Source organism: Vanessa cardui, chromosome 9, assembly GCF_905220365.1.
Source record: "Vanessa cardui chromosome 9, ilVanCard2.1, whole genome shotgun sequence".
Classification (NCBI taxonomy): domain Eukaryota; kingdom Metazoa; phylum Arthropoda; class Insecta; order Lepidoptera; family Nymphalidae; genus Vanessa; species Vanessa cardui.
In genome coordinates, this window is record NC_061131.1 from 6,144,446 (window position 1) to 6,216,534 (window position 72,089).

At 30.4% G+C, this 72,089-nt stretch overlaps 5 protein-coding genes across 5 annotated transcripts; 3 read left to right on the plus strand and 2 right to left on the minus strand.

Annotated features, from left to right (window-relative positions):
- The first annotated feature begins 3,345 nt into the window (after positions 1 to 3,345).
- LOC124532445 lies at positions 3,346 to 7,711 on the plus strand. The gene is made up of 8 exons (XM_047107348.1): positions 3,346 to 3,485; positions 3,576 to 3,824; positions 4,291 to 4,556; positions 4,665 to 4,851; positions 5,441 to 5,540; positions 5,629 to 5,733; positions 6,971 to 7,126; positions 7,658 to 7,711. Exons 1-8 carry the CDS (start codon positions 3,346 to 3,348, stop codon positions 7,709 to 7,711), a joined length of 1,257 nt encoding a protein of 418 aa, XP_046963304.1.
- Positions 7,712 to 31,993: 24,282 nt separating this feature from the next.
- On the minus strand, positions 31,994 to 33,468 carry LOC124532487 (lipase 1-like). The gene has a single exon (XM_047107396.1). The coding sequence runs from the start codon at positions 33,233 to 33,235 to the stop codon at positions 32,009 to 32,011; it is 1,227 nt and encodes a 408-aa protein (XP_046963352.1). The 5' UTR covers positions 33,236 to 33,468; the 3' UTR covers positions 31,994 to 32,008.
- A 5,627-nt stretch (positions 33,469 to 39,095) lies between these two features.
- On the plus strand, positions 39,096 to 44,702 carry LOC124532265 (molybdenum cofactor sulfurase). Its single transcript, XM_047107059.1, has 6 exons — positions 39,096 to 39,564; positions 39,728 to 40,547; positions 40,724 to 41,018; positions 41,110 to 41,743; positions 41,833 to 42,260; positions 42,859 to 44,702. Exons 1-6 carry the CDS (start codon positions 39,492 to 39,494, stop codon positions 43,051 to 43,053), a joined length of 2,445 nt encoding a protein of 814 aa, XP_046963015.1. The 5' UTR covers positions 39,096 to 39,491; the 3' UTR covers positions 43,054 to 44,702.
- LOC124532266 (migration and invasion enhancer 1) lies at positions 43,949 to 45,412 on the minus strand. Its single transcript, XM_047107060.1, has 3 exons — positions 45,160 to 45,412; positions 44,965 to 45,062; positions 43,949 to 44,840 (listed from the first exon to the last, which is right to left on the minus strand). Exons 1-3 carry the CDS (start codon positions 45,207 to 45,209, stop codon positions 44,677 to 44,679), a joined length of 312 nt encoding a protein of 103 aa, XP_046963016.1. The 5' UTR covers positions 45,210 to 45,412; the 3' UTR covers positions 43,949 to 44,676.
- Positions 45,413 to 46,025: 613 nt separating this feature from the next.
- LOC124532597 (ras-related protein Rab-27A-like) lies at positions 46,026 to 51,089 on the plus strand. Its single transcript, XM_047107577.1, has 5 exons — positions 46,026 to 46,434; positions 46,636 to 46,703; positions 47,221 to 47,335; positions 47,460 to 47,656; positions 49,470 to 51,089. Exons 1-5 carry the CDS (start codon positions 46,279 to 46,281, stop codon positions 49,573 to 49,575), a joined length of 642 nt encoding a protein of 213 aa, XP_046963533.1. The 5' UTR covers positions 46,026 to 46,278; the 3' UTR covers positions 49,576 to 51,089.
- Positions 51,090 to 72,089: the final 21,000 nt, after the last annotated feature.

Sequence of the window (72,089 nt, forward strand, 5' to 3'; positions counted from 1 at the left end):
GAAGTAAATTAAAGTGGTTAAACATAGAAACTGAACGACACGGATTAATTTATTTAGTATTTCACACACTTATTATGTTAAATTAAGGATTCCAATAATCCGCAGACAAACCTTTTGGAGATAAATTGTTCACGTAAATAAACTATTCATTTTTCAAATTTATATTAAATTTGTAAATGATGAATATCTCGGATTCAAATTCGGCCCACCTATAGGTATATCATGTGTTTAATTTTAAATAATGCTTATAACTAATTTCATACTCGCTTGAAGTAGCACTGTGGAAGAATCTCTTAAAATTATCCTCAGCTGTATAACAGGTATTTGCCCAGCAGTGGATCTTTAACGGACTGTTTCTTAGCTTTCTACGACTGATTTTCAATAACTACTTCAAATATTGAGTTACGCTCTTTTTCAATTTTGTATTGTAATTGTAACATAAAATATTTTACATGACTCTGATACAATACAAAAGTATTGTATCAGAGTCATGTAGTAATAATATATATTTGAAAAATTAATAACATATTTACGTGAATAATTTATCTCCAAAAGGTTTGTCATGATTCAGATACAATACAAAAGTATTGTATCTGAATCATGTAAAATAGCTTCGCTTAAAATTGCGCTAAGATAACTCAATTGATGAAACGAATCGATCTGAACAAAGGAGTGCAGGTTCAATATCTTCGGGTTCAGAGTAAAGTGCATAATTTATGTTTGCTATTCATCAAGTACCTTTTGGTGAAGGAAAACATACCCGCAATACAGCAACGTGGCTGAATAAGCACCGAATATTTCTTCCTGCACAGAATACCTTAAGGCAATAATATATTAATTTGAGAATTATACCAACAAATTGGAGTTACCAGAACTCAAGACTACACGATATGTTATCAATCAATCGATGTTAATAAGAATACACTTAAAACCTTATACAGGACATCAAGAATTTCTATGTAACTTATTCTAAAATCCTTTTACTTGCTTGAATTCAACTTATCAGACTAGATAATTCTTAAAAGTAAATATTTTTCAACAAGTTGGCGAATTATTTTAGTGAATTATTTTAAATTATTATTTTACGTTGTTATTTGCAGATGAAACGATGGGGCTTATTATTATAATTTGAACTACACCAGACAACCAACGTCGCCTGATTCAGTGGACTCAAGAGAGTTCTCCGCGAGCTTCCAAAAACTAAGCCCCGCTACCAGATAAAGACGTCAAACTATTCATGGCTCACATAGTTCTACCGAGGCTATTTAACTTTTCATATGTGTATTCCCCGATAAATTTATAGAAAAAAGTACATAATCTTATAACCTTTTCTTATATATATTAATATTATAAATGTGAAAGTAACTCTATCTGTCTATCTGTCGCTCTTTCACGATCAAAGTAATGAACCGAATTTGATGAAATTTGATGTGAAGCAAACTTGAACACCAAGACACAAAGGCAAAAATTGTCTATATATGTACTATATATAGACAATTTTTGCCTAACACATAATAACCAACACCGTAAAACGCGAATGAAGATGCGGGCGACTACTATCTATTTAATAAATATGTTTTATTAATTTTATCTTTTTATTTCACCTTCTACCTATCTTGGTAGGGCTTTGTGCAAGCCCGTCTGGGTAGGTACCACCCACTCATCAGTTATTCTACCGACAAATAACAGTACTCAGTATTGTTGTGTTATGGTTTGAAGGGTGAGTGAGCCAGTGTAACTACAGGCACAAGGGACATAACATCTTAGTTCCCAAGGTTGGTGGCACATTGACGATGTAAGGAATAGTTAATATTTCTTACAGCGTCATTGTCTATGGGCGATGGTGACCACTTACCATCAGGTGGCCCAAATGCTCGTCCGCCAACCTATACCATAAAAAATACCTTAAATTACGATTCTTGTCATTCATAAGAAATCTTAAATATAAATATTAAGTAATTTATATTTTCTTAGAGTTTTTACGTAGTAGGTATTTATATAAGGCGAGAGAAAATATTTAATTGGTACGCGCGCTTTTGTGACACACTGTGGTATGCTTATAATTAGTCAACGGGTTAACCAAAAGTTTTTACCTGTGAAATAAAAAACGTATATAAATATAAAAAAAGGTTTTATTTATAATTAATACTATTGTATTTCAACTCAATTGATTAGGAGGTTTTGGTTGATTAATGTATAAAAAATATAACAAATATACTTGCAGTAACATAATTATAAAAAGATAGAGCAGTAATATAAACATTATTCATTTATATTTTATATTATTATATTTATCTAATAAAAACAAGCAAATAATATCTAAAAAAACGTGAGCATGTGTTATACGTAAGCAAGGCGTAATGGGGAGAAGGTGAAACAAACCAGTAATTTTTAATAAAATATCTTCTACAGCTTAATAATATTGTCTGCTTCGGTACAATGTAACTACAAATGCAGCAAATTCGCAGGTAACATAATAATTAAGTCTCTGATGGAAGCGCCGGAACATAAAGCTAAGGTTTAACTGCAACCAGCTGCGCCCCGGGAGTTGTAAGCTTCGATTAATAATTCTAGTGTTTCTAGAAGCTGAATTTGTTATAATTTTTACCTAAAGAAAAGGTTACATTTTTTTATCGTGTATTTGATGATGCTTACAAATTAAATATGATGTGACTTACCCCTTTTTTCAAATAGGTTAAAACAAATTAAATCACAAACGTTCAAAGGGAACGAAATACGACTATAATATAATTTACAACGCCAGCAAAGCAAAAATGAATAATATGGTAACAGTTATAAAAGAAAGTCTTTTACTATAATCGGCTGAACCTTCCCTTTCATCAAACGAAATAATTACAGAAAAAGACGCTCGATTTCATAAGCACTTTGTACAGAATACCATTAGTTTATTGGAATTTATTCCTTATGTTCAGAGCAGTAAGAACCACAGGTGTATTTCCTCAGTCGCTCACTGTACACGTCAGAGCTCAAGGCGATGCGGCAAACGCTATTTGGAACTAAAAATTATGACCCAGAAAATGTCGAGGGCTGGTAATAAAAGACAAGACTTCTCAGCAAATTGTCACTAGTCTTAGTAGCAGCGACAACTACTATGTAAAGTTACCTTGTTACAAATCGTTCCATAAATTGACATCGCTTTAAATTATCCGATATCATTTCTGTCCAAATTCTAATTTTATTGTATATTCTCTCTTTTGTTTTAAATTTCCATTCGTGTTTCATACTGTGCAAAAAAAAACAATCACAGCTTAGTACTGAGTACGAAATTATCTGTTTATATATATTTTAAATAAGAAAGTTGATGCTGGTATTCTGATATAAAAAATGTTAACTTTAACTGAAGTATCCGAAGAAGAATATAAAGAATTTGCGACAGGGGTTATTGATCCTCGAATATTTTATAAGAATTTTTACGTGCTTTTAAAATGTTTTCAAGTACTCGACGCTCCGATTCCAAAATGGACGTAAGTCGATGTTCAGTACCACTTCGCGTCTTGATAAATTTTCTGAACATTATCGCTTATAGCAATATCTAATTGCTTTGTTTTTTCTAGCTCATTGGCTAAAATTTTCATGGCGCTTTGTGCGCTTACTGCTCAGAGTCTCCTATCATTGAGCATATACCATGGAGTTGACAATTTTGATATATCATTCATGACAGAAGCAGGCACTTACTTTATTGTGATGTCATACGAGCTGCTGATTCTCGCCTGCACCAAGTTAAATATAGCCAATTATCATGGTTTACAACGTAGCATGAAAGAAGATTTTACATATGTCTGCAATAAGGGTGGAAAATACAGGTAAAAATATTTATCATGTTATCAACGAGTTCAATTTTTTTATTTAAATGATTTATTTAAAAACGAAAGAATAAAATCAATGTAGCATTTTTTTCCAATTTTCTCAATATTGTGATTTGTTTAAAAATATTACCGTATGTATTCAATATATGTATACTATATTCAAAAGAAACTAGCTTTACTAAAAAATATTTACAGTAAAGTATTTCATACAAGTATCAAGACTTAATACATTTGTAACATCCATAGAAATATAGAATATAAGCAATATAAAAACAAGCATTTTTCATTTTCTAAGCCGAATATAATTACTATGCGAGATTTTATTGTAACTTACAGAAATTTATAAATTTCTCCTCCATTGGTAACGTGAAACTGATTTTAAGTAAGTAACAACGAAGATTAGACCCACAGCGATACAAATAAATTTAATGTGATTTATTAAAAATTATAATTTATTTTCTAGGAAGACTTTTTTTTACAGTCAGATACAAACACGTAAAGTATGCAAGGTGGCGATGATTTTGATTGGTGCTTTAGCCGTAGCCATGATAGCAATTGCTATATTTGCACTTGTATATTATTTGGCAACTCACGAACGAAGTGAAGGAAACAGACCACTTCTTTTCCCGTTTTGGGCATTCGATACCGACTTCGGAGCGACGCCAACTTACGAAATAGCATTTATATTTGCAAATACATGCGTTAGTGCATACGCATTTAATTACATTTGTTAGTATAAAATAATTATTTAAGACATTTATATATTTATTTTCTAAAAATTACTATCAGACCATCACTGTTTTGACATTGTTCTTTTATATTTTTGGTATCCTATAGTCATGGTTGTCACCCAAATAATATGGATCAGAGAAATAGCGGCCAAAGCTGATATCGTCATACTGTGCATCCAGGACCTAATGGACGGAATACACCCAACTAATGACAGCAACGAGAAAAAATATTTCAGCATGCTTATAAAATATCGAATGAAGGAAATTATGAAACAACATCATTCAATGATTACGTAAGAATATATGAAATGTATATATTGTGTATTAAGGTGTATAAAATTAGACACAGTAAGAAATCCACGAGCTCTAAGATCCTTATATTAATTTTACTAGTACATTGACTCAGTACATCGTCGATCTATGATATTGATCGATCATAGAATGGTAGGAGATGGAGGCCGTTGTTGGTTGATTTTTAACAGAACTGCCTATGTGGATCAACCAGTGCCATCAAATTGATTGTTTTGGTAACTCTTATCCTTAATATACAATGTGTAGGACTTTTTAGTTCCCCGTTAGCAAAAAAGCCTAATATCGAGATAAATAAAAAATAATGCCAAGGGTTGTAATGTTGACATTTATCCCGAAATAATTGCAGTATATAATAAATACAAAGTAGAAGTTATCGTAATATGTATAACAATATAAACTAACGGGTATAGAAGTCTTTTATTTTACAAGTCTTTAAGCTAACTTACTTTTCATAAATATTGTACGGCGCTTAAAAGTAGCATGTAAAAAACTTGGTTTAAGTTTTTAAAAGGAGAAAATGTGCTGCTTGTTTCAATAGTGTAACTAGAGTATACTTTACTTTTTTTATAGCTTGATGGAACATTATGCCAAAGTTTATAAGAAACTGCTGTTGTTCGAACAAAAAATTAGCGCTCCCGTTGTTTGTCTGAGCGCTTACTCTGCGACTGAGGTTACGTATTTACAGTTTAACCATTTAAACATACCTTACAAATGTCTTTTGTATCTTATACCTAATAATATTTAATGTTTTCTTTTAGAAAATGGAGACGGGCGAATTTAATGCGATTCTGATGGTCCTTTGTCTCGGGGCAATCGTATTAATATTTGTACCGAGTTATTTATGTACATACTTGTCAATTAAGGTAAGTCAACAATAACAAAAAACAACAACAGTCTATAAATTTACTACTAGTGTTGTGTGGAATACACATGTCGCAGAATTTTTATAAAATTAGACACATGCAGTCTTCACGATGTTTTCCTTCACCGCCGAGGACGACATAAATTATAAACACAAATTAAGCACATGAATATTCATTGGTTCTTGCCTGGGTTTGAACCCGTAATCATCGTTTATTATATACATTATTATAGACATTTTCATATAAAACCACTGCACATTACATTCAAACCTCAGCTTTCGTGCCCAAGTGGAACTTCTTACGTTACAAGAAGGCTTTCTTCTTCATTTCAAGATCTATTTTAGTGTAATTTTTAAAACACTAATTATAAGGAAGCAAAGAAAATATCATGTTACATTTTAACTTCCATTACGTTTTATAATATTGATTTATTTTAGTTTAATACATTAATTAATTTCGGGACCTCATAAACTAATAAAAAAAAACCCAATTTTAAAGCTGTAATACAATTTATCCTATCACTCACTCGGCAAGTGCTATAGGGCAAGTTCATAAAGAAAATGATATAATATTCATATAAATTATATGAATATTATATTTTTCTTTCTGTCTCGTACGAAGCGAGGCAGGTCGCTAGTAGCACATACCTATAATTCTACTCTCGACATTTGATTAAATTTGTTAACAAAGTGAAATGTAGGGTTCACGAAGAAAACTCATCATATAACTTCGGTTAGAATCCGAGTATAACATATTATGGAATTTATTATAAATTCATTTTTATTTTAAAATGTACAAAAATACACATCCCGAAGTAAATACAAACTCATATTATTAAAACACATTTCAAGTTGATAGTCATCGGACTCTATAGCAGTAGATGAAAATCAACGCCATATATAACGAAAGATAAATTTTTGATTTTTGAAATTAACATTACACTAACACCTGTAAATTTCCACTGCTTGGCTAAGGTCTCCTCCCCCTTTGAGAAGGTTTGGAGCATATTCAACCAATATGCTTCAATGTGGTTTGGTAAATACACATGTGACAGAAATTCGTTAAAATAAGACACGTGCAGGTTTCCTCACGATGATTTCCTTTATCGCCGAGCTTGAGATGAATTATAAAAACATAACAGGCCTGTCTGGATTTGAACTCGCAATCATCGGTTAAGAAGCACGCATTCTATCCACTGGGATATGATGAAATAAACTTCTTTTTTTTCTTTGTTCAGGTCAGTTCAATTTGCTATGCATTCTATGACATCCCCTTCTGGAATGCTGGTCATGTCATGAGACCGTATCTAGTACTTATGACGCAAAGATCTCTGAGACCTCTCCCGCTAGAAGCGCCGGGTTTCGAAGAAGTGTCCGTGCAAACATTTGCTAATGTAAGTTTTCTCATTATACTCCAAAACTTTGTCATGTCTTTATTTTAATTAACTAATTTATTTTTACCCAAGTGCACGAAGTAAATTATATCCATACCTAATGTTATAAATGTAGTAGTGATTCCCTTTGTTACCTTTTCACGCTTAAACCGATGTACCGATTTAGATTAAATTTAATATGGTGACAGTGTAAGTCCCCTGGAAAAACTACTTTTTTTAATTCATTCCTAAAATTGGAGAATGGTCATAAAAATTGTTTTATCAAGAGCCGCAGGTTCATCTAGTAAAATGTTTTAGATAACACAAAACAAATTTGGTTTCTTCATTATATCAGTGTATGAAATTTCCGTAAACGCCTACAGGTCGTCTTAAAAGTTATTTGTTGTATAGTCTTATTAGTACTCGCAAAGACCTAGCAAAACATTGCTTTTATACTATAGGTATTTTGTCCACTACGAATAAAATTAATTTAAGGCTGTTACATATATTTCAAAGAAAAAAATTGTTTACACGAATATTTCATCTTTACAGAAAATGGCGTCGGCGTATTCTTTTTTCAATATGCTGAGACAAGCAAATATATGAGTGTCCGCACTGAAGCATCACAAATTCGATAATGAATACAATATTGCACATTTAATTAGCTTATTATAATATCACGGCATTTTTTAAAATTGTATTAATTCAAGAATATATAAATAAATCATTTTTGGAAAGTATATGATTCGGCTTATTTTGAGCTGAAAATAGTGTAAGTTTTTCTCCTCTTAAAATATATACACAAAAGCTTTAAATATATTAAATAATTTAATAAAATTCCTATACATGATACGTAATATATATAAATAATAATAAACTAATTAGTAGCCCGGCATTATTTGAATATTTTATATGACCGACTAAAAGACTAAAAGTCATATATTTTAGCCTAATATCAGGACTAACATCGAGAATAACTTAAAAATACTAACAGCTAATATTAAAACTCCCTTTGAGCATATTTTAAATTGTGTTCAACTTTTAATTTCACGTGATGTTTCTTTATATTTCGTGTAAAATAATGTGAAAATATTTTGTATACAAAATTTTCCGTCGTACTTGTAAAAATTTATTCAATTTAATTTCATGTTATCAGTTTGATCGTTCACAGGCCAACAGAATAAAAAGATGTGGACATTTTTCTCAAGGTTGTGTATTTATCCAAAATGAACTGAAATTGGTGAAATTTTATATAAAACAAGTTTGAACTCTAATAAAGAACATAAAGTTTTATACCTATCACTTGCAGTGGGATTCTGTAAAAAATCACTTCGTATCTCACTCGTAAAATGTTGACAACTGCCTTAACGTGATACAACATTTTGATACGTATATCTTATAAATTTTATAGTCATTGACACATGTAACATTCTGATACATTCAGACATTTTTAACTTTACCGTTTCGCAAATTCAAGTCATTTATATAAAATACATTGGTGAAAAAGGCATATTATTCGATACAAGATTTTGTAGATGATAAAAAAGCTTGGAATTAATACCTGTTGACTTCCAGGCAGGATACATTACATACCCATATAATAATTTGGATTTAACTAATATGATTGTATTTTTTAAATGTTGAAAAAAAGTAACTACTCAGCTTCTTGCCGGTTCTTCTCGGTAGAATCTACTTTCCGAACCGGTGGTAGCTTCACTTAATTGTTAAATTACGATTCAAAAGTGCTTGTAAAAGCCCACTTGAATAAAGTTTGTTTTAATTTTGAAATTTAAAATTCGTGTTCTGCGGTGAGATTCGAATTTCTTGTTACAGAATAGCCCTACAGATGACACGTGCCGAGGGGCGACAACTAGTTTTAAATAAAGCGCGACGTTGAGGTATTTGTAGATAACTCAATCAATACACATTCTCCCAATATTACTGTATCCTATATAATTATTGTATTATAGTATTCACAACAGTATTTGACTCGGCTTATAAAATACAGTAAAGTATTTACAGTAAAGTTGAGCGTGTGTCACTAATGTCAATATAAGAAAAACTATCAAACAAAACCAATACAACACTAAAAACCACAATTAAATATTTTGTACGCATCCAGAAGAGTTTACAAGTCGCGCATCTGGATTTCAAATTTTCATTTAGATTTTGATGATTATACAAATTCACAAAAAAAATACGATTTTTGTATTAAATACCAACAGTTTTTAATTTTTGTTCATTTAGATTTGTGTGTGTTTTTATAATTATCTCAAAAAGGTTTTACTATAACGGATAAATCCGTTAGGATTGGAGAACGTAACAAAATTAGAGAGCAAATAAGTGCCGGTACCGACTATGTATTTGTCTCACCTCCCGACGCCGCCGCGTCTACGTGACCAGAATGAGTACACTTCTATTCAATTGATATACGTCCCCGTTTATTCCACTATTCCAGTATATTTGTTTTGGATTTAGGATACAGATAAATTTTAAATTCAAACGATTTGATGTTGATATTTTTATCATGTTGATATGTGTACTTACGCAAAATTTGTTTGTACTTTATCTGAATAAATAATATTTGTTTGTGATATAAAATAAACTGCATAAACTAATTTAATACTGTTGTAAATAACTAGAATTCTAATAAAATTTAAAAACAATTTTTCAATGTACCACAATTAATAAAATTTAACACAATTTAATTGGACGCGTAGTCAGCGTTCAAACATGAAAACTGTAATTATAATATTAAGAATTAGCAAAAAGTATTTAATTAATCGTATCTTAAATCGTATTCCAATATGCATTATTTACTACAACTAGGTATGGATATGTTGTATTAATAAGGGTTTTGAAAAATATTTATGTTCAATTTAGGGATGAATTTTATGATTTATCTATCATTACATCTAAAATATCTCGTATACTAATTTATCTTTATTATAATACAGGGTAGATCTAATAGTTAATTACAAAAATAGTAACTAACAACTACTATACACATATTTCTGTTTTATTTATGCATAAAAGATAAATGCAATTGCAAACTTTTCTATAGAAATTTTGGATCAACAATTTTCCGATAAAAAGTTACAGTGAGTATTGTATTTTTGCCGGCATTTGTCACGAATGCTCCCGAACCGGGCTTGTTTTTCGATTGTGTAGAACAAATAAACGTATACACATATATACAAATATTATAAATGCAAAAAAGTGTGAAAAAGTAGCTCTATCTTTAAAGTTTTTACGGCTAAACTACTAAATTGAATTTTATGAAATTTGGTATGAAGCGAGTTTAAGTCTTATAGGCTACTTTTTACACCTAAAACGTAGGACACATATAAATTGCTTATTAGCTTATTTCTGATCTGATTGATAAAAAATTTGTTTGACATTTCTTGTACGAATAATACATGAGTCCTACAGTCAGTGTTAAATAAAAAAACATTCACACAAACTTCAATAAAACATCCGGTAAGGTTTTTTGCAACTCTATTAACATCTCATAAAAACTCTAAACATATAATAAAATAAGTCTCCTGAGCGCAATATCGAACAAAACATGTAAATTATGATGCCTCGATGAACATTGAAAAAAGACAAGGAGAAATGAAGCGAGCTTTATCCAATAATAATTCTCACTTGAGTCGCTCTATTTGCTCTCCGTCGAATCATCTGATATTGAATATGGATAAAGTGAATTATACTCGGAGTGGCGGCCAGCGTCGACTCGCAGACAGTCTGATAAGAGGATTACTTACAACTTATAATTGTTTCTTTATATTTTGAAGAAAAGATAATTCCAATCTCCGTTTTAATTGTACGATTTCTATCATGATTTTTTGTACAAATCAGACATCATTTGTCTTGTATAGTATCTTACTTGTTTTACCTAGTGGTAGGGCTTTATGCATACCCGTCTAAGTAGGTACCAACCTCTCGTCAAATGTTCTTTCACGAAACAACATTAATTAGCATATTTGTTTGAAGGGTTAATAAGCCAGTAATATGAGCAAGAGGGACATCATAGTTTCCATGAATTATTATTATTTTAATATTTGTTTTGGCTGACGTCAGCACATCTATGATGACTAATTCCCATCAACCATTCCTAATTGCCTATCCGCTAACCGGAATTACCTATGCAGCAGAATTTTGTCAATATCCCCACATCCCAAAAATATATTTTTAGGAAACCTCCTGGCGCGCTCACCGATATCCCAAGACCATAATGAGTGAGGCACGCCCAAAGCGCGACACTCGGATTTTTTACGCCCCCTTCATCCTGGATTAAAACGGCAGGCCCGTTTTAATAAGCCTAAGCGTTCCTCTTTTTGCTTTCACACATCATTCATCCAATTGAGTTGAAACTTTGTATAGTCGTTGTTGGTCTTTGTACGAAGTTTCCATAATACCATCAAAGCATAAAAAGTGGCGAATCGTATCGAATAACTGTTCCTTTTCAATGCAATTTTCACGTCCAAGTAACAAATGGTCCATATAATGTTGGGACGTATTGAAATTTTGATTTCAAAGGGAGAAGTACACGTGAAACCCGTCATTCTTCGAATTCACTCGATTATTCGATTATTATTCGATACGGTTCGACGTGTCATTCGTTCAAGTACTAAAATGTAAATCGAAATGGTCATGTATTTTCTTTTAATACGTCAATCGTAACGAACCCTGGACATGTAAATAATGATTACACGAAAATATCAGCTTTGTTAGAAGAAACCCGTTTGAACTGATTGATTTTCAGCGAACGGTGATAAATAAATAAACCCATGAATATGTTTTTGAGCTATTATTTCATTTCTAAAAATTAGATCACCAAAATGGGCAATAGTTTAGACTTACGAGCTCGCTTGCAGAGGTCATCATTTTATAACTGAAAGAGAACAAACATAAAACTTTATATCAAGAAATTGCATTGTGAATTAAGGTACAAATGGAGTTTTACTGGGCACGTGCAATTAAAGAGCGTAATTACATTCCTTTGAACGAGTTATCTTGTTACGAACTAATTCAATATCATACGAGCATTTTCACCAGCAAATAATATTTTCAGCTTTACATATTTTTTGCAGTTTATCGTATAACATGTTTTTCACGCGTGAACATGAGGATTAAATTATGTATACATATATTGCTGCTCGTTATTTTCTACTGAAAATTCAAATGTTACGTATTGTTATTGGTATTAACGTTACAAAGGTTTTGAGTTCTATGTTATAATACAAATAGAAAAAGTTTAAATATTCGAATAAATAGCTCAAAAAATTCGTTAATCATTGTTACAAAATTGTACGAACGAAACATTTTGTTTTCTCTGTTAAAGTGTTAATATCAAATTTAATAAAACAAATGAATTCATCATTTAGCCTGGATACAAACACAAAGGTATTGTTACGAAAGACTGAACAAAGAGGCTTAGGTACAGAGTTCATAACGACGGGCAGGTGATGTGTAAAAAATCGACTCACTGACTGGGCACAGTTAGGATTCGAGCGCTGACATGTTTCCAACTAACACAATTATAGCCCCCGAAGGCTAGCAATCTGCAGCCAATTCAATTAACATCAGCTTTTAAGGGTATACCTATAAACCTACCCATTGTTTGCTAGAGAATATCACAGACCTATTTGACAAACACAAACGGTGCTTTATTGACATTTCAATATTCTAATTTACATTGTTCAAGCCAAACGTAATAGTCGCTTGGTTATTTTAATTTATAATGAAGTCTTTATTATTTAAAATTGATATATTTTTATATGAATCTTTTAATTATTAAATGTAAATGAAACCTAATATATTTTTAATATAATTATATTGTATGGAAGATTAATATATGCTGGTAGATCGAGGTGAAGTGACCAAACTACTGACAAACTACTGCCAGCTCTTACTATGGCCGAACTTTATCGAATTAGCAGCCAGCTCTCGGGTGCTCTTGTCGAATGAACAGTTTCGAAATGTTTTCCAAATTGTATATTTTTCAATTCTATTCTCATTGTGTAGTGTCGCATTTTAGACTGTCGAAATACACGTACTTAAGAGTTAAGATTAACACTCGGTAATGTAATAATGATTTTAAATATGTCGTAAAATATGTTTATAAAATTAATAAAATATAACCAATAATGAAAATGTGCGTGCTTGAGTATGTCAATATTTACAATGTAAAAATATCAAGTAAAAAGGAAAAATCTTACAATTCCCTTAATAATGAAATAAAACATTTTTTTCTGGTATCGAGTAATTCACTTATATACATTTTAAATAAAATATAAAATAGCCTTTGTTATTAATACGTGCTTGTAGCTTCGGCAAAAACAGATCACATCCGAATTATGTATGCTCTCCTAAAATACCAATATTTATTTCTTATGTGAATATGATCTTGACACAAACGTAATAACCTGTAATATCATATGACCTAATATATTCGTCAATTTGACAAGTCGATTTACGTGAACTTGCTTTCTCGGGTTGGACTGACGCGAGAATATGTAGCGACGAATAGCGTCAAATAGCGCGATAGAGAACTTTTTCTATTGGTTTTATAAATGGGCAGTAATCGGTTTTATTCAATTTGTCGATGCTACATCTAAGTTGTATCGTACTGTATACTGCATTATCTATATACACACATACGCCAAACACATATATGTTTTTCTTAAACGTATTAAATTTATTTATTATTAATTTTAATTATACCTACTTATCATTTTTAATATTTATTGAGAAACCGAAACAATTTTTTCTATCGCTGACAACAAACGAAACGCCGGTCGGTTACTTTCTTTCAAATATTAGAGATTAGGTAACGTTATTTTGTTCTCAGTTCATGACAAGAAACAATTTACTCGTAAAATAATAAAATACAAAGAGAGCATGCTTATACTACGTTTCAAACTTCCGAATTAAAAAAAAAGTAAAACTTTATTCCCAAAAACGATAACATTGGCAAAATGATGAAACTAAACTGATTTTAATATCGTTCTTGAAACTTAAAAAATGTCTCGATATGAAAGATTGACATACAGTAGATCAGTACCTATTATTCTGCAACTAAAAAGAACAAATTAAAATTCAAAAACACCTATTTCATTTTTATTTGACAAGTAATGCAGTCAGACCTTATTTGGTATACTACCAGTAGTATACTATACAAATACTAGGGGACTATTCAGTCAAACCATTGGTCTAACTATTGGTTGTAATACGATAAATCCTTCATCCTACCTGTATTTAGACTGGCTTTAAACCAAAACAGATATTTGTAAAACCTTTATCGTGGTATTATCGTTTAGTTTAACATGATTCCATATCGACATTTACCCAATCTTCCGACAATTACAGCCCTAAACGTTAATGAAAATTTATTTGTAATTTATTTTTATTTAGATAATGCTAATTATGTTTACTAACTTACCTTTAATGGATGAATTTAGATATAGAACATCTGTAAATCAAAAACTACGTTTCATGCAAATTCTAGATTGAAGTATAATTTAATTTATGTTAAATTAGCATAAACAATATGTGCTTTTATTAAGTTATATCACGCTTGGCATAAAGCTAATATTGTGAATAGTGAATGATCGCTTAAGTTTACATCCGTTTTCATTAAACCGCCGCTTAATATTGTAAATTTAAGACAATATGCCTTAAGAGAATTATAACATCTTAAATATATTCATATCAATTATAATATTTTTCAACAGTAACTACAAATCTACAAAATTAAAAATATAAATGAACGTAAAGCTTTTGTATTAGTCTCTGAGCAAAAATATATATTTTAAACGTTCGATATCATAAGTAGTAGAAGAATATAAACTAAAGAAAATAAGTGAAAGAAGAATCTGGTGATTTGCTTTGCTTTTGAACACAATAATTATACGAGACTATTTATTTATAACAGAATAAAGTAAAATAAAGGTTCTAATGTTTAACACGAGAATTACACAATTCCTATTTTTTTTGTGTTTGTGATTGATTATCTTTGATTTTCCTGCCAATTAAAATTTTCACGTGGTAATATTTAATTAAAAAATATATATAGCTTACGAATCATGCAAACGTTGCCTAAATATTTGTGTGTCCTATAAACACGGAAACAGGTATAAATAGGTGAGTCAATACAATTAATTTCACCGATCTGATTTTTGATTGAAATTTATACATACATAATAAAACTAATTTTATAGCCAACGCTAGCGATATTATAATATTTGCTTCCAAAAAACGTTCTAATATTATCCTGTTTTTATATGAAAATAATGTGATTATTGGTAGATGTAGAAAAAACAAACCGATGTAACGATACCAAAGGATTTTATTATCTACCTTATTCGAGACCATTCTAGAATACCAGTAAACTCGTTTGACACACAAACTAAAAAGAAAAAAAATCTATATAGCCAGTAAACATCATTAAAGACCTATTTATTGATAAGTCATTTTGCAAGACCCAATGCCTTATGACATTGTTTATATTAGACAGCTCTAATAATTATATGCTACATATACATAACGGGTGAGCTAGGGCTAACGAAACATAATAAAATCTTTTAATGATTTGCTCAGTCAATATCTATCAATGCCTGGATTATTTTCTATGAATGCTCTCAAAGCTAAGCGCTATATATGTAATTATGTTGTATGTTTATATCTGTACTTGAACTCTATCCGCTACTCTTAAATATTCTTTTCTGCTCTAATCCTTAAGGTTTACCTGGAATAAATTTCATATAAAGTTTTCTTTTTACCCATATCATACTTGCTTGATCAGGCGACACTCTTGCAAGCCGCTTCATATCGAATTGATACTTTATGTTCAACAAACAATTTCTATAATACATACATAATATATTTTTGAGAGTCGAGATGGCCCAGTGGTTAGAACGCGTGCATCTTTACCGATGATTGCGGGTTCAAACCCAGGCAAGCACCGCTGTTTCGTATGCTTAATTTGTCTTTATAATTCAACTCGTGCTCAGCGGTGAAGGAAAACATCGTGAGGAAACCTGTATGTGACAAATTTCATAGAAATTCTGCCACATGTGTATTCCACCAACCCGCATTGGAACAGCGTGGTGGAATATATTCCAAAAACCTTCTCCTCAAAGGGAGAGGAGAAGGTTTTTGGAACATATTCCACGGGAATGGGAGGGAGGAAGGGGACCTTTAGCCCAGCAGTGGGAATTTACAGGCTGTTGTTGATATTTTTGACATTATAATAATCGATTCGATTATATATGTAGGTATATATTATTATTTAACAATTACATTATAAAGAATCATACATAAATATATTATGTTCAATTCAATATTTTAAATAGATTAGATATTAAAAATCAATGTGTCAAATTACATTATTAATAAATAAAATTTGTTGTCAATTCGTTAAAATAATATGTGCACAAAAGCTAAAGATATATAAAATGAAATACATGCATTTGATAGCTGTAAACCATTTCGAAAATCTCTTAAGCGACTATGACTCCATAAATATAGAATTTATGATATCATAATTTCATCTACATAAAAGTGGATACCCTTACGTCACGAATTTCAGAGACGTTACAAGCGCTCATAACTTCCACCGCCAAGTCTTTGTGATAAATCTCGTTTGTGAACATGAGATTTTCTGTAACATCTGCATTCGCCCGTTGTCGACCGCACCCGGCTTGTGGTCACGCTAAAACCTATTTGCCGGACTGACATTATCGGTACGGCAAATTTTCTACAATCTCGTGTCCTTTTGTGACCGTAACTGGTCATGACATGTCAATTACGTTATCCTGTAAAATCTGCTTAAATATAATATGTACGCGTGATCCTTAGAACTCGAGAAGGAAATATTAGTACCGATAAAAATAGTGCGGGGTTTTTTGTTAAGATATTTTTGATATAAAAATATCATGATTTATTTACCACGTTTTTCCTGTGTACGGTTACTTCGTTTTATTTTTGCTTAAATTTGATTGGATAGGTTTAGTTTCTATAGTAATATAAAATGACTCACTTATTTATTATTTAACATTCATAGACAACAATGCGGTGAAGATAGACCTTAAAACATTCATAAAATAATAGTTCTGCTTGCAAGTCAAACTGTACAGTTGATAAATCATCATTATTTTACTTTTGCAGATGATGCCGTGTCACATATTACACACATATTTATATCACTACTAAAACAAGTGAACTGAAGTGAACTTCAAGAAATAAATAAATAAAAATTTTAACAAAAAGAAAAACCGACTTCAATCAAAACACTATTTTAAAACAAATGAATATGCACTCAAAAGTAATAAAAATAATTGCGTATTCAACATATTTTTTAGACTCCTCCTAAGTAAAATGAAATGAAAAATATTACACTACTTAAAAGTCGATTTACGATTATATAATGTAGTTATAATTATTGCTATATTTGGAGCCGGTGTCAGCCAAGAAAACCCGAAGAAAAAAGACGAATTGATAACCTCCTCCTTTTTGAAGTCGGTTGAAAAGTATCAAATGGTTAATTTCACATTATAATCAAAACTTTTGTCGATTTTCATTTTTAGTCAAGCAGTTTACTGAAATATATTTACCTATTATTCTGTTAATCCAAGATATACAATCATTAAATAAAGTTAATTTTGCTGAATATTTACAAATATGATTCATAAATTATCTTGAATACCCGTAGTTACAAGATTCAAATATTATTTGAACTGGACGTCTAACTTGTCTTGTTTGAGGATCGCAGAACTTTTTATGGCGAAAGTTATGTGACGGTGCTTCTTATACAAGAATGGAAAAAAAAAGTCTTGATCCCATAATTGAGAAAAATCATATGATCGAAAGCAACAAGTCATAAGATCCTACAATCAGTAGGTTTAAGTACTCGAAGAAGAATTCGTTACCGTGTGACTCAATAAAGAAGACTCGATAAATTCAGGTAAATCCAAACTACTGAATTGCTCACAAAAAACCATTGAAGAGTTCCGCAGACTGATTTCATCTTCAGATCACATGGATGTTTTTAAATAACTGTTTTCTCATCTGAAATATGTGTTTTTTATGGTATAGGTTGGCGGACGAGCATATGGGCCACCTGATGGTAAGTGATCACCATCACCCATAGACAATGACGCTGTAAGAAATACTAACTATTCCTTACATCGTCAATGTGCCACCAACCTTGGGAACTAAGATGTTATGTCTCGTGTGCCCGTAGTTACAATGGCTCTCTCACCCTTCAAACCGGAACACAACAATACTGAGTACTGTTATTTGGCGGTAGAATAACTGATGATTGGGTGGTACCTACCCAGACGGACTTCCACAAAGTATGTCTTATATGTCTAAATGCGGACTAAATCATAAAGCCCAATCGTAGAATTATCTGATTAGAACACGTTTATACGCTATATATGACCGATGACTAAGTAGCAAAACGTTAATTAATTATGCGTCAATTTAATCGCAGATATTTGACCCACGATTTATAATATATATTTATACAGTTATTAAAGACAAATATATTTGAATTTAGGTGACGTAATTTTCAGACCTTTACACGCCAACAGGTATATTAGGAATTTTAAAAAAATGTGATGGTCGATTGCTTAATTAGGCTTGGCCACTACCATGACCCATACTTTATCTTTATCTTTTTTATTTTAAAGTTTTCATTAAAAAAATAAAAATAAAAACGATATGAAGAAATTTTTGTTATAGAAAATTTATATTTAAACGAAATAAATAAAATCACTATGTCTCCGTTGTGTTACTCGAGATGAGAGGTACGAAAAGCTAATATTATTTTTATCGTACATTGCTTAAACACATAAATACATTAAAAAAGAGGTCAAGTACAATTTAACAGACAAATCTTATTCACCGTTTGAAACAGTTAACGGAAGTACAAGAAATTATTGGATCTAAAAATGAATTTATTCAATAAAAGCGCCAATTCCTCACCTTTTATTAAATTATAGAGATAGACCGAAATATTTTATGTTTAAAATCTTTAACTCTATTTAGCAAATATTAATTTCATTCAATTACAATTTAATTGTAGTATAGAACTCCAAAGCTGGTATAGTTATAGGTATTCATAATTCAGGAAGTATCAAACTGACTGGAAAAAATATTTAGTCTACATAGCTTTCGGACTATTGCTCTAAGTAGCGAATAAATTATCATAAACGTAACCCAATGAGCAATGGAATATGTACAATTTAAATTTGACGCAGCTCACAGCTAGTAACATATAAATTGCATACATTTCAAAATAGAGTTCACTTTCAGTAAAAATAGTTCTTTAGCATGACAGGACACGAAGCGCATCCGCTAGGCATCGCCGCCAAACGATGAGTGACATCTTATTTCCTCAAAGTGGAGCTATGTGACGCCGCTGTCACGGGGACGTGCATTATTCCGTTGTAAGGCAGCGGAAACCTGGGACATGCCATTTTCAATAAAATTGAAACCCACTTTTAATATCGACGATGTATGCAACGGCCTTTCTGATTACATCGTCCGAGCAATTTTTTTATTACTTTAATTATGAACATTTTAAAATGTTAACATATTATTTGTACTGTATTGCACAATTCAACTTTGACATTAAACTTTAAAAATTGACACCCAATTAGGTACGAATTCATAAATATTAAAATATGCAAATAAGACAACATAAGAAAAAAATACATAAACGCAATGTGAATTTCGAACACTGACTAATTCAAATATTCATTTGTCTTCATTACGAAATTAAGATTATCAAAAAATAAATCTTACTAAAAAAATAAATAATAATAATCCGTTAAAATAAAGAAACTTCAAATAGAGATCTATTCGATCTCAAAGTATATTTTTAATTAACACATACATATATAATTTTCATTTCATTTCAATAACCCTCTAACCTGATCAAAATTAAACAGGATTATTAATATTAACTGTCATCCTTAGGTAGCTAATGTTTGTGGAGAATGTCTTTACGGTCTGTTGAGTAAGATGTTTCGAGTTCCTATTCATAAAGATTAAGAATCTGAGAACTGTCAGACTTAAATCTTGTTTAAAATGTGTTGGTTTTGAGCTACATAAATATTTATTTAAAAGAGATGTTTACTAACAAAGTATATGTACCGATATAAATATCCATCAATAACATCTGCTTTTGAATATTTGGCCTGAGAAGCACTGCATTTTTTAGATATAATATGCGACACAACAAATTAAATAAAACTAAAAGGAACTCAAGGTAAATGACATTAAAACAATCCTCAAAAAAACTTTAAACATTTATTTTTAATAGATTTAAGAATAATATAGTGCGATTATGTTCGTTCTCTTTAAGTCCAAAATGAATGAATAAAGTAAACAAAAATATGTCTACATAAATGTTATCGGTTATAGAAAATGTACGACCTGGTATGTTACAGTATAGATACTTACATATGTTTAATCCTTAGACAAGCATCGGATATCGATAGTTTATTAAATACCCAAACTCCCACAAATTTATTGTACACGTAAGGTAAATCAGATTCGTTATTAATGACTATAGCGTAGACAGTGTTTTATTTATAAGCTTGTTTCATTTACATCTCCTCGACTACTTAAATAATTTGTGAAACGTACAAAATTGTACGCGTCAAAAGATTTACATGGTTTTCTTTACTATACTGTTCCACTGCATAAAATACAAGGAACCACACTTTGCTCTCAAAGCGATCTAAAAACTCGAAGCCACAGCAGCCTCATCTGTAGTCGCGGCCCGTTAATAATTCATGAACAGGCGAGCTCGTGGCCCTCATCAACCCGCTTAATACCGCGTTACATGCTCTTTATCTCTAAACCGGGGACTAAGGTGTTTCCGATTGAGATACTTGACAATTTAACTCTGTTACCTTATAAAATATTATTAAATATATATTACGCGTTATTGTGGAACTTCATATTTATTTTGAAACATAAAATCTTTACTTATATTATAAAAGATAAACTTTTTATGTATGGATGATTGTCGTTCGATTGATTTCTTTGGTTTTTAATGAAACTTTACTTTATTTATTCTATATAACTTATTGTATATATACATCAGAATAACGCAGATATAAATATTTTTGGTAGCATAATAATCAGTCATATTATTTAAATTCTTGTGAATGTATCTTTTTTAGCACAGGTATTAGTCGCTGATGTGATTTTCCATATGTGTTTTTTCACTATGCGAAACGTAGGTGTTCATAGAGAGTTTCTTAAACACACTTTAAGTTGTCGTGATATATATATTATGCTTGTTTTGACCGCAAACATTTATTAATTTGATCAGCGTGTACTCGTTGTCGCATACAATAATAATAAAGAGGTAAAATTTATTCGTATGTATGTTGATCTCCGAAACTATTGATCCAATTCAAAAAAGTTTCACTGATATATATATAATTTTGTTCATATCATTTCACTTTATAAATATTTAGTGCGAAGCCGGGGCGTCGCTAGTAATATATAAAGTTTACTATTCCGCTCTTTGTCTGTTTCATGTCACGTTATAACAATATTTTCAGACGGAAGTATGCTGTCAGTAAATATTCTTATAAATACATACGAATACTATTTATATAGGAACTCATAAATAATACGTCAAGCAATACATTTCCGCGCTTAAGTAGATAGCTTCAAGCTGTCATCGCATTACAGCAAGCTAAAGCCAGCGGCTTCCTTTGTCAGAAAGATCAACTTCTAGACGACAGAGGATGTCTAAGCAGCAAAATTAGAAAGTGATTTTATTCGATTATGATTTTTAAATAGGGACATACTTATTAATACTTTTAACTGTTATTTATATACTATTTTTAACAAATTAAACACTACTTCAATAGCATATAGTGTACGATTGTAATAGGAGAGTTCCCTTGTGTATCACCGTAACTCATCATCAGATATTAACAAAATGTATATAAGACCATTTCGAAATAACCAACTATAAAAAAAATAATAATTAGCAAATCCTTCTTGGCTATATAACATGGAGCTATGCTCCATCACACAAACAATTGCGAAACATCCAATTGGGAATATATTCCTTTTACAAATCCCATTAAAAATTACATAGTAGAACTTTATGATTTTCAACAAGTCTCAATCGTGATGACGGTAATAAGAATCCTAGTAATTGGATTTCTTTCATATATTTGTTTTGAGTTTTTATGATACTCTACAATGTTATCCTATGAATGCCTTTCAATACTTCATAAGCTACCCAGTATAGTATGGGCATAAATGCTTATATTTTGCCTCGCACTGTGTGTGCATAGTTAACGTATCTTCGAAAGGTTGGTTTATAACGCTATGTTGCTCAAACATGCTCCAGGTTATTTGATTTTCTCTATAATAACAACTAAACATCCGACTCGAAATCAAATTAGTAATATTAAGGATAATATTTATTAAATGTATTACTATAAAACAGGCAAGCAAGCTTTTCTAAATCTTTGATTTAAGTATGTTTTCGCAATTTTGGAAGAATGTTTTTTAAAGCTTTTAACGCCAAAACTCTATGCAATTTATTAATCTGTGCCCCTGAAACCTTTTTTCGCTAATTGTATAATGCGTATAGCCTTTCATCAGAAAAGCCTATAGAGTGGTTATTTGATATGAAGCTTTCAAAACAATTGCTCTGTTACGCTGCTGAAATTCAATTAAATAAAATTGTTAAAATGTATATTTCATCTGTCCCTGCGCTTATACGAATTAAAATGACGCTTAAGTTGAATAAATGTATTATTTCTGCGAAATCAGAAATCGGAATTACCTATCTTTTATGATAAACTCTCCGTATACTTTTCGCTTCTCTTTTTTTTATAACTACAAACTGCATTTTTTGTCATCAATCAAGGATCTAATTTCCATAATAAACTTGTATACAATACAGACTTTCTGAATAGTCTAGTAAAACTATATTATGTATCATTAATTTGATCATGCAATCGAAGACTGACCTTTGTATAAATGAATAGGAACGTATTATAAAAAATATAATGCATAATTTTGTTGTATTGTATGCGATGTTAGTAAGGCACTTATATCACTTCTGTATTCCTAATTTCTGATTTGTCACATAGGTCATTCGATTTATATAGAGAGGGAATATTCTTAAATTTATAGAAACTTATTTCCTAAAAAACTGCCAATCGACTAGAATAGCTTAGATATTTATATTTTTATTATGTATTTTTCAATTTTAAAAATACATAAATACCTATACCAATCCCTGTCGTCTGTCTAATGGCTGTATTTCAAAGCACACTATTCCACTTGTTAAGTTAGGCAAATAAAACACTTCACTAAGCACATCGGTTCAATCGGTCACAGGTTATATAACATTATGTTTTATTTACGACACTTTGAAGTTGCGCACTCCTCTGAAAGGGTTAATTAGGCGAAAGATTCACACGACCGGTGAACCGAGTGATCGCGTTAAACAAATTAGAACATATTATTGAGCAAAGAACCCATTTATAACGTGACAAATATAACTTTTCAGTTAAAGAATAGATGATTTTTCGAATTTGAACCGTAACCCTATATTAATTAATGGCAAAATTTGAATACTGTTTTGCTTAATCTATTACAAAAACATATATTGGAATATTCCTGCTATTGATTAAGGACTGATAGGGATATAGACTTTAACGATATGCGCTCGTGTAACGATTAATATCTAAGTACTGTTGATGTGATACATTTATTGGCACGTTTTGGGGTTGACACTGACTCGTATGCCAGTATTTTATGAGACTCTTTTATGCCGTGCCGCGGCAACTCTGCACTACCTTGTGTGTACGAAGCGAATATCATTACATTATTATAATAATAATTTCATTTATCTTACTCCATATTTATTTATTGGTTTTCTTTAATTATAAATTATTTCCATTGCCAAAAATTTCGATATTTCACATCCGGCGAGCGTCCCATTACGACCACAACTTCATACATACATATATATTCGACTTTAACTTTTAAAATGGAGCAAAAATGTTCATAATTATTTTATGTGTAAATATAAATGATACGTCCTTTTTTTTAATTTTTTACTCATTTCATTTAAAGTCGTATTACAGTTAGTTTATTTTCTTTACCTGAACTTAATACCGAATGTCCTATAAGCTTGCAAGTTTTGGCTTACGAAGCTATTATTACAGTTGGCCCTCATCCAATGAAGGCTCCGTTCAATATTCTAATAAAATGATGAAACCACATTCCTGGTCCAGCTATTATATTTCCTTAGTCATTTTATTTAAAGAATTAAACAAAAAAGTCTATTAACAATGACTTTCTCGCGCTCGCGCAACATTCAAATTTCGATTGGATATATATACTATACTTGGCGGAGTGACGTCAGAATTTTATATGATGAAGACTAAATTATACGAGGCCCGCTGGAGTTGGTCCGTTCCATCATAGGTTTGTATAACAAAATATATCATACTGTATTTCTGTCTTTAAAAATCCTACTGCTGGGTTAAGATCTTCCGCATTTTGAGAAGAAGTATGTATGAAGTTTATTCCCTCGTGGCGCTCCAATGCTGGTTGGCGTATACACGTCTAACAGATTATGTCAATGCTTTCTTCACCGCTGAGATTAAAAACATTTTTCTATTTATGAAAATGCATATTGTTTTTTTTCGTACTTTATGAGATATTAAATTTTCAAGGGTTCTACTAGCTTAACATATTACTACTTTAACAAATAAGACGTAGGCCGTGGCCTAGCTCGCCCACGCCTGACGTTACCTTTATGTTTCATAAACTCGATGAGTTAATTCACTACATACCAGTAAATAGCACAATTAAACTGATTATATATATATATATATATATATATATATATAAAAATATATATGTATATATTATACAGTATAACCTTTAATATTCCTTAATAAAGAATCTTAACGGAAAATATTTCTTCATATCGGATAATTGAGCGCGTTCAGCCATAGCACTCCAATTCTATAATAATAAGTATAGACGTAACAAGAGTACATTTGAAACAAAAAGTCGTACATACATATTACTAAAATTCAGCGAAACCAATTAACATAATGTGCTTAAAATTTAATTAACCGCAGAAATGTTAGCCCACTGCCTCAAAACAAGCGATATTTTTTATATTTTCAATAACGTCATCTGCATAATCATAATTATTATGTACTCATATAAAATATTTCAGAGCCATGATGACCCAGTAGTTAGAACTCGTCTACCTTAATCAATGATTGCGGATTCGAGCCCAGGCAATCATTACTAAATTTTCGTGTGGTTAATGAGTGTTTATAATTCGAAAATAGCGTGAGGAAGTCTGCATGCAAATTATGTCAAACGTGTATCCACCTATCCGTATGGATGCGTGTTGGAATAAGCTCTAACCCTTTGCCCCAAACAAAGAAAAGCTCTTAACTCAGCGGGCAGCATTTACTGTCGGTTAATTTAAGTATAATATAATATGTATTTAAATAGATTATAAGGATTATTAATTATAATATGTAATTAAAGGAATTTCCCTTAATACCTTGTATAATTCCAAGTAGCCAAATACATATAAAAACAAAAACTATGCATTTACCAAGTCAATAATATTAAATTTTCAACTTAAAAGCAAAAATATTGTGCAGTGCCAATTTAATACTTACATAATAAAAGCTAGAAGTCTGTTAAACTTGAAGAGGACTGGAGATATAGGTAGGTAGGTACTATTCGCATGAATTCTTTGTCGCCGAGAGCGTGAAGCGATGGAGCCGTGTCGATTTGTCGGCAGGCTTTATTTCCGTCTGTCGCGTGGAAATATGATAGTGGTTATATTTTATTTTCAATATTCCCGTAATCGAAATAGAAACACCGATCTCTGGTTTGCGAAACGAGAATTTGTATTGTACACCTGAGGTTTTTAAAACGCTGCAACTGATTTTTCGGGACTGATTTTGCTACCACGTTAAACTAGCGTATATTTGATCGAAAAAACGTGCAATGCTATTTCGTTTCGAGGTTTGCTGATAAAAAAAAATACTAACAATGTATTCAATACATTCGGTATTTGATTTTATACTTAGTCTACACAAGTGTCGAATTAAATTATTAACACAATTTTAGTTTAAAATATACTTTTATATAGTGGGATCTTATTAAATCTTTTTGGTACAACGTTATAAGACTAAATTCTAATTGAAACTGTATTTGAGGAGACAAATAGGCCTTATACGTCGGACTTGTTTGATATACAATGAAAATAGTAGTAGTATACTATCAATGATTTAAAATATGTATGATATAATGCAACATTCAATTAATAATTATTATTAATAATTCGAAAGAAATCACACTAAGCTTCTGGGGAATGCTCATTCTGATTATTTAGTAATTCTATATGTTTATGAGTTATATATATTCGAAATCAGGATAAAAGCTGCATCGAGTACTATTTTTTCCGCTTTATACAATGCTTCTATTTTTAAAACAGAAGTCTTCTAAAACGACACTTTTTTCTCGAAACGTAAAGTTGAAAGGGCGAAAGTGACTTTGATGTGACTACTACGGTGTTTAAAAGACACAATAATTACACATTGCCTTTGAACCGACAATGTATTTGAATTGCGACGCCTCTATGATAAATTACACGAAATAGAATCAACTCGGCTATATATATGTAAAGAAAAAAATGTATTTTTCTTAAATTTAAATTCCGCGCATCAACCGTCATAAAACGCGCAGTGACATGATAAATTTGTTAGCCATGAAAAAAATTAAGAGAAGAGCTAGAAGCAATCTCGTGATTGTGAAAAGTAAAGTATCTTGTGATGAAGGAACAGACAGTGACGATTTACGCAAAACGGCTGGCAGGAGATGGAGCCGAAGAACGATCACAGTGGCGTGCAATTGCAGAGGCTTATGTCCAGCAGTGGACGAGAATGGGCTGATTGATTAATTAATTTAAGAAACAGACATTGTTCATAATAGCATTAAATATCGTTTCTCTTCTTACAAAGAAATTCAATTGTATTTGATTAGCTGTGTCGTCCTAATAAAAAAAAGAATATCAGAAAAAAATCTCATAGTAATTCATACGTACCACGTTAACAGAGCAGTAAGCGTCTTTCATATTGTATAGATCAGGATAAAAAATAATACGTATAACTACCTATTGTATGTAGGAAGAAAGGCAGCCATTCCATATTATAGGTACGCCCTTTCAATTATAGAAGTCAATTCGATCCTAGAAAGTATTGTTAGAAAATACCTACCAACAGGAAAACGGCACAATTAATGCATCTTGCTTATTATATACTACTTTTTTGAGCTTTATTTTTGTTTTTAAGGAGGAATTTAAATAGGATTTTAATTGTTAAATATAATTTGTATTAACATTATTGTTTAGTTTTTTTTTCAGATTGTGTTTTGGTCAGTAGCGTCTCTTTTCTTACCTTGTATATTTATAGATAATAAGTATGAATAATTTGCTTTTAATTATTTAAAAGTTAAGAAATAATTCGAAAACATAAATAAAACAATCTAAAACCAATCTTGGATGGTTGGATGCACAGTTGTCCATTATTTGTTTTATCATTTCGACATGCATACATTTTATATTTTTGTCTAAAAAATATGTTTAGTTTGTTCATTTATATTCTGAAAGTATTTAGAGTATCACTGATATCAGGGAACTTAAGTGTGACACTCGTTTAATAATGATTGCTATAAAAAAACAAGATGGCGCCTTTCTTAAATATAAAATTAGAACCATTATTTTGTCTCTGAATATTGTTTATAGATGTAGAAACGTTTGAAGAGCTAATTAATTTCACTAAATAGAATTTGATTTTAATATTTCCTTCATAATTAATATTTAATGAATGTAAAGATTTATAATTCTTGAAATTAAATCAATTTAAATTCTTTGAAAATTAAATAATTTAAAGAAAATATGCTAAAAATGTCCAACTATTTTTAATAAAACGCACATTGTAGTATTAGGTGTTGTAATATATAACTATTTATTTATCTGAATATTGAATTAACTATACCTGAATATTTATATAAAGGTATTGCTACTAAAGACAAGCTAATTTCAATATTGGTATTTCATAATGCTCTGTTAAACTTGTAGATCCCGACTTGATGGTTACTGGTTATTCGCTCCAGTTGACAGATTTAACTTTTATTAAATATTATTAGGATATCGAATTTCCACAATTTGTATTTTATTTTTAGATATCTTGGTCTAGATTTTAATATACCTACCGTACTTTATATCTTCAGATCACTCACTTATAAAATGAGAATTATTGTTTAGTTCTTTCAAATATTAGAATAATAATTACTAATACTGTTAAGTATTACTTGACCCGTTGATTTCTCTTAATATTTCTGGAACAGTAGAATATTTTTCGAAATAACATATTAAAATAAACTTAAAAAACAAAATTAAATATACGTGTTTATAATTTATAAGATTGTAATCAATGTGAATGTAGAGAAATGAATTATCATATATTTCTTTTCGTGGAGCTATCAATTCGATGACATTATTATTATTTTTTTATTATATATTAAATTGCTTTACTTTACATACTAATCAATGTTAATGTAGAGAACTGAATTATCATACTAAGCAATTTAATATATAAAAAAATAATGTCATCGAATTGATAGCTCCACGAAAAGAAATAACCTTCATTTTTTAACCTTAATAAATCATCAAATTAAATTAAAGCAATGCAAATACGTATAGACAAAATACCATCATTTATTTGACTCTTATAAAACAAATTAAACTCGAAAATCGAAAACCGATGTCATATTTAATCATACATTGCACTCATGTGCTTACGCCTACAATTATAAAGCGTCGTCAATAGCCGAGGTGACAATGAAGAAGAGTCTGTTAACCGGACCAACATGGCCCGTCGTGTTCATTATCTGGACAAAGCAGAGTGTTTTCCACGTTAAATTGAGTGTAGAGAGGCAATCCGAACTGGACGTCTGTTTCCGACACCGGCAGACAGATCGAGTTTTTTAATTTTTGGTCCTGCGTTCACACACACAGGTATGTGGAGTCTATCCACTGTTGTTTTTCTCTACGTTTTTCACATTGTGTTCGTTGCCAACTCCGCTTTTCAATTAGATACGTTCGATGTAACATAATATAAGGTTTGCAGTTAGCTTCATCTCGTTTGCGAATTGTAATAGGAGTATTTATAATTGCAAATAAAATTGCTTTTAATTCAAATAAATATATCAAGCAACTACCAAGGTCACGTACCTATATATGTTATAAGAAATAAAATGAATGCCAAATTACAATACAGCATTTAAAACCAATGTTAATAGTTTTAAATAGACGTTGATCGGAACTAAATTAGTCCGTTCCATTGAGAGCGCACTCCCTCGCGCCAGGGCACGGCTCATGAAATATTTACACCTCCAAAGTTTGATCTGCCCAGTCTACTCCGGCGACGTTAACTTTATACAGAAATATTTTATCGAAAATTTTATTTATACCAAAACATTAAAAAGTTATAATCCTTATTTTATATACAATTTAAACTACAAGTCTATTTTTCAGGCATAAGTTTTTAAATTATCAAATATTTTTAAAATATATTTGTAAAAAAATCTTCACGCTATTGTTACTCACAATGTAAAGTTTGACTGAATGAAATAAATTTTATAGGAAGCCATACGAAACAAAGTACGAAACAATCATTTTCATATATCATTTGTTTAAATGTGAGTTCAGTAAATTACTGCATGACGTCTCCCAAGATGACAAGACAATCCTCGATCCAGGATTCCGCCACCATCTTCACTTCATCAACCAACCTGGCCGAAGAGTAAACGCGTAAAGTAGTTAACCTTCTCCATTTGTAGATCTCTTCACTTTCGGACTCGTCTAATCCAAAGAACATGTCCTTCAACTTACGTGACCAACCCACTGACACTTCAGTCTTCTAATTAGGTGAGCTATATCGGAAACCCCAGTTCCTGTTTGGACAATCTCATTACTGATTTTATATGAAACTCCGAGCATATCTCGTTCATTGCATGCTGGCTGTCTCTTGATATATTTTACACACGCATATATATACGCACTCATTGTAAGTGATATAATTTAGTGCCTTGAAATAACTTACATAACTTGCAATATACAATACTGCCTTCCTTTTTCCGTTTTATTTTTTTATCAAGGTGAATATATTTTTTTATGTATGTTTATATCTTGCCGATTGCCATAGTGAGTTCTCATTTGCCTTGAGGATTAAGAATTTTTTAAATGTCACCTCGATAAACTTTTAACTCGTTTTTTAAGTTAATTGTCGTTATGTATAGAGCTATTTAAATTATCAGTATCTACTAATAAAACAGAAATTATGCATGTCTGTTTTTTCGTTGAAAAATGAAAACTAGGTACAAAAATTTAGAGGCGGCAATTCTCTATATCTTATATTTTCATCAATGTTGTAGATTTTTTGAGATAAATCCCATTATATAAACGTAGTCAGACAGAAAATTGTCGGTTAGGGCGCTTTTGAAGAGATCTCTGATATAAACGATAAACGAAAATGATGAATGAAAAATTTGTAAATCTCTAGAACGTCTATAAAAACGATAAAGACAATGTATATCTTCAACTTACTTGTCTTTTATCAACCACTGAGCAACCAAATCTTGTGTTTAAAAAGTGATTTTGCTCACTTTTTAAACTCTTAGCTCGTATGTCAACTCTTAGCTCGATTTCTGTATCAGAAGAATTGTATTTGTGTTTTGTATTAATTATAACAAGATTCGTAGCTTAAGATAGTGATTGAAAGTATTAGTCGATGAAATAGCATCACAATTAGAAGTAATCTAATTTTTAAGTCTAGAAGCAGAACGTAGTATGTATTACTTAAAATCTATATAGAAGCGATGGTAAGCGAGACGTTTTTAAATATTTGTAAAATCTTTATAAAACACTAAATAAATAAATATTGGACAACATCACATACAACACTGATACTTTTATGTAAACAACGACAGCCTTGTTATGTGTCATCGCTACGCACACCAACATACACTAAGAGCATAATTAGATTTCACTTGAACATACAACAGATTGATCGCTAAAACTTAAATTATATTGCTCTAAGCCATTAATCCGATTAAGAATCAAAGATTAGTTCTTACTGAGAAGTCACGTGTTGAATAAAACTCAAGCATAATTTATTCATTTATTGCACAACCCTCATTTACTTGTTTAATCTATAGGATCCCAAAGACCTAATAAATATCAAAAAAGCTTTTTAAATTTTGAGACATTATTATCAACTGCCTATGCAGTTACCTTACCTTGATCAGAATATGTTAAAATTTTTGTTACATTACTCGATCAAGGTATACAAGTTGTTTAAAAAGTAACCATACGTGTATATTAATAATTTATTACACTGTATTAATAATAATTAACATGATTTAAGACCCAAATGCATGTTGACATTGTATTTGTTAAATTTAAATATTATCTTTACAACTTTCATAATTTAAACTTAAACCTAGGTAGGTAATTAGGTACATAGTAGCTATTTTTTCATCGAATTAATATTATATTTAATGAAATCTATTCACAACCGATAACATCTTAGTTTATTTGTTCAGCGTTAGGTAGTAGCATAAAAGTAATGACTAATAACAAGACGACTATTGATGCTATAAACACAACATATACAACAATTTAAAACAAAATCAGTCATAACTTAATGTTTAATTTTAGAAAATAACAATTGAAAATTTATGGATATCTAAATATTGGGCAACTTTATCAATGCCATATTATCAAATGCAATGTCATTTATTTCTTAAGTTTTCTAAAATATTTATCACAGGTTCGTTAATTACAGTATTCACACGAGAACCATAAACAAATTCAAGGTGTGTGAATTGAACAGATTCCTTTATATTAATGACTTTGTCTACCGTCTTTAGTTTGCTTTTCAATGTGTCAACATCATCTTTGTCACAAAACCAATCGATTTCACTAACAACAAGAGTCATCGGTACACTTATCAGCGAAACATTGTATTCGGGTGGCGACAATGAAGCGTAAACTTTTTTATTTTTTTCGATTCCATAGTCATATCTTTGAAACCTTTTCCTTGCATGTCCCTGAATAAAATGAAAAAATACTTTTGCCGACGAACCCGCCGGTATGTGACTAGTTATAACGGGCAAACGATCTGTCAGTAAATTAGTCAGTTTTTTTACACCAAATTGTATATAATATTCTAATTCACATAACAATCTTAAAGGCGAATTTACTCGACACACGGTAGCGTGGAATTTACTGAATTTATAATTATAAGGGAAAACTTCGTACACTTTTTTATTTTCAGCATACAATGTCAAATTTTCTAAGTTTCGAGAAAAAAAATTAATTAATGGAAACTTTATGTGTTTTATCCAAGCCACCGGTGCTAATAATATAGCATGATCAATCAAAGAATTGTATTCGGCTAACATACTGCACATCACAAAAAATACGGTTGTTCCTTGTGAAAATCCAATATATGTCAGTTTTGGACGACGTGTTATATTAAGTATGTGATCTATAGTAGCAGGTAGATCTAGTATCCCTATTTCCTCGTAACTAAAGTCCCAGTACTGCTTTTGGCTAATTCTTCTGGGGTTCTCGTTACTGTATCTATTACCTCTTGCATTAAATAACCAAACATCAAATCCGGCATCTGCTAATAAATATGCTAGAGAGTGTTTCGGTCCCAGCACCAGCCAGCAATCCGAAGTGTCACCAATTCCATGAACCAGCATGACCGGTGGCCCTTTCCTTGGTATACGGAAACTTCTTAATTTGTATCCGTCTTTAGTAATTATGACATGCTCTTCTGTGGGATAATTATATTTTTGTAACAGTTGCACTGAATTAAGGAACACGTCGGAACTTTGATTACTTCCTCTATTCGCTTTTCCAGTATTATTGTAACTGATGAAACAAGTTACACCACTAATGTTTAAAAAAAACAACACAAGCCACGATTTTTTTCCGTACAAAATATTCATTTTGATAACGAGCCGTATTAATACAAGTTACCGGAATCGCGAAGCTTAAGGTAATGACACCGAATGGCCAAAGTCAATGTTAGTATGTTGATAAATTCATGAAAAAAAAACTGGTTGATCTTGATATCGAACTTGGCAATGGAGTCGATGACCATCGGTTAATAATATTCGAAGTTTGTCAATGAAAATATAGTATACAGTTAAAACGATGGTGTAATTCGTATAAACATAGTTATTATGAACCGATTTGAAAGATAAACATACTATACTACTGACATTGTATCGTAACTGATATATTTTTTAATTATTTCAAGGGAAGGGTTTTCATATATGTCATTTGTTTTTATAATTCATCTTGTACTCAACGTTAAAAAAAAACACAGTGAGGAACAGCATGCCGTAAACAAAAATATGTCTAATGCGTGTTAATATAAGCTCTGATCCTTCTCATCAAAAGGTAGGGACGCGATAGCCCAGTAGTGGGATATTTCTAGGTAGTTACTTTATAATATAATTGACAATATATCAATGTTAATTCGATGTCTTCGCCGATTGCCAATTTATTTTAATAAATTAACTCGAGTAATTTAGAAGGACCAATTCCACAGCTGAGGATGAAAGACTACTTTCATTTTACTTAATTTAAAGGACGCATTATTATATATGACTGTACTGCAATAATTAATATATAACATATTTTAAGGCGTATTAATTAAAGTTTGCAACGTAAGTATATATATATATATATATATCCTTTATTGTTTATATTCGGTTGAATATCGAATACTGAAAGACGCAAGTAAAAAATACGAAAACACAGTTTATTAATTATGTAGCTTTTAATAATGCTTAAGATAAATACATTACCGTTTCTAGAAAGCGTAATTTATCTCTCTATTTATCTTAACACCATTGAAAAGCCACATATTATTTGTTTCTTTTTTCAATGAGAACAAAACAGTTTAACTTATAACCTAGGTTGTGATGCTTGGGTATTATTTTTATAACAAAACAGTGCTTATTTATTTATGTTATTAATTTCAGTTATAGATTTGAAAATTAAAATAAACTACTATTTTTTTTTAATATTTTCTAGCTGTAGGTTTCGTCCCATTTTAGTAGTTGGTCGTCGAGTTAGATATAAATTAACCCACATATGTTCTTTTTGGTGGTTCAATGATTAAAAGATTCAATGAAAAGCTTCGACCGTAAAACAATAATAGACATACAAACGGAGTTACTTTAGCATTTACTATATTAGACGATTGCGATTTGTGACGTACGTACGACACAACATAGATGTAGTATCGACAAAATTCGTAAAACCGATCACACTTTTGATTTGATTTGATGTGAATATGATATTTACACAAACGTAATAACTTGTAATATCATATGACCTAGTATATTCGTCAATTTGACACGTCGATCTACATGAACTTGCTTTCTCGGTTTGAACTGACACGAGAATCTATAGCGACGAATAACGCGATAGGGAGCTATTTCTATTGGTCGGTTTTATTTTCATTTCATTGCATTTTCCGATGTTACATCTAATTTGTATCGTAGTATACGTACATATATAATCTGTCCGAATAGCTCCACCGAATATTCGGTGTTAGTTTAAAGGCCGAATATATTTATGTTGCAGTACAAAATTTAATTAGTTACTTACTGATTTAATTACCTAGTTAACATTATGCATTTATTCGCGTCGGATGATATTATTCTGTATAGACTATTATTAGATACGAGTATAAAAAGAAAATAAATGATCACGGAAATATAATATTTATAGACTTAGAATACTTATGTAGTACAACAATTACTTACCTATATCAACGCATATTTGACCTCAAAACTAGGAAGTTCATATTCATTGCACATATAACATACACACTCCGGATCTAAAAACGATTATAATCTTACTAATAGAACAATTTATAATATTGAACTAACGACTTAAATATCACGTAAGTATGACCAACAACTACTTCATAATTTATTAGAAAAGCAAACATTCTTAATTCAAATTTTAAAAGCCAAGTTCACAGTGATGTTTAAATATAAAATACTAGCTCAATGACCTTTCAAAAAAAATACCTTGAAAATTTACTAAATCAGGAAGTTATTGGCCGCTTAGTTACGCGATCACGTTTAAATGACATAATAAAATTTGTATATGTACACGATAATATATGCAATCAATGCTGGATTATCCATTAGAATTTAAATGATTTTTGACTTGCCAAGAGGCATCGACTAGAGCCAAAGGCAGATCAAAACTTTGAAAATTATTCCACAAAATCCTATTTGAATTGGGCGATGATATATGTTCGTAGGTAATAAAGTAAAGATTGTAATTATAAAATTCGGGTTGTTAGAAAATATACATTTTAGAAAGTTGGAAAAGGGTAACGGGACCGAGAAGTACATGGCTTACGACATGGTTAATCAACCCCGGCTGTTTTAGGAATTTTACTTTTATCTTATCGTGCGTATAAACCTATAAGTCTTTTATAAACGTAACACGATGACCTAACTTGCAGATTGACGAGGTCGTCGTAGTTTGTATATTAATAAAAATATTCTATCAAGGATAATTAATTCTGGGGCCTGGTACTAGAAAACCAATATCAATAACCTTTACTTTTGGTAATCTAGTATTGGTGCGCCAGTCGACACAGCGCACCAGCCCTGAGTGAGTGTGCCGCGTGAGAGCCTCGGAGGCACCCTTGCCGGCGTCTATGGGTGGAGACCATCGCTGTCAAGATCATCAACAAAACGCTCGGCTGTGAGACGTGTTGGTCGGAGATGCGCTCCTTCTGCGAAAACGTGATGTCGCAGAAGGAAGCCGCGAAGCGGGAGCGGGAAGAGGATGCCGACCGTTAAGGCGTCACGGTATCATACGTAAGCAATCCCGTGGTGCCCGCCGTGAAGAGGGTACCGCTGGTTTTTAGTGGGTAAACCCGGGTTTTACCTAGGCGCAGTCGGCGACTAAGGAACCGGGGAGTCCCACACAACCTCCAACTTTCCATCACGGAGGGGCAGCGCGTGACACGTTTTTCAAGCGAAAAAAAATAAAACTTGATATTAAATATATCGTTAGAGTAGTTATGGTCATTGCAGAATTATCTACATTGTTGTTTAATGGGCTGTTAATCATATTGCAGCCTTACAAATTATACTATTAGTAGCTTAGATAAATTAATTAAAAAAATCTTCTTTAAAGTCAAGCTCATTTATACAATTTTTTCCCCGGTAAAAAATCACGTCATGGTTACCATAAATGCATGATCATCGGAACCAAGATGTAAAATTTCATAGGATAAAAAAGGGTTCTAATTCGACTTCAAGATTTTATGTAACAAAGAAAAGTATAATTAAATGTAACCTTATTAAATAAAATATTAAACTATTCACACAATGTAATTAATGATAATAATGATGAATAAGCAGTATTTTTTTTTTTATTACTAGCTGACCATCTTTGGTCGTCTTCGGAACATTTTAGTTATACCTAAATACCTAAAATGTTACCCACAGAGAAGGCAAACTATATTCTTAAATTGAGGATTTTCAATTTTTAAATATTTCGATTTAACATGGCAATTAGAAGTGAATGTATAAAATAATGAACAATGAACTAATTACTTTCATTTGTTTGTAAGCAAATAGAATTACGATGAACGATAACCTACAATCGTCACCTAGCGAGGGTTAGCGAAATGTTATTGTAAAGTTTACGGCATTGTTTGAACCGTTATTGTAAACAAATTCAAACAATTATCAATGAGGTATTGAATACCTTCTTTATTAAAACGATTGTGAGCGTGATTAACGTTCATTCAACGTTTATAGTTTTTACACTGAAGTTCACGCACAAAATGCTGCAGGTAGGTGTATTTTAAAAAATGTTACTCTAGTCGTTTCTATCTTGAAAGTTCTTAATGATTATATTAAATTATTTTTAGTCTTAAAACAGAAAATTTTACATATCTTAAACTTGCCGGCTTCTCAATATTTATGTACCCATAATTACGTTTAATAATGTAATTTGTACAAAGCTTCAAAGCTTCATATCTTATCAAAACAGATATGCAAAAAATGTTGCGTTATTTAAGAACACCTATTTCAACAATCGGTGGTGCATCGACAATAGGTAGGGTTTAGTTATCAGCTTTTATAGGTAGCTACTAAGGGAACTTTTCAAGGATTGCGAGCCAAATATACACGAGTAACTTAATTCGGATGAATGTAGGCTAAATTGACTACGGCATAGGCTGGTATAACAAATTAACTTTACCGTCTGACATTTTTGAACGCCAACCATTTCGATTGTATTAAAAAAAAGAATAGATGACTTATGAACTTTAATTGAAATAAACCTATTAGAACAAACATTTATCTAGAGTGAAATAGTAAATTGAATGTCCTCTATCGTGAACGTCAATTCACTTAAAGGAGTCGATCACGCTCGCTTGCTACTAAAAGCTACTAAAAGCCCTCCATAAAAGCAATAATTAAATTGGCGTAAAGCAATTTAGTAAGGCGAAGCCGTGGAAGGTGCTATGGCGAACCTATGTCTGTGCAGCATCACTTAGTGAGTAAAACGTATTATTTTACATCATAATATGTGTCAATTTTTCTGGATGATTTATTTTTAGCTCATTGCGTTATAAATCTCCTGTATTTTTTATAATATTTATTACGTTCTCGATTTTATTTGTATATTATAATTAAACTAATAAGATAACCATCAAGAAGTGGATTTGAGAAGACGGTCATTTGTATAGTAAACTTCTATAGTGACTATTTATAAAATAATATGAATCAATGACCAGTAACAAAATAAGTAGTTATATTCTATCGATTTTACGGTTATACAGAAAATTAATTAAATATAATCGGACTTTGTCTTCGTACCCTGGACACAATATTAATATATAATAATATATAATATAAATTTTGAGGCAACAAGAGAAGAAAAACAAAAAAAGGAATTAAATTAAAACATGACAAAATAATGCAATTACGACAAGTTATCTTAATTATTTATTATTATAGGATTAATGGAATTATTCTGATTCTCTAAAATTATTACATATTATATTAAGTCACGTATTCACAATCATCAATTCAATTAAGAGCAAGTTCATAGCATCAACTGCATTCTGTGATTTAACACGGGATAAGACAGTGTGCTACAAGATGTACGACTTAGATCACTTTCATTTCATGCGATTTATTAAGTGTTTTAATCGTACGATTTTTTATAAAATCAAAATAATCCAGTACCACTTTGATGAGGTTACCATCAATCACATGAAGATTTCCAATCAACCCTATAAAATATATTTAAATTGTTAAATAATGGCAAAACTACAATATATTAAAGCCGTAGAAGATGTTTGGTTCAATTTTCTCCGGCGATACAACCTTTTATATATTTATTTTTAATAAAAAAATATAGAAGTTCTCGTTCAGTTCTGTTCAATTTTTGTGTTTGCGAAAATATGGCATTTTGAGCGAACCGATACCGGAATTTTGGAACTAAAATTAAAATAGAAATTAGTTATTAAGTGCAAAGGGTTGTTATTAACATCTAATACATAAACTCTTAGTAGTGCACAACACAGCTGGGTTATTAGCAAATCGTAAGAAAAGCTGAAATCTAAGGTCTGGAATAGGCTGTAGGGATGCTTATCGTACGACTACCACATCTGGCAACACTAGGATAAGTTGACATTGACAACTTGACAATTAACGTTCTGAATTCTAAAATATCTATTGACATATCTTGATTCTTGACACTTAACACTTGACAGTAATACTTTTGATGTAGCCCACTTGGCACAACCAAAATAAGCCACTGACTGAGCAAATTATATTAAACATTGTAATAAATATAATAATAATAGTTCCAACTTTCGAGTCATGTAACTTTAGAGAATAATTTTTGTATTTTAGTATACGAATGAAGTAAATATTATGTATTAGATGAGACTGATAAAGTTTAAACTATCTGGGGTGGTAGTAAATATTTGTTTTTGGTATTTCAGCGTATTTCTAGTATTTTTAATGATGTTAAATGTTCCATTATAGCGTAGCAATTGACTTTCCGTTGTTATCTCTCATAAACAACTGTGTTCAAGGCTGAATTTAAGTAACAATCGTAACCATTTCGTCAGAAACATAATGAATGGTGGAAGTAATAACAATATTTCCATTTTAAATAGGAACATAATCCGAAGCAATGTCTGTTTTAAGCAATGTTATTGATGAACATCGGATGGAAATAATAAAAAACGAATTTGTTAGACTTGAAGGTGAGTAACATAAAATAAAATTATACTTTCTTTAATAATTTGATTTACTTAAGCTACGTAAACATTTTTGAATATAAAAAAGTGCCTATTTTCTTATTAAAAACAAAGTTCCTGATTTAAAAAAAAAAACTATTGTATTAAATTTGTCCTTTTTCTTTTTTAGAAAAATGTTACTTAGAAAATGCAGGGACAGCATTATATCCCCAAAGACTATTAAACAAAATAAATGAAGATCTACTTAAAAATGTTTATATGAACCCTCATTCTGATAAATATACCAGAGACTGTATAGAACAAATAAGATGTATGGTTTTAAATCATTTCAATACAGACAATTCAAATTACACTGTGGTATTTACATCTGGTACAACACAATCTCTAAAACTTGTTCTAGAAACATTCCAATTTCATAATAATAATGATGATGACTTAATAGGGTCTTTTATTTATCTTAGAGATAATCATACTTCAGTTATTGGCTTAAGAGAATTAGCTGAAAGTAAAAATGTTGATGTTGTTCATATATCTCATAGCGAATTTCTATCATCTTTAAAATTACCTCAAACCTCAAACAATTTGCAAGAAAGAAAACAGAATAAAAGCAATACTTTGCTAGTGTATCCAGCACAAAGTAATTTTAATGGTTTTAAGTATCCTATAGATTGTATGGACAATATAAAAAATGGATGTCTAAGAGGTTATCTGAAAAAACAATTATGTGATGTTAATTGCAATTGGTACATATTATTAGATGCTGCATCTTTGACTTCTACAAATAAACTAGACCTATCCATCACACAACCTGATTTTGTGTGTTTATCTTTTTATAAAATATTCGGTTTTCCTACTGGATTAGGGGCATTCTTAATAAAAAATAATAGTGCAGATGTGCTTAATGAAAAAAAGTATTTTGGCGGAGGAACCGTGGACATTGTTTTGAGTGGTGAAGATTACCATGTAAAAAGAAAAAATCTTCATGAAAGGTAAATTATGTAACTGCAAAATTGTTTTACATTACACATTTATCAAACAAGTTCAAACAGGTTTTTAGCATTTCCATAACATGAAACTATTACTGTACAAACAAGTTCAACATGATATTGAGCAATTGAAACATTAGTAGGTTTATTTTGTATGAATAACAAACATTTTATTACAGACTTGAAGATGGGACTCCGGCATTTTTGTCCATAATTGCCTTAAAACATTGTTTTGATATAATTTCTCTTCTCATACCTAAAACAGTTAATAACAATATTATGGACACAATATCTTACCACACATATTATTTAGCCAAAGATTTATATGAACAATTAAAGAATTTGAAACATGACAATGGTATGAATGCAGCTGTTTTATATATGGATTCAGATTTTACAGACATAAAGACACAAGGAGGAATTGTAACATTTAATTTATTAAGGAAAAATGGATCCTACATTGGATATGTTGAGGTTGTTAATTAACTATTCATAATATTTCCTATTACCTTTTAGAAAGCATTTCCGGATAAATACTGAACTTTACTTTTCTTTTGTATTTCAGTTTCAACATATGGCAGATTTATTTAACATTAGTGTCAGAACCGGATGTTTTTGCAATTCTGGTTCTTGTCAAAGACATTTGAAAATATCAAATAAAGAAATGAAGGCCATGCATAAAGCTGGTCACAAATGTGGAGATGAAATGGATTTAATAGATGGGAAACCAACCGGTGCAATAAGAGTTTCATTTGGTTACTATAATACATATGATGATATAGATAAGTTAATTTTAATGATAAGTAAATGTTTTCTCAGAAAAGAAATCAAAAAACCTAAACGCATAATGATGAATTTTAACAAAAGTCTGACCCAAATAACTAATGGAATATCGTCAAATGAACAGTTATCCTTGGTTTTAAAACAAAGGAATTTCAGCAAGGTCAATGAAATAGAATATTATAACAATGATTACAAAATTACTTTAACTGAAATAGACATATTTCCTATCAAATCGTGTGGTGCTTTTAAAATTAAATCAGGCTGGAAAATTGGTACTAAAGGGTTAGAATTTGATAGAGAATGGATGATTGTTAAGGACAATGGCATTTGTCTTACACAAAAACAAAACACATTAATGTGTAAAATTCGACCATTTATAGACCTTAAGAATAGATGCCTCACATTGAACTTTGATGGTATTTATATACAATAAACAAAAATACACTTATTTAGCATATATTAAATTTATATTAAAATAATGATTACTTTTTAATTTAATTTACAGGTCAACAGCCTATTTCGATATCATTAGATCCTAATGTATCAAATAGTTATACAGAAACACAAGTATGTCAAAGTAAAGTTTGCACTGACATCATAAAAGGGTATGATTGTGGAGATGAAGTAGCTGATTGGATATCAAATGCTTTAGGCATTTCGTTCTTAAGATTAATAAGGCAATCATCTGATAGAATGCTGAAAAAGAAAGCTAGTGAAGAACAAAAATTACTCTCCCTAAGCAATCAGGCTCAATTTCTTTTGATTAATAAAGCAACGGTTAGATGGTTGAGAGATAAAATAACAGATGAATCATTTTCAGATGATATAAATTCATTAGTTGATCGGTTTCGGGGGAATCTGATAATTGATTCAAAAAAAGAACTTATAGAAAGAGATTGGCAAAAGGTAGTCATTGGAAAACACGAGTTTAAGGTAATTTGCTTTTGATTCCATATATTTAGTTACGTAATAAAAATATTGCAGATGTAGGAGAATAATTTTGTTATTAAAATTATTGAAAAATTGATGAGGCTTAAAATGTTACTAGTTTAAAGACTACTATTCGACTAAAAAAAATTTATATTAAATTTTTTACCAACGAAAACGTGATGTGAAATAAGGACATAAAAGTCTATTTTTTTTGTAAAATTATGAATTTATTTTTCTTCTTATTATTTTATACATCTCTTATTTCATCCTTGAGGCATTAAAATAAAGGATCCAATACAGGTGTCGTGAATTCATTTTTACTTATATTCCGATAAATTTGAAGCTCAGCGCACTTTCTCTTTGCTAACAATGTTTAAACAAGGCAGTGTAATTTAAAAAAATAATAATTTGTGTTACTGATCCTAGGCCATATTTTTTCATTTTTCATATTTTATCAATTATTCATATTTACGAGTAAAATTTATGTTCCATAATTTGGCTGTTATGGCGAACAATAGGTTTAAGGTGTTCAGTTTTCTCACCAAATGTTAGGAAACGAAAAGAATTAGTCAAATTAGCATCACAATTTTTTTGTTTTTAGGTAGAAGGCCAATGTTCTCGTTGTCAAATGGTCTGCATTGATCAAAAAACTGGCGAGAAAACTGTTGAACCATTAAGAACAATATCACAAGAGTTTGGTGGAAAGCTGCGCTTTGGTATATACTTAAGCTACATTGGACCAATTTATAAGTGTAACGATCGCATGCTAAAAACATATTCAGAAGTTAATATTTAAATTTCGGGGATTATGTAATAACTATAGTATTTTTAAAGTAAATGTTTTTGCCTATAACTGAATCAATTAAAGGCAGTATTACTTATATTAGTTACTAAGACCTTTTATAAATAAAATATTTTTAGAAAATAATGTATCTAAAAATTTACATGCAATAGATACGCCAAGGATGAAATTTATGAATTTAATGAAATTAGGTGTGTTTTTAAAAACTTACTTAATAGGGAAGATGCAATATTTTTATTTTTGTGTTTATTTTAAAGAACTCCATATAGGATAGACCGCAAGTATATTAAAAATCTAAAACATTATAATTTACAGCAAAAACGCGGTTTCAAAATGTCAATTTAAATTTTCGCTCGAAAACGGATCTATATTTAGTATGACGTCACTTCCGTCTATCACTGGTCCACTGATCGTACTTGTCCTCACTGGCTTTCATACTTATTCATTTTTTTTCGACCTTTGAGATACTTTTTTGAAAAAAATTAAAACGGACTATCGATACTCCGAAAAAAAGCTTTGTTGACGTATGTTTAGTGTTGTATTTTTTTTTTACAATTATAACCTCAAATAAGTAGTCATAACAGGACTGACGTCACTGAACGCCAATTAGTGTTTTTGAAATATGTTCCGTATCACATGTTACTTTAATTCGTAATTATTGTTAAAAAACAATATTATTTGAAATATAAACCTTGCAGTGGCTATTCTCGTATGTTTTTTTTAACATTTTGATAGCAACATTTTCATAAATATTATATTTGCATGTTCCCTATTTAAGAATAACAGTTTAAAAAAAATTCTTATGTCATCTTATTTGAAAGTTCTTAATATATCTTCTCCATTACTTATGATTAGAGGTGATGTTTTTACTACTCGGATTTTTAAATGTACTGAGACTAAAGATCAATTTCACTATTAATAAATCTGATTCAACTATATTTTGTATTGGGGTATTTTTAATATATATTGGGAAGACTGGTTCGACCAGTCAAATTCTGAACAATAACATAATTTGAATTAACTTACTTAATATTATTACAATTATTAACACTATTTAGTACTAAGGTTTGATTTATTTTTCTTTAAATTTATTATGGTGTTGAAACCATAATTCAAACCACAACATAAAAATTTTTGTAAATGTCAAATTTTATTTAAATTATTAGTTGTAATTGAATTTATTACATCCAAAGGATTTTTCTTTTTTAAAGAAATAGATTGATTGTTTATTTATAAATATATTATTTACACAGAGATTAAGTTTGTGCTACTACATAAGATTTAAAAAGCTTATTGGAAATTACAGAAATTAAAGAAAGATTGGAACCATTGAACTGTTATACCTTGAATTTTAACTCTAATATAATTAAATTTGTGATAATTCTTGCTATTATAATCCTTATTTATGTATGTAACTTATTTATGTGTGATGAAAATTGAAATAATGTACCATATAAATATTTATGGAGTTTTAAATTTTACAAAAAATATAAACTGCCTTTGTTCACACTTATGTTTTATTAAACAATATAGTCTGTATTTTTACTAAGGTTGTTAATATCTTATAAACTTGCCTTTATTGTTATTTATGAAATTGTTGCTGTGATATATTAAATGTTATGATATTACACAGTTTACTTCTTGTTGTCCTTTTATTTCTCTTGGCTCTGCACCTTCACACACCTCATGTACAACTTCAGCTACTTCTTCATAATCTGGTAATGCCATGGTTTGCAATTTTGAATAAACTAGCTTGTCATTAACCACCACTTCAAACGAACCTTGAATTTACATTTGAATTTTAATTAAACATTTAAATATATGTATATATAGCTTACTAGATTGTTTCTAATACAAATTGAAATTTATTAGTAAAACAAATAATAAATAAAAAAATATGTGTACCTTGTCGACCTTTTTGGCAAACTACAACTGCTTCTGGACTACTTCTTTTAATTTGTTTAGCCAAAGCTAAACAATGTCCTCCATAATCACAAACTTTACTGAAATTATACATTTATATAATATACATAAGTTTGTTTATATTAAACTGTAAGATCCTGCAAAGGTAATGCAAGACATGCCCTTTATTTTACTCACCAAAATTCAATTTCAACTTTAGTATTTTGCACTTTATTTTGGTTAGACATATCTATAAAATAAATAGAATGAAAGAATACTGTAACATCCTATAAAATATAATTATCATACATTATTTTAGCTGGATATAGAATACTTAGAGTACACAATTACTACTTTATACGCGATTGAATAACGATTCCTAAAACCTATTTTAAAACTTGTACAAAATGTGACATTTCTAGCTATTAACATTTAACAGCTGATTATGACAAAAGCAAAATGTAAACAAGTTGAAGTGGCAATTGCAAGCACAAAATATATGATACTCTTAAATATTATCTTAATTAAATTCATTTCATTAAATTAATTTCTTACTCTCTGGCAATTCAAGTATTCAAATATAGTATAGCAAATAAATTTAAAAAATACCGCATGTATTATGATATTCACATGAATATTATAACTTTATTACTTAAATAAACATTTGTTCTTGTCGAACCATAAAAAGTGGACATAGTACTTTTAATTTTTCCTATGATTTATATTATACAACTTCATGTGCTATTCATTTAATACTCTAAGATTAAGATTGTATTTAAGTAACAAATAAAACAGGCTTTACAGAATTTAATCACACGTGATGGCCTAAATAATAGTTATAGTGACAGCAGTTTTGATGTATTAAGTACAAAAGCACGAATTTATAAATCTTTGCTTTTTTACAATAAAAATCTATGTAATGCATTACATATGTTCAGCATAATAATTCATAATAAAATTAGGTTTTTCTATTTTATCGTGACTGTCATTTGTCCCAATTTTTGTTTTTAGATGTTGTAATTTGTGTTGTAGCAACATTGTAGCACTACAAGTTGACATTAGTAGTAATTGTCAACGTCAGAATTATCGATTTTAAGAGTTCATTAAAAATAAGTTATAAACTTATTACTTATCTGGTATTTCAAATTGTAAACATTACAATATAGTAATGTATAATCAATAAATTAAAATGTGTTAAAAGATAGATGTTTGAAATGATAAATTTTACATAGATATCTATTGTGTTGTATGTTTCCATAAAGTAGTTAATTGAACCGGCTATACAAAAATATGCAACAAAAAGTATTCGGTATCTAAATGATCACCAATATGGACTACGATTATCTTATAAAACTTCTATGCGTCGGCGATTCTGGTGTTGGAAAGACAAGTTTTTTATATAAATACACTGACGGAGTATTTCACACACAGTTTATTTCAACAGTTGGGATTGATTTCAGAGAAAAAACTGTGGTAAGCAAAAGTATTACTTTTATACGACTAAATAAATCCCTTAAAGGTAGGATATGTTATCAATATTTTAGAATTGCATTGTTATGAAACTAGTAGTTTTCTATGTAGTATATTATGTTGTTAATTTTTTTTTATACTATGTATTTATGAAACAAAGCTCTCAAAATTATTTATTTTATCATAATTATTATTTAATTACAGTTATATCAGCAGAATACAAGACAACACCGTGTACATTTACAACTATGGGATACTGCAGGACAAGAAAGGTATTATTATTAATTAAAGTTAACTAGTAGGCAGATAAAGATACAATTATATCAAAACTTCAGTTATATTGTCTATTCTTTAAGTAATTGTATTCCTTGTTAATAATCTATGTCTAATGTCTATAAAATTTGTTGGGAATTGTGTACATAGATTATTAATCCAATGTGAATGTGTATAAAAAAATTTAGGAATGTAATAGTTACAATTTAATATTACAAATGCAAAAATATTTTAACACAGATTAAAGAAAAAAAAGCATGTAACTAAACTCTGGCTAAACATTTTTTTGTTTTTAATTAAAGTAGATTATTGATGTAGTTTAAAATTTTAAACTTGTATATATTACAATATGGTATGGTATTCTGCTGTGATTGGTAACCGTAGAAAATGTATTATATGTTTGAAAGCTGATAGGCCAAATAAAAATATAAAAATCTTTGTTTTTGATTATTTTTGACAAAAACTTTAACTATTTTTTGAATACCTGTAGTAAATGAAATATCTTGTACTTTTCAGATTCCGAAGCTTGACAACAGCTTTTTATCGTGATGCAATGGGTTTTTTGCTGCTCTTTGATTTGACTAATGAAGCCTCATTCTTGGAAGTACGAAATTGGATAGAACAGTTAAAGGTATGATAAATATGTTTTTTATTTTATTTCATATTAATTCATTATACTAATACTAATACTAATTTCTATATTGGCATAATATTGTTGATATTCTTTTAGTAATTGTAATTCAACCTTTTTTTAGACACACAGTCTCAGTGATGATCCAGATATAGTGCTTTGTGGTCATAAATGTGACTTGCAAGAGAAACGTTTAGTGAATCAAAATCGTGCCAGAGAATTTGCCAAAAACTACAATTTGCCATACTTGGAAACAAGTGCCAAAACTGGTCAGAACATTGACCGAGCCATTGAGATTCTACTTGACAAAATTATGTACAGGTGAGCTGACTACTATAATAACAAAATTTAGTAGTTAAAATTTTTATGCCTATGGACATTGTTTTATATGTATGAATATTATTTTACTTAAAGAGCACAATGTAATTACAATAAGATGCTTTAGTAAATTATTATTCATTAATCTACACTGGAGCATTGTGGTTGTATATGGTTTAAACCATCCCTAAATCATCTGTAAATCCATTTTTCTTTGTTTTTTTAAATGAATTTTGAACATTTTTGCTATTTTGCTTCCATAGATCAAGTGATGTTATATAGTCCACTAGTTTTGGCCTGAGAATTCAGTCGCGTTTAAAGGATGGTCGTCAGTTATGAGATTTATAAATAACTAGTGCTGCTGTCCACGGCGTCGTTCGCGTATTAGGGGTCAATAGGCTATTTGACTAGTTTTTTAAAACCCATTTTATATTATTTAGTAGAAGTTTAGGAACCCAGTAAAAGTTGTGTTTTTGATTTCTAGTACATATTTGCCGAAAAATATCATATTAAAAATTCCATATTTAAATAGCGCGCAAAAACGCTACTTGAACAATATGGCGCTGCAATGGGGTCGGTGACGTCACTCTCCTGTATTTTAATAGTAGAAGCAAAGCAAAGTAAAGTTTAAAATAAAGTGACTTCATCATAAGCCCGGCCAATCAGGAGTGTTTTGTGTCACGTGACAAACGTTTGAAAAAATGCATTTTTATTTATGGATTTTTGAATAAATTAAGTATTATTTTCAACTTTCGTTAGTAAATAACCATTTTTAAACTCATAATATATATACACTGATTACAATAATTCACAATTTATTTTTCGCATTGTCAAATAGCCTATTGTCATGTGTCAGGAAAAAAGTAGACTATGTACTGCATTTGAATTCAACTTTACTTCATAAAAAATTTCATCAAATTTGTTTCATTGATTTAGTCGTGAAAGAGCGACAGACAGACATAGAGTTACTTTCGAATATTAGTATAGATAGTCTTTCTATATAATTAAAAATATTTTTTTTCCCGACTTACAGATTATTACACTATAATTTTAGATCTAATGTTCCCAATAACAAAATAATATATTTTCATGAGTCCTTAAATAAATTAATGAATAGTAATGTATTCTTTATAGGTACCCTAAATTAGCCAAGATCTCAATCAAAGTCATTAAATTGAAAGACTAAATTGTCATTATTTTTATGTATGGAAATGGAAATAATGAATATATTATTGTTTTTATGGCAATTTTTAGTTTCAAATTGCTTTTACTTAGTTAGTAGCAAAACAATGTATTGCTGAACTTGATATTAGAATTTCTTATTGGAAGACCTGCACAAATTTCGGGTAATCTACTTTGCTATCATTATGGAACAGATTAATGATAATTGTTTTGATGGAAAAAACAAATAAATTAATACTTGTCACATCAAAAATCTTTATTTAAAATCTACAAATTTAATAGTATATATTTAAGTGTTGAGCAGAGAAGTGGTTAGAAGGCCCGCATCTTAACCTTTGATTGCAGATTCAAACCCAGGCAAGCACCACTAAATATTCATGTGTTTAATTTGTGTTTATAATTCATCTCATGCTCGGCTGTGAAGGAATCCTGCATGTGTCTAATTTTATAGAAATTCTGCCACATGTGACCACCAACCCACATTAGGACAGTATGGTGGAATATGTCCCGAACCTTCTCCTCAAAGGAGTGGCCTTAGCCCAACAGTGCGTCATTTCACAGACTGCTGTTGAACTATTTTGTAGCGTATGATTAATTTCGTAATATAAACATATTTTTAACGTGTTGTTCGTAGAATGGAGACGTCAGTGGAATACGCAATGCTTTGCGCTTCAGGTCGACGCCGTCAGTCGCTTCAAAGACTCCAAGCCAAGCAGGACAGAAAGCTATGTTCCTGTTAGAACAGTAAAAACTGTGATTTTGATACATCCCTTTTTACATTTAAAATAACTTCAAAATTTTGATCTGAAATTGTCTCTATGAATATCTTGTATTTATATATTAAGAGAATTAATGCCACAAGAGCTAAACTGCTTTGAGACTGATTTTTATTTATATAAGTCATTGAAACATTCCATTCTGTCTCATTAATAAATAAATTTATTAATATTAATTGTCAAAAAATATTGAATTCAGATTTCCTATATCATTACATTTTTTTTTATACTTTATTCTTGTGTTCATTTGTAACTAAATGCCTACTTTTGTAAGTGTGTTCTTTGAAAGTGCAGGGTAAATCATTCTAGTTAATTAACAAGATATAACTTTTGTTTTTGTTTTACCTTGTATAATGTATTGTGTAATATCATTTCTTGCCATGCACTTGAGTTTTTAATATGCACAAATTTTATTATATTAGAATAGTATTTGCATTTATATAATATTTAAGAAGTTGAATTTTATAAATATATAATTTCCGTTTACAAATGATTATAAATAACTCTAAATATATGTAAAATTTCATTGTAATAATACAAAAACCATATCATGAATCGTCTTATACATGTTAACATAATTATTTAAATTAATATTATTAATAATTAAATTGATAGTTATACACGTGAATATTTATTATGTAATATTTATAGCTGTATAAAGTTTATAAAATTGTATACAAAGCGTACAGCTTTTATCAAGATTTATCTATCGTATAATAATTGTCTTAAAATTATATTATACAAATGTTCAAATAAACATTTAGAGTTTTATGATATTTCAATTTTTGAACAATTGTAACTTAGTATCTATGTTTACATGATGTAGGATGATAGCAGTTTGAAGATCTGTGGTTAGACTTGGATGTTTGTCTAATTCCTGGATTACATTTAATAACTTATTTATATTGGGCCAGGGTCGTCGTGTCATTATCGCCATGCTCTTTCAAACTTTTTTATAATGTAAGCGTTTGATTGCCTGAAAAAGAATTTGCAGAATCACGTCAGGTAACCCTTTGCCAACTCACCTTACTTTAAACGATAAATAAGTCCCTCACCAAAAATCAAAATCAAAATAAACTTTATTCAAGTGGGCAAGCACTTTTGAATCGTCATATAACAATTAAGTGTAGCTACCACCGGTTCGGAAAGTAGATTCTACCGAGAAGAACCGGCAAGAAACTCAGTAGTTACTCTTTTTCAACATCACAACCATCAACATGCATCTGCCCAACAAGTTGGCTCTAACGACATCCATTATTTGTGTGAAGGTTTTCTTTCCTCTTCACACTGACAGGTGATTTTCTTTTACAGTTAGGTCAAATGTACTGTTTTTATTAGAGATAATGTGAAAATTAAATAGCAAATAGATTCCGTAACTTATATATTTTAACGAGTAAACAAAGAGTAAATTATGTAAAGATACAATAGAGTGTTATTGACGTTTTCCGTGAAATTATTAGTGAATATTTTTTTATCCCACACCTTGTTAGAATTGAAATCAATTTTCTAATATGATTTTTTACTTTCTAACCCTTTAAATTGGGATCAGAATCTCCTTCAGCGTATTTTGTTTCACTAAAATTGTAATCCCACTGTTAGAGTTTTGACTCTTGAAATCATTTTATTTACGAATACATAAACTGGTATGACCCTCGGCATGGCAGTACCAGCTAAAATTGATCTCAAAATGTTTTCAAAAATTTCCTCTTTATTTTATTAGTAATATGACACCTTTTGATATCTGAAGTCTAGAGCCACACCTCGTTTCCTTCTTCAGGGTTACAGTTACAAGCCCACCACCGTTAGATAACAAATGATCTAAATTCTAGTGTATACATTTCTAGTCATGATATAACTGAATTGAATACATTAATAATTATTTATATTTATATTGTTTTGTACATTTACATACATATTTTAAGTTAAAACCAAAGATATATAAGATATACATTTTAAAATGTAAGAATGTTTTCAGATATACATTTCTAAATAAATTAATTAACTCTTATTATTCTACAAGAATTGAAAGTGAATTAAAATTTTGCTTTGATTTTCGTATTGTCTTAACTTTACTATTTGACCAAGTCACTAGTTAAGTGTGTGTCAATTTTGTGTACAATCAGCTATACGAATAATGTTTTAAATGTATTTCAATTATAATGTGAAAAATATTTGTTGTTTTACTTCACTTCAGACTAAAGAAAACCGCGTAAACAGTCTTTACCGACATACAAAATTATATTATAAACAAGTACCTAAACGTATCGCGCGGTTTTCTGGGAAAAGCCTACCCTATATTAAATCACATAACTGTTTATTTTTATCTTAAATTAACAAACCATACAAGTTTTTGTACAGTATATTAGCGGCGCAAGATATGTAACCTCCTAGATACGACGGTTGGCGACATATTGACGCTGGTGAGTGGTTTAAACAAATAATAATAATGATTGCTTAGATGTTTTTCACTCAATCTTATCGACATACAAAAAAACTGAAACATATTTTTGGATAACTTATTTTTTATAACCAACTAACTTAGGTTAATATGTCATCATTACGACCAAAAAAAAAACAAGAGAGAAAATATACTAAACAGACAGGTAACAGGTCCAAGGTTATGTACCGTACCGTAGACAGTCGCTTAAAAAAATGCTGTCATAAAAGAAATAACGTAGTAAAGTTAAAATTTTATCGCTCGTATTGTCCTAACCCTATTTATTCAAATATACTCTAAACCATATCACACCTAGGTAAATAAAAAATTGTATACGTATAAAATTTGTACTTAAATTCGTACCTATAAAATTAACTAAATAGGCCTAAAGAACTTAATATATTATTCGCACGCAGGTAGCGTATACTACCAATGTTATAACATGAAATGCTCACTGATATAAAAGTGTGTAATCTTTACATAGTATAAAACAAAGTCGCTTTTTCTGTCCCTATGTCCCTTTGTACACCTTAATCTTTAAAATTACGCAACGGATTTTGATGCGATTTTTTTATAGGTAGTGTGATTCGAGGGAAATGTTTGTGTATGTAATACATGAACAATATAGTTAAGAAACACTGATAATTTTAGAAATTTGCAATATGTCTTAAATTAACAAATTCTGTAGTATATTTAGTATCATTATTGCATCCGTGCGAAGCCGGGGCGGGTTGCTAATATATTATATTACACACTTTTAGTTGCTCGAGGCTTCATTCGTGTTGGTCGTGGATCGTCCTTCCTTGGTGTTCAAGCTTGCTTCATACCAAAGATTTCAGTTCAGTGGGTTCGTCGTGAAAGAGCAACGGACAGACAGACATTTGCTTTGGCACCCGTAATATTATTAAGCGCAGACATTTTTTTTTCAAAATATAATCTTAGTGTATATATTCTGTTGTACTTCATTTTATTTTATTAATCTCTTTTTTAATTTTTCTAAATAATATACTATTAAATTAATATATATATATATATATGTTAATGTACCAACTATATATATATATATATATATATATATATATATATATATATATATATATATATATATATATATATATATATATATATATATATATATATATATATATATATATACGTATAGCAAACATTCCATATAGCTTAGCTAGCTTGATGTGATCGAAACAATCTAATTTAAAAAACGCAATAATTGTTTCGATTTAAAATAAAAAGAGAGCTTTTATTAAATATACAATTTGTTTTAATAATTAAGCCGTAGAGTGTACATATTAAACGCGTATATATTTAATATATCACCAAGATATCACTAAGAATAATCTTTCATTGTTATAACCTGAAATTTGTGAAGCTCGATATAAATTTATTGTCAGGCGTTGTATTTACACTATCTACGTTACGTTGTGATGTGGCGCGTGTATTGCATAACGTGATTAGATTACCCATGAATTTAGCTTAAAGTCAGGGGTTGGCTGTTCACCTTACTGCAATCACCTCTATCTCTAAATCCCTAAGCACACGTGATGTATCCGCTTGCAGCATTTAATTTTATCCGTGCACTTTATTTTAACTCTTTTCACGAAGTTATTAAAGTTCAAATTGGTATGGCGCAGTGTGATAAACTTATTAAGCAACACAATGCAATTTTAAATAGACCTTGTTGCAAGGCCGCAGTGCACAAATTGGTCCAGAATCGAAGGATCGTTCCCCCATCGCTCTCAATGCGCAGCCGCCAGAGTTAACGCGTACGTCACACTAGCGCTTATATTCTGAAGTTCACTCAATCTTCGTTTAACTATCGTATTGGTTTCTAATCTTTATTTATTACTAAAATCCTTTTCTTATATGTATAAAACTGTATACTAAATATGTTAATATTAAAAGTCCATCGACTTCCTCGGTTCCAAAATAAGTGCGCCCTGAAATTCAAACCAGCACTGTGATGTTGGTGCCGTTCCGAAGCCCACTTCACACGAAGCTAGCTTCAGGGTGCTAGTCAGTTTGTTTATGTATTGAAAGACAACAGATTGTGCAGCCGGCTTCGCGATCTTCATATAGCTAACTCGTGTTTTGTAAGACGCGACGGCATGAATTGAGCAGTAGCGTATGTAGTCGCGGTTTTTCATCTCGATATACTCGCTGAAATAACACGATATAAATACTCGTTTTGTGTTGTGTTGTGCTGTCTTAACTTCTAACAGGGATTTTTATTCTTCCTTGATAGACGTATATAGACGTAACAGGCGGCGTAATTAAAAGAAAAGGATAACATCCGCATTTCGAGGTACGTACAAAAAAAATGTATACATTCAATTTAACACAAAACTGAATCCGAATTCTATTCTAAACACAGTCAAAGTAGTATTATTAAAGATAAATATTTTAATAAAAATTATTACCAATACTAATTCCTTTAGTTTATTCTTATTTAAAATATATACTAATTATAAATAACTTGATCTCTGAAATCTTTTCAGTTTATTGTTGGCGTGGGGTAATGGTAAATTAATTAATTCAGTGGGGATCAGATAACTTAGAATTTTGTTAATTAAGTCTTATTGGAAAATAAATTATTTTAATTTTATAGTGTCTATTAATGAGTTTACAAATAAAATATTACAGAGTGTATTATTATAAAAAGAAAAGTATTTCATCAATTTGGATTTTATTATTTAAAAAAAATAGATTAATTATTACAATACATCGATATTAATTAGGTACTTTATGCATGTGATTGTTTTATTTAATTTATTGTGAGGGTTATCCCTTGAATTATTTAAATAAAATTCAAACAAAAGTCTAATAAAGTTCACGTAATATAATATAAAATTTGGAGAAGGACAAGCAACAGCTTTTATTCTATCTGTTTAAGAGATCAGGTTTTATTTTTTAAGTAATTAATGTCAACTTTATTTTCATACAATTGTATACTATATTGATTTTATAATCAGTATTGATTAGAATATTTATTTTTTATTGGCATAATAATTTTTAATGATTCCTGTATTTTATAGTAATGCAGTATTGGGCACCAATTAGAATAAAAGCTGAAAAATGGTGTAGAATCTGTAGGATGGATAAGCGCATTGGTCAATTACGTTGCGGCTGAAGCGATGCGATCGTTCTGCATAAAACGCTACGAAAAAGTTTTATCAGACAATAACAAGACACGACGAGGTTCTAAATTTAAAAAGTAACCCTTTAAATTACTAATGAAATTAAACAAGTCACATCCCGATTATAGCCGAATGTTTTTAAGATTATTAGAAATTAAACAAAAAAATCTTAATCCTTGATTATAATCTTCTTCAATTAAGAAAAAAGTATTTACTATTAAAGTTATTTATGTATAAAGGAACCAAAAACATTCATTAAAATAACTTATACGAGTTTTATAATGTTTTATTGTCTGGGTTAACTTTAAGTGTATTAAAGTGAAAGTAAAAAAATCGTGCTGATGAGATCTCATTTGTTTTAATCATAATTGGTCACGAGGTCGATGTCTCTACAATCATCATTGTCCCTACGATTAGAGTGATTAGCGCAACTGCATTCTGAACCCAATTAAAATAATTATAGCTCTAAACTCTTTTCTGCTTGTTTAGTACAAATTATTATTGCATGCTACATGTCATTTAAATCTATGGAGCCACTTAACCTTACTGATACAATGAGTAATTATTTATGACATTATGTCTCAAAAACAAATTATGCCTGATTATGTCATAGATATATTCGTATCCAATGAAATAAATTCTATGAGTTCAGTGAAGTAAATGTATTGCTAGAGCATGTCACGTATTTGCAAAGTGCAAATTGATATACCAAATATGTATACAGATTCTCGTTGGTCTAGTGATTAGCTCTTAAGGCTGTAGATTTACTTGGTGGTAGGGCTTTGTGCAAACCCGTCTGGGTAGGTTAGGACCGTCGGGTGTTCCGGTTCAAAGGGTGAATGAGCCATTGTAACAAGTGCAAGGGGCATATCATCTTAGTTCCCAAAGTTGGTGGCGAATTGGCGATGTAAGGAATGGTTAATATACCTTACAGCGATATTGTCTATGGGCGGCGGTGACCATCAGGTGGTCCATATACTAGTTCGCCTACCTATGCCATAAAAAAGATCTCGTGATTCTAGGCTTCATACTCGGGTTGCGACAATAAACTTGAGTTTTTCTATCAAGAAATTCGTAGCAACATTTGTTAATATAGTCATACCGGCTAGCACATTATGCGTTGGTTTTGTGTCTGAACTCTCTCCAGCCGAATTTGTGTCGAAAAGTGTCGCATTGCCATCCCATCGAATTATGACAGTGATGGAATAGAGAGAGCACCTGTGTTTGCGGACACATTCGAGCACTTTGATATCTTCTGCACACTTGGATATATTCCTTTGAGGGTAGCTACCTATACCTATTTTAACAAAAACAAACCCTGAAACCTATGTTTTGCATCCGCAAGGTAATTATAATCGAATAAACATAATTATTTTAATTGAATTTTTAAAAACAGTTTCTGGAAAAATTAACGTCACTAAAATTCCTGAACCGTATTTGCAAAAATGAAGCAAAATTTAGAAATTAGAAAATTAAGTTAGTAGAAAATCTTAACAATTTTTAATTAACCTTTGGTATGTATTTATAGGATATCCTATAAGAAATTAGGGATTATTTCAATTATTTTTATGGAATAACCGAATCTTTTTAAATACTTAAGCATGATTATCAATAAGTAATTAAAGATACAGAATAACCGAGCTTTTTTTAAAAACTTAAGCATGATTAATTATTAAAATATACATCGAAAAATAATTATTTTCAAGATTAAAAAATAACTTATCATATTTTTCACCCACGCCATTCTTTTACCACAATCTCGATATTGGGTTATATATTAAAAATGATATTCAATCATTTCATTTTAAGGATCGTTTTATAATGTCAGTTCAAGCTTGCACTGGTTCATAGCTTACTGATCAGTCTAAACTATTATTATTAGTAGGTAAATCTTAGTTTTTGATATTTATAACAAATATAATATAATATATATCAATCTTAAACTTTGGAGGCGCTATTTCAATTCTTTTTTAGGTACATTTTTATAGACGGTAACTATATCCTTTTTTTTATCATAAAATGTTTTATTAATTAAGATTCGAAAAAAATGTTGTAACTAAATGCTTCCTGCCACTAAATGTACGTGCTTTTTGCACGCTGAGAGACACGCTCCGGCTTTCCTTGAATTTACTTAATAAAACCCTTAACCATTAAACATGACCAACGGGATCAATATTCTTTTTATATTTAAATAACGAAAACGCTGTAATTGATGATGAATTAGATTTCAAAAAGTGAAGTCGATGTCTTGTAACTTGAATGTTATATTTAATTAAAATAATTTCCATATAAAAATCATTAATACGCAGAGAAGCCACGCTGTCGCCGTTCCATTTAAAATCAGGTCAGTGTTCTTTTCTTCTCGTTAAACATGCTTTAAGCGCCAAATAAGTTTACATTTGTTGTCCTTATTCTAGAAATGTTCAAGTTCCATTACACTCAATTATTTTTAATTAATCTTAAGTACGTGCTCTTGTTAATTTCTTGTTTCCACGAGAGTGCTTTGGAGTTCCTAGTCGCTTTGTAGTTGTAACAATTAAATAATTCTAAGATCTATTTACAAGACTGCACCAGCGTTCGTTCAATGAGTTTATTGATTAGACACGACGTAAATTTAATTTCAAAAGACAGTTGCTACTATTTCCCCACTTTCATTTGTTTACAATCATGTCATTAAAACTTCGGAGCTCTGATTAAAAGCTTTTATTTAGTTTTTCCTCTTTGAATTTCCCAGTGTTACTTTGTACTTTTTTATGAAGTATCACGTAGAAGTTTATTAATTTCATGCAGATTAAGATTTTATTGTAGAAGTCGTCTGTAATATCGGCCTTGTATAATTGATCCGTTATCTTCGTTTATTAATAAAGCTATTAATAGAAATTCGTGTCTTGTTTTTTTTACTTTTATTTAACTTTATTAATTACAGAAACTTATATGATATGACGTCTTTTCAGATAAATAAATTATTTTTATGTACATCAATATGACGTAGATTCTATAAGAAGGTATTAGTTTCAGCTCCGAATAACTATTAGATCATAACCAGTTAAGTACTAAAAGATATATTCTCAGCATCACTGAAGAAACAAACAAGATGGTTTTGTTAGTAAAAAAGTATTTTTTCAAGAGCTTACACAGATCGGCACCCACACGATGGATGCAAAAATACGACCAACGTTTATAATATATTCCCGTTTCGCGATATAATATAAACAGTTTACTTTAAAAAATAGGGCAAGGATGAATTTGTGAACTGTTATCTCGTACCTGCATTTTTTTTTAAATAATCATCTCAACAATCGTGTTGTTCGTTCCTTTGCTGTTTGGATTTCTAGGAAGCATCGCAATCTTAATTTTTTGGACTGACTATAAAATTATAATCGGACTTTGTATAAAGTTTTGACCATTCTATTTCTTTGTATTTTCGACTAGGTAACTTATTTTAAATATAAGACATTGTTTTTCAATGATAAGTACCGATCATAATGCGTAAAATATAACTAGTAAGAAGTTTTATTACAATTTTTTATATATATGGCAATATAAGTCGAAATGGCCCATTAGTTAGATGTGTGTATCTTTATTGAAAATTATGGGTGCAAATCCAGGCCAGTACCAATGCATTTTAATTTTTATAATGTTTGTAATTCAACTAAAACTCGATGCTGACGGAAAACATCTTGAGGAAGCCTGCATCTGTCGGATAAAAATCTGTTATGTATGTCAGCCAATCCCCATTTAAACTGCGCGATGGAATAAACTCCAAACCTTCAAACTCAAATGGATAAAAGGCGTACTCGTAAATCCAGTATTTATAAGTTATAGTAAGAAGTAAAGATCACAATTATGTTAATTGTGTATCTCACATAGATATTGCACCATATTATTAACATAGAATTTTTTTTAAAAAAAAATAAATAAATAAATAAATATGAGACAACATCACATACATTACTCTGATCCCAATGTAAGTAGCTGAAGCACTTGTGTTATGGAAATCAGAAGTAACGACGGTACCACTAACACCCAGACCCAAGACAACATAGAAAACTAATGGTAATCTACATCGACTCGGCCGGGAATCGAACCCGGGACCTCAAAGTGGCGTACCCATGAAAACCGGTGTACACACCACTCGACCATGGAGGTCGTCGTCGTCGAAAATTTAATTTAGTTATATATTTAGTGAACAATACATTAATTATATTATGTTTTAAATACTCAACTTTGCTATGAAAATGAAGATTCTGCTAGTTTCAATATCAGTTTCATCGCTCGCTTCCCTCTAAGTTGCTCAATTTGATTCCAAGCAGAACTTCGATATTAGATCATCTGATGCTTGTATTCATTATAATTTGAACGAGTAACATAAGGAGGCTATTTCTAAGTAATATTCAGGTGTAGCTATTTATTAAGAATATTTTTGATTATAATGTATGATACTTAATATGAACGTTTGAACGTTCGTTAATATTTAAATAAAATTATTTCTATAAATAGTTATTTGGATTTCTAATGTAGAATTTTGTTGTTTGCAAGCAATCTCTGAATTTGATATCAATCACCGTATTAGGCAATTTTAATATTTTATTCAATATTTAAGGATATTGTGAAAACGTCAAAATTTTCTCTGTTATAATTAAATACAGTCGTTAGTAGTAGTATTGATAAGTAACTGAAAAAAAAGTATTTAGTTGTTATTTTCTTTCTTTCAGAAATTACATGAAATAATTATTTAATTTCAGATGTTTCAATTTAATCATTTTAATTCTCTTAATAAATTAATAAATCTCGTCATAGTAAAAATCATTATTTTTAGAAAGTAAAATCCACCAAAATTCCCACTGGTGGTCAAAAGTTTTATTGTTAGAGAGAATTTTGAAGCTTATTCCAACATGATTATGCAATGCGTGGTTATGTGGTTTGATTGATCTTTATTGCTAGCTATCTATCATTATACATAGGATTATATAGCTCTATCATTTAATGAATGACATAATCTCGCTAGGGATTTAAACAGTGTGATTTCAAATTGAAATTTACGAAGATACGCCGATAAGTAAGGTCCTGTAGAATAGTTTTACGATCCGACAAAGACGTCGGTAACTGTCCGGCGTTATCTATGGCTGACCTAACCCTTTTCGCTGTTCTATTTCAACTGAATGACGATGTGTGCTCTGCAAATATTAAGATTAGGAAATATCATGATCCGATTTATTTATCATAAAAAAAAGAAATATAAAATATCTCAAACAAATAATATATTTACTTGAATATTTTTCAACATTATACATATTATACGTAAACATAATATAAAAAATGTATAACGAATATTTTCTTTTTTATGTCAATGACAAACTTAGGCAATGAGAATAAAAAAAAGTCTATCTGTCAAATTAAACCTCGCTTAGTTTTGTAATTTTAACAACAAAAACTACTTAAGAGTATGCCCATATGGATTTACTTTAAAAATATTACGGTATTCACAAGCAATATCCCCAAAAAGTTTTATCAGCTGTCCAGTTTAACACCCTCGGCCACACATGGCACCCTCTCGGCTCCCATGACGCTTGCACTCCACGCCCTTTAATCGATATATTTTGTTATCAAACTTTATGTTTTGGTTTCGACGTAAAAAAAAGTACAACTACGCTCATATTACGTTTTAAAAATTTACGCTTTTCGTGTGAACTATTTTAAATGTGAGATAGTATGTCAGTCGCTTTTGTATTAATGTTTTATTATTATTATATTTATTTTTAATTAAAGTTTACATTGCTTATTACACATTAATATACTGTACATTGTAACATATTATTCGTAAACAACTCAATTGAAAACAAACAACAATCGTAAATTACATTTCGATTCGAATTTTTATGCTAAACAAGTTCTAGAAATTTATTTTTATAATATGCAACTTGTAGCTTAAGGCAAACTAGGCAATATAGGTTATGACGTATATATTAACGAAGCCTATACTGAAATGGGCTTAATGTACGCCCCCTTTATATTCCGACATATACAATGCTATCGCATAGACCGCAGTAATTAAACTACGTGCGAGCATGGGCTATATTGCCAGCAATTACAATCATAATTGCTAACAGATGCCACAATTTCGTTTTGAGGTCTCCTCTCAACTCTTAGTTGCATGCTTCAAAGGCGCCTTTTGTTAAATCCAACGATAATATTTTATGGTGAACGAACTTATATGCAACTCTTTGTTGGTCGAGAACAACGAAATCATTACGACGTTAACACAATGCTTGCGTTTATGCTTTGCGATTGTAACAGTCAAAATTCTTATGTATAAATATGCGTTGACGTAGAATTAAAAATAATTTAAAATAACCAGTTTCGTGGTTGTTCGAGTTCTTTGTTTTGGACGAATTTTGGCCGACTTTTTATAGACAACTAAATCTTAGTACATTTTAAATGATGTAGAGTTTTGCGTATCGTATCGATTAATTTTATTACTATAAAATGAATTTATATATTGAAGAAAAACATCTTAAAAAGTTGTTGGCACATTATGGTAAATGTGTCTTACAGGGCTATTATCTATTATATTATTAGGTGGCACATTTGCTCATTCACCAAACTATGCTTTAAAAAAAAAATCAGTGCAATAAAATTTATCAAATACAGAGTTAAACCTGATTAATTTATTTATATGACTGAGCGTCTGATTTTTCCTACAGCCTAAAACGGTAGGTCTAAGGATGATTTGCATAGGAAATCCTCATTGAATGTAGGTGCTTGCTAAGAAAGGATTTTTCAAAGTTCATCCCCTAAGGGTAATATCGGGCATAGTAGTTTCTATGTAAATTCGTCATGTTCGATGTTACAAATATAGGAGTCGGTACACAAAATGAGGAACCGTGGCATATTATAGTTGTTTCATTAAATACATTGGCAAGGTTACACAGACAGTGTGCCGAGGTAAAATTAGGGCGATGCAGATTACTAAGAAACCTTGTACACGGCTAGTAATAAACTAACGAAGCAATAGGCGAAAACATTTAATTAAAACATAATTACTATTTTTTTTTAAAGTAAAACTATTTAGTATTTTCTATTCATGAGATCATCTCGTACTACTTATACGATTTAAAGTACTTTTTCAAGCAAAAGATTAAGATCTTGAGATACACCGAAAGTCAACATAAGTTAATGTTCACTGACTTTGCTGTTATATATTGGTAGAAAAAAAAATGCACGAAATGTCAAATTTATTCTGAATAATATCGAGCAGCAAATGCTACAATAGCAGCCATGAATGTATAATTTCATGTCCCTCTGTTGGGCAAGTTCTCCCACTTGAGGAGAAGGTTGTAAAGTTCATTCGAGCACGCTACTTAAATGCAGGTTGGTGGATAGAGTGGTTACCAGGTACAAGATTCCTCGCGATATATAAAAAGTAGTATATTGCACATATCAAAACTGGATGAAATAGTATTGAAACATATGTCCACTAATATTGAAATAAAATTTCAAATATATAATTTAAAAAATATTTTAAAACAAGTAGGTAAGTCTAAGGCAGACTTAAGCGGGCTATTGTTTAATGTAATTTGTCCGAAGACGACTAAACAAAAGAGTATCTGAGGGTCTTGGGCGTTTCTAGACGGTGAATTTTAAGTGTTGTCTAAGTCTTTTATTAAAAGTGGTCTGGGTACGACAATAATTTGAAACTTACTTGTGTAAAGTATAAGTCTTATACACGTAGGGCCTTCATTATAAATTTTATTTATCGGGTATTAGTAAAACATCGCTGTCTTTTTTCGAATGTAAAATTAATAAATACCTAAACACGGTTATTATACGTATTCAGCTATACATTTCTTAGAAGTATTAAATATTTATAAGTAAGTTGGAAAGAGGTCATATTTATAATTAATATAAAGTATTATGTTTGTTAGTTCTTTCGTTTCGTAGAATGTACAAATAAAAATATTGAGGGTTGTAACTTGTATTGATTTTCTAATTTGTGCTATAATAAAAACCTAATTATAGAAATAGTTTAATTCTTCCTTTGTTAAATTGAATTAAATATTCAAAACACTTTCATACGAATGAAAGTGTTTTGAATATTTAATTCAATAAAATGCACCCAATAATGATTTAAAAAATCCATAAGCTGAGATGGGTAACCACTGGGTGGTTGGAATACGAGTGTCGTAACTGAAGATTGTGCGTTCAAATCGTGGGGCGGATTTCCCTACAGTAGGGCCGAAAATTGAGGGGGGGGGGGGTGAAACTAGAACTTGCTCCAACAGTGAATCCAAACGTCAACGTTTATAAATTCAAAAACTTGTTCGAAGCACGTCCTACAAAATATTATTTAATTGAAATATTTCCATCTTTCAACCCTTCGTAATTTACAGGGAGTTGAAGAGGGTATCTTCTATCTCTCGTAAGTTTAGGACAACCAAGATATCAGATTTTTTCCTAGTTCAAATCCGACCTTGCACATCTAAATTTTCATTAGGATATATCTTTTAATACATAATTTACTTTATGATTCATACTGTTTTCTTAAGCAGAATGGAATCCCAGCGGTACTTTAACATTTAAGGACGCTACTTAACTGAAGAATTTCTTGATTTAACATTTCTTTATATTATTAGTTTCAAAGGTTGTCAAATGTAAATTGAGAAAGCACTGACAAAGTAACTATAGTTGGCGTAACGTTTTGTGAGCGTGTGTCTGATGTCGATGCAACGTTGATGGAAGAGCTGCTGAATGTACAATGAACAATTTGTGATTGCTCAGTTGACCAAGTCTTTATGTTTGTGATTTGACTTTTTAAAATGCTATCGAACTCTGATAAGCCTTAAGCTGGTCTGAATACGGCCAAGCTAAGCAATACTTCTTACTGAGACTTTTTTTTTGGTTAAAACATCAAAATGTTTAAGTTCTTATAATTTTTTATTTGCCGTAATAATTATTTTATTGAAAACAAACGTGTACTGTGTTACATGTTAAATAGTTGTTACCTATTACAAATTTGTCTTCTCTTGGTGGTAGGGTTTCGTTCAAACCCGTCTGGGTAAGTACCACCCAAGGAATAATTAACATTTCTTTCAGCGCCATTGTCTATGAGTAGTAGCAGACCACTTACCATCAGGTGGCCCATATCCTCGTTCGGCAAGCTATACCATAAGATCAAGAATACTATTGGTGATTTATAGCAATCACTATATAAAGACCACTAATGACAAAAACATTTAAATTATTTTTTTAAATCCCAAATATTAGATTAAACGAACAACAACAAGTTATTCTCAGTGAATGCTGTTTACATTAATGCAAATAAATTTTCTCTGCGAAGGTAAGTTTCAATAAAGACTCTTCCACAAACCATAATGAACCTTAACAAACAATGTTAAGTTCGTTATACAAACTTTTGCTGGCTTATTGATTGCTCCTTTGTTGCTCGACACTTATTTACGTACATCTGCAAGAAAAGTTTCCGATTTAAATCAGTCCGTTGGGTAAATCGGACGTATTTGATGTTTACACGTTACGGTTGTCTAATACAACCGAACTGACCCAATTTATAGTTTCATGCGTTCCGTTACTGAAATACTTTGAATGCGTGGAATCGCTACCGGTCTGCACGGAATTATATGAGATCGATAGATATGAATAATTAATTACACATTACACAGTAATCGAATATTCGCATTCGAGACGATATCGAACGATAGGTTGTTTGATGCAATCGTATTTTATGTGCTATTTAAAAAAAACATGTATATATTTATAAGGTGTATTAAATTAATTTTTTATTTTATTTAAAATAGGTTAAGGTAGGTATAGGTCATCTTCATCATCATGGTAAATGGCATTGAAAAAATAACCATTCCTTACATCGTCAACCATCGACCACGGGATGATGTTTTCTCCCGTGTGCTTTAGTTACCATATGAATAATGACACTGACTTGTGGCCCAAAATACCAAGTATTTACCTTTGCACACAAAAATTTATCTCTCTCTATGACACTATAATACAGCAGTTTATATATAAATACACATTTTTGGACAAGAAAACCTACAGATATTAGTTTAATCTATAGACATGCGCCATACTCCCAAGAAAAAGTTCTTGATTCTTCTCAGAAACCCAGTTTCAATAAATATAGTTCTTGATCTACGATGCGTGCACCGACAGACATCATCCGATAGTATTTATCGGCCCTATTTATCCATTAAAGTATATTTATTGATATGGATATAGTAAAGATACTGTGTAGGTGATCATAATGTATGACCTACTTATATATGTAGGTTCTATGTAATTGTAATGCACTAAATAGGATTGCGGTTGTACTGATTTGGTATTAAGAACGATTAGATCAATGTAATGCAATAACTTACTAATTAACCTATAACCGCTACGCCTTTAGGTAACTGTTGCATAGGTAGTTATTAGTACTTGATAGGGTTGTGTGGTAGGTACCAACCACACATCTGATATTTTACCCCCAAACAGTACTATTGTACTGAGTACTGCTGTTTGGCAGATAATACTTATCCTACCGTTTTAGTCCTCAAGTTGGGGGATGTTTAGGACATTCTGTGGGAATTGGTGACAACATAGCGGTTACCATCAGGTGGCCCTTTTTCCTTTTTATCTCCCACTGTCTTAAAAAAAGTTAAATAAATCTTTATTAATGTAATTTCAATTAATGTCATGTGTTTGAAGTAAGACCGTGAATGTTTTATGAAAAACAAGTAATTTGTATTAACGATCACAGCAGTACTGTGTTAGTTATAACTGTGTTTAACGAAGTGTTAACAAAGGGGGCAATTAGGATTTTTGTAATATTTTTTCTTTTAATATTGGAAAACACATATATCACTCTGATCCCAATGTAAGTAGCTAAAGCACTTTTGTTATGGAAAATCAGAAGTAACGACTGTACCACAAACATACCCAAGAGAGACATAGAAAACTAATTAAATTTTTCTACATCGACTTTATTATGATAATCATAATAACATTTAGTAGTAAATTATGGAAATGAAAGTTTAAAATCCCATTCAACCCCGATTTCAAATCCCGCGGCCTCAAATGCACCATTGCTAATATCACTATGCAATGAGCAAATCATTTTGTTAGATAATTCCAATTTAAAACTGAGTATATTAAGTACACTTCAGTCGTAGATAAGTTCGGGATAGTCCTCGTACTAGATTTGCTTATTACACATTTATTTTAATATTTTTTACATTTTTCCTTTATAACTATTAATTAGTTATAATAACGTTATAGAACTTTATACGACATCCGTGGTCGAATACAATTTTACATCGCTTTTCATGTGTACGCCACTCCGAGGTCCCGGGTTCGATTCCCGACCGAGTCGATGTAGGAAAAATGATAGATGTACGATACAATGTACCTATGTATTTAATCATATAGCAGTAATGTCATTGGCTCATACGCGTGTGTTGAGGGCTCTTATCTACTACTGAAATTACTGAATAACTCTATACCATCACTTTTACAAAGATTTTTGATATGCGTTTAAATTAATATCACCAACAAATTTCTTATGTCTGTTGTGTTTTGTTAAGTACTCAATATAAATATTTCGAGATAGCAACATAAGCCCAAGATCACGCTTGTGTAGTGAAAAAGTATCCTTTTGAAGTTAAAACTGTCAGCTCCTTAGAGACGACTCCCCCCCCCTGCATTACGAGTAGCAACAGCAAAGCACTGAATGCGAAGTTCATGAAAAAACAGCATTACATTTCTATTGCGTATTAAGATAAGTTACAGTAACGTCACGTCTAGCAAGCAAGTATATTTGTCGTCATTTTAAACTCATTGCACATCATATTTCTCGTCTACTTTCTAATACTTGTTTATTATAATATCCTTCAATGTTTCCCTACTTTGGCTATTATAGTTATTATCGCAGTTGGTTTGCATAGTAGAAATAGTTACTAGCTGAAATAGGTTTATACAAATCGCAGAACCCTCTTTTTGCATTGTGCACTTTGGGCAACCCAACGCCCTGTTATCGATAGGGCCCCCTTAGATCAAATAAATATATGTTTTTAAATAAAAATAAATCTATAAATCAAAATAAACTTTGTTCAAGTAGGCTTTTTCAAGCACATTTGAATGTCATTTACAATTAATTGAAGCTACACTGTTTATCTAGGATATTTAGGTCTATCATAGGCGCCCCATAATCCTAATATGACCAGGGCCCCCAACAGTTTAAAGACGGCCCTGACAAATCTTATTCCTAGGAAAAAATAAAATAATAAATTTATAGCTTTTTGGATAAGAACAGAATAAATAAGTGTAATTGGAAACTCAACCCTTATTTAATTATATTATTATTTTAGTGACAAAGCCATGTAATTCGAAGGCGGCGGGTTACGGTTTTGTAAAATAAAACACAATATTTTATACGAAGCGGAACGTCCTGGGAAATAAGTTCTTGATTATTCCCTGTTTATTTCATATAAAGATTATTAGTTCAAGTATACCTCTACTTACGCAAAGTCAAGAGGGGTCAAGAGTTATTTAGTTTCTATGAATGTATGCTAAATCCATAATTGCTTAGTATTTTGTTGAATAAGAGTTCATTTGAGTACATATATTAAAGTTTGTGTATATTTTGGAAAGTAAATACGAAAAATTATGCTTCTCGATTATGACAAAGGTTTTATCATGTTTACAAGTTTGTAAGCAATCAAAATATACTTAAATTATATTTTTATTAGTGAACGAAAAACAAAAGCTGGTTGAATTAGTGAAGTACATATCATAAGTATTTAAGTATCTTTAATTATTTGAAAACATCATATGTATATATGTATCTGTATTGAATGTTATGGAAATATTGTGATAACATCAAACAATTGAAATGGATATTTATTAAATTAGAATTAAATTATTTACGAAAGTCTAGACATGAAAATAAATACGTTTTGGCATATACATAACTTATTTTAAATTTATCATATTTATTATTAATAGAATTTAAAATAGTTAATCGTTTAATATTTATATATAAATATACAAAGTTTTGTTGTTAGTATTTACAAAAACTTCAATATAATTCCATAACTGTTGGAATATTATTAATACAAAAATAAAGGATAAGGAAAATGTATTACTCGCGTGCTTTCTATGATACTAAATATAGTCTTCGATAATACTATTGACAAAATGTATTGACTTTTTGTTATATATAACTTAAAACTTTAAAAAAAGCATTTCCTTTAGCCAAAGACAAGAGATAAGTAATAATAAAATGCTAGAGCAGTATAATTTAATAGCAATAACACATGTGAAATACTATATATGGAAGATATATACGTTCAAAAGCGACTAAAATTGATATTGTGAAATCGGTGATGCACAGTTGATATAACAGCGTCGATGAATCAAAGAGCTGTCGTATAACTGCTATCTTCAAAGTTGTCGGGTATTTGTGGTGGTTTGCCTCCCCCATCGCTAGACAGAAGGCTACTATTAAAATATATTAAAATTATTAATGTCTATTTTAATCACTCAACAAAATTTAGCTTTATATAATATTGGTTTATACGTACATAGTGCTATAGGTATTTTAAAATATAGTTTTTTTTTATGTTATTAATATAAGCGGACAGGTAAAAGACCTGACGGTAGTTGGTCGGTGGTTGATCACCCAAGACAATGGCACTGTAAAAAATATAAGCCAATCCATACGATCAATCAATCAATCAAAATATTATTTATTTAAGTAGGCTTTTACAGGCACTTATGAATCGTCATTTAACAATTATTTTAAGTGAAGTTACGACCGGTTCCGAATGTAGATTTTACCGAAGAGAACCACCAAGAAACTCACTACTTTTTTCAACATTTAAAAAATACAAAACTCATGTTAGTTAAATACAGTTTATATTAATTTTTATTATACATATGCTGCCTGAAAGTACTGTTACATTAAAAATTATTTACATAATTTTAACTTTTTTTTATAATTATATAAAACGTCAAAAAAGTGTCAATTCGCTAAATTCCGTGCCATTTACCCATTTCCCACTTAATTTATGTTGGTGTTGCTAGTATAACGCTTCGACTTGGCATTTTCTAAAATTTTAATTAATAAAATAAATTACATTTATTTTAAAGGTGCATTAAAACAATTATTAAAATAAGATTTTAATCATCTAATTCGTTTGTTGAATTTTATTAGAGGTCATTTCACATCGTTTCAGATTGATTTAATAGCTGTCTTCCAGTTTAAAGATTAGTTCTTCGATGTAGGTGTCAGAGTCTAGTTATGATTAATTTACTTTGCCTCATATTTGGCTTTTCTTAATTTTAATAATTATTCCATAATTATTTCCTTGATTTAATTATGGATATAATTCCTTTTACATTAAGGGTATTTTGGTAGTGATACTGGTCACACTCGCTAACCTTTCAAAGGTTCGTGAACTTTCGATTTCGTTCTTTTTGAATTTTGGAACTATCGGCTTCACACCGAATCCAAATTCTAATTCGATATACTGAATATATCGAATTTATATTAACAATGAAGTTTTGAAGTTTGACAGAACTTTATATCATGTTTACCGACTCTTAAAAAATTTGACCCTTTGAAATGGTTCTCCGGAGTTGAGATCGTCAATTTGTGTAAGCAAGACTTTGAACCTCCAGAAGGAGGTTTTTTTTTTTAATCGGATTTACCCACCACGTGGACTTCTTGAATGGAAATATTAAGAGTGAACAGCTCCAGGTTCCTGGTTGAGTGTGCCCAGATAGCGGCTGGTGCAACTCCAAGGACGGCAGGCCTGTTCCCTAAGCCGTTGTCGGTATCCACGTGTAGCTGGAAACTTTGGTGATGTACCCCCTTTCAATTATATTATAAATTTCGTTTACACCGGTCTGGCGAACGGTGTATTCTTTCAAACCACATCAACTAATTTATTCGTCAGTGGCGCCTAATTTTCAACCTTACATTTTGGATTAGTAACATTTAATTTTCAAGCTTGCCTTTTATCCCAAGTGACCCACGCTGAGTCTAGCTGGCATAATTTTATATAATATCATTATAAGAAGTAACATAAGTAATTAGTAAATTAAGTAATTGGTTGTTTATAATACTATGTTACTGTGCATTAAAAATTTTATAACCTAATATTGTTTCTTTATACCCACACCACCAGAAAGGTAACAGTACAAGTATTAAATCCGCGCTTTTTTATCATCGTCAAAGCGTCACCAACCTTGGGAAGACGTTATATCTCTTGAGCTTGCACTTACATGTATTTTATAAAATTGCGCAAATGTGTGTAATCTAGACTAAAATTATAAATGTGAATGTAACTCTGTCTGTATGTCTTTCACTCTTTCACTACCAAACCACTGAACCAAAATTAAACTCCGAGGAAGGACATAGGCTACTTTTTTCCCTAACACATGACAACCAATCTCTAAAACTCCAGTGAAGCCGCGGGTAACAACTAGTTAAACATAATTTAATATACTCACATATTCGTAATGATTGATTCAATGAAATGTTCGAATACCATATATGTTAATTGATAAACATACAAAAAAGGTATAAAGAGATGTTTATTTATCAATTAACGTAATTAAGACTAAGTTCTAGGGGCATTCGGGTAAATTTATAGTTAAATGCTAATTCCGGTACAGTGTGACCCGATTTCTTCAACGTATTAAGTTCCCACAAAATACGTTACACCCCTTTGGTAATTACCCGATGCTCATTAGGTAGACAATTTGTGTTGGTGTTACCGAACTTTGCCGATACAAACACGATATTACCCGAACCTTGGACTCAATTAAAAAGTGTAACTTTTTCATACATATCGTATTTTGCTTTGAAGTATTTATTGGAAGCTCTGTATTTTATAATTGACTTATACAATGTTTTCAGGGTTCCGTTTAAAAACTTGTTTTCCTCAGTGTTTCAAATATATTAATTGCTAAAATATATGTTTTGTAATGCAATATCTATTAATCCAATTTGAGTTAGTTCAAATTGCTGATAACAAGAATTGTAAAATACGAAATAAATAAAAAAAACCACTGAATTTCAATCGAGGTATTTTTTCCGACTCGGTGGTACACTTTTGCTATAAATAAGTGCAACGTTTCTATATTGAACAAAGATTTTTGACTTACCTTTGACTATTTAGAAGAACATTTACAAAGAAATTTTGGAGATACTTCTCCTCTCCTCTTCTCTCCACCACTTCTATCTATATTCTTTAAAAAGAATTAGATTATATTATACATTTAATATATACAAAACAAAAACGAAATACACTACTTCTATTATTAGTACTATTATATCGTAGTGGATTCAGGTACAATAATTGGTACCTATAATTGTGTGATTTGTCTAGCAGCGGTAAAATTAATGATTAATCGTATTGTTTATAAAAAAAATATACTTTATTTTATTTACTCACACACTTTCCTTTAATAAAACACCATATTGGATTTTTTTGTAAAAAATATTTTACTTTTTTTTTCAATCTAACAGGTTGTATTTATCTTTTTGCTATGTATCTGTAGCCGATTCAATCATAGATCCCTTTACAATCGGGCATATTTACTAGTCCGGCTACATACAAAAAAAATAACATGTATTTAATTGTAGAGCTATTTTGTAGCAAGACAACAAATGTCAAAAGGATATATGGTTATATGAAAGTTCAGTGCTGCTCGTCTAGGTTCAAAACCTGCAATATTCTGTTTAGATGGATTCTAATTAAATTGATGCATTCTAACCATTGAGTAATCTCAGTCTCCCGGCAAGACTTTCCATTTTGTTTTATTGTATATTATAACCCATCAGAGTCGAGATGGCCCAGTGGTTAGAACACGTG

Bases quoted from the DNA above. Each gene is read 5' to 3' on its own strand.
- LOC124532445 (XM_047107348.1), top strand. From the start codon at position 3,346: ATGTTAACTTTAACTGAAGTATCCGAAGAAGAATATAAAGAATTTGCG. The intron at 3,486-3,575 runs GTAAGTCGATGT...TGTTTTTTCTAG, and splicing joins GCTCCGATTCCAAAATGGAC to CTCATTGGCTAAAATTTTCA. The intron at 5,734-6,970 runs GTAAGTCAACAA...TTCTTTGTTCAG, and splicing joins GTACATACTTGTCAATTAAG to GTCAGTTCAATTTGCTATGC.
- LOC124532487 (XM_047107396.1), bottom strand. From the start codon at position 33,235: ATGAATATTTTGTACGGAAAAAAATCGTGGCTTGTGTTGTTTTTTTTA.
- LOC124532265 (XM_047107059.1), top strand. From the start codon at position 39,492: ATGTCTGTTTTAAGCAATGTTATTGATGAACATCGGATGGAAATAATA. The intron at 41,744-41,832 runs GTATTTATATAC...TTTAATTTACAG, and splicing joins CCTCACATTGAACTTTGATG to GTCAACAGCCTATTTCGATA. The intron at 42,261-42,858 runs GTAATTTGCTTT...TTTTGTTTTTAG, and splicing joins TTGGAAAACACGAGTTTAAG to GTAGAAGGCCAATGTTCTCG.
- LOC124532266 (XM_047107060.1), bottom strand. From the start codon at position 45,209: ATGTCTAACCAAAATAAAGTGCAAAATACTAAAGTTGAAATTGAATTT. The intron at 45,063-45,159 runs GTGAGTAAAATA...GTATAATTTCAG, and splicing joins AAAGTTGAAATTGAATTTTG to TAAAGTTTGTGATTATGGAG. The intron at 44,841-44,964 runs GTACACATATTT...TGTAAATTCAAG, and splicing joins TTGCCAAAAAGGTCGACAAG to GTTCGTTTGAAGTGGTGGTT.
- LOC124532597 (XM_047107577.1), top strand. From the start codon at position 46,279: ATGATCACCAATATGGACTACGATTATCTTATAAAACTTCTATGCGTC. The intron at 46,704-47,220 runs GTATTATTATTA...TGTACTTTTCAG, and splicing joins GATACTGCAGGACAAGAAAG to ATTCCGAAGCTTGACAACAG. The intron at 47,336-47,459 runs GTATGATAAATA...ACCTTTTTTTAG, and splicing joins ATTGGATAGAACAGTTAAAG to ACACACAGTCTCAGTGATGA.